The sequence below is a fragment of the Fopius arisanus genome, unplaced genomic scaffold (assembly GCF_000806365.1).
Source record: "Fopius arisanus strain USDA-PBARC FA_bdor unplaced genomic scaffold, ASM80636v1 scaffold00035, whole genome shotgun sequence".
NCBI classification, from domain to species: domain Eukaryota; kingdom Metazoa; phylum Arthropoda; class Insecta; order Hymenoptera; family Braconidae; genus Fopius; species Fopius arisanus.
In genome coordinates, this window is record NW_011887774.1 from 369,167 (window position 1) to 439,577 (window position 70,411).

The window sequence follows — 70,411 nt, forward strand, 5'->3', positions numbered from 1 at the left end:
TTTATGTGGGAATAATTTTCGAAAATTTAAAAATGTCTGAGAATTTAGAATTAATTTATGAAAAAAAAATTCTAAAAAAAAATTCAAAAAAAGAATTGAAAAACGAATGAATGAAATTATAATTCTTCGATTTTTTCTTCATTAATTTTCCATGAAAAAAATGTCACCTTGCATTCTGCGCATCTTCACGACTTTTATTTTTCAGCGCCGAAATTTCAATGGGCGCCCAAAAAATCAGCGCCAAAAAGTGACGCCAAAAAGTGACGCCAAAAAGTCGCGTACCGCTCAAACGCTGCTGTATATATATCGTTTAATGTGTTTAATTGTCAACATCATTCAAACTCGGATAGATGTAGAGCGGAATCTTCTCCATTTGAATTTTTGTAGAGAAGTGGATATCAATGGTTATCCGTAATCTGACCGTGACTTTTTGTATTTGGAATCCAAAACAATGTAGGTCTTCCATGTACCGTTCATCTATTCATTGATCTATTAACAGAATTATTAGTAAATGTCTAGTTCAGGTCCACCAAGCCATTCTGGATGTGTTTTACTTGGTTGGATGGGTTTTCATCGCTTGATTAAGGATCTGGTCACCTTTTTATCCAATTAGTGTAGGAAATATGACATTTAATACACAGCTCTCTGCGTTACCCAGACCACGGCGAGGACGTGGCGGTGTGTCGGCCCCAACGATACCACATGTTAGCACATTTAAAGACAATGGACACACAGACAGATGGATTTATCCATGAGTCCTGAGCATTTCACTAAAACTTTGAATTCACGTCTCCCGACCATCTACCATCACTGAACGAACACCAACATGAACTCCGCCGCTACCCTTCTATAGCTATTCAAATTATTGAATTTAATATCACTCACTTACTCAAATAAATATAGTATTTATTTATGTATATTACAGGGCCCTTTCTGCCCTGTTCTGGCTAATTGGCCCTATCTCGCCCTATGCATGCGGCTGTGGATCCTACACTGTACCGCATTCACTCTCCTATAGAACATAGGAGTGACATGGGAAACCACAGTAAAAACCGTGTCGGTACAGGCGATTGCTCTATTAGCAACCTCCCGCTCATCGGTGCCTGTTGAAAAATTCGATTCAACGGGGAATCGAACTCACAACTTTCAGAACACTAGGCTAGCACCTAGCCACTGGGGTACCGACGTCGGTAATGTAGTATATTGTGCGTCGATGTGAGTATTTCCCGATCTGGATACACACTGTACTATACCTGTATCTATATGTACTATATCTGTACTATATCTGTACTATATCTGTACTATATCTGTACTATACCACTGTATCTACCATCACTGAACGAACACCAACAGTGACTTCTCCGCCGCTACCCTTCTATAGCTATTCAAATTATTGAATTTAATATCACTCACTCGTCGCGTCAACAGCAACAGCAGAGGGAAGGGGGTGTTTAAGGAATTTCAAGGACAACAGAGTTTACCTCAGGACTATTTATCGATGTATCTCCCTCCTTGTTGTTGCTCTCTGTTCTTTCGTCTTGTTCTTGGTGACTGAGAGGATTAGAATGATTTTCATTCAAAGAAATTAATATTTAAATGATTTTTGTTTTTTAGCGAACCTAATCCATACGTTTACCGAATCGTTTTGTATGCATGCTTATCCATTGACTGATGTTCATTCACCATGTTGAACCAACATGGTGAAATAAAAAGTGAAAAAAGGTGAAAAGGTGAAGTAAAAATCTTTCTACCTTTTGTTTTTTTTTTCATTGTAACTGATCGGTTAGATATTGATACGTACATAATTTCTAACAAAGCTGTTTTTCACTTTGCATTGAGTGTTTTTCTTGCAGTTCAATGTCTGCAACTTTCAGTGGCGGTACTGATAGAAGCATTCGCTGGATATTGCCTGATGCTCGGACCACGATCACAAACAATCATGGATAAAAAATCGTGGTAAAAAATATTCTCCTAACAATACTCATGAAAAAATATCGTAAACTACATAAGCAGACTGAAGGTATCAATTTTTACCATTTGATTCGCTCAGTTTTGATTTTAACTCAACACAATGTTGATACCTTGATCTGTTCTTGATTTGTTCTGATTAGAATACACTTTAGTGGGAGCACCTAGTCAAGACAATTTTAAAGATTTACACTTCAGCGTACAGTCATTGTTCGGTTCCTGCACGTGTGAATAGTATATTTCAATATACGTGTGCGAATGATTGAATATATGAGAATAAAAGTAAAAACGTTTTGGCTAATCGTATTGTTACTGAAAGTCGTCGGCGACTGTACATCATAGTTAATTCGCTGCACACATAGCATTGGAAGGTTTCATTGAAAAATATGACCATGCCAATATACCGGAGTTTCTAAAAAAAGTCGCCCTTAATCTGACACTGTAATTCAAAATATCTTTTCATGGATACTTGTTCATGGCCGTGTATTAACGAATAAATTATAGTGCAATGAATAAAAAAATTTTAGTGCTATTTTATACCATTATACTTTTTTCGGATACTTTCACAGTGATGAATTATCGTGTCCCCCCTGATCAATGTGACAATTAATCATAAGCCAACAGTCCGTTTTTCAGGTCAATCAATGATGCACTGACCTTTCCGGAATACGCGCTTGCATCAGTATAACCGTTGTGTTCTTACAACTGCATAGGAAATTACATTTTACTGAATCAATGATATTTACCATCAACTACAACGGATCGATATTTTTTTAAATCAATATACCCTCCAGATTCTTTCCACAGCACTAATTAACATATGAATAATAACAAACCTTTTCACGGAATACGTTGCTCGTCGCTATTTTCTGCCTTTATTTGATAGGTAAGTTTGAGTTAGTATATTCCTGGCGAAAGGTATCCATTTCATTTAGTCTTTGCCATTATGTTAGATCTCCTTAATAACGTCAACTCGGCTATGACAAGTTTAAAACTGCATGAGGCTATCAAAAACCCCCAGCAGTCAAGAATGCCCAAGTAATCCAGAGTAGCAGTGAGATGTTGAGCTATTGGTTCCAGGCGATTAATTTCTCTTTTGGGCTCTCTCTATTTCACCGTGGGTGAATTTCAAGCTGACAAGCGTCTCCGGACGTGCTCTTAATTAATAACCGAGGCAGCTGCCCTCCGCCACTGACGTCATCACCATCAGGGACCTTTTTGCCTAAACGAAACCGAAAAGGCAGGCATATAAAAAAAAGCAATCGCTTACTCTGTTGTTGATGTTTTTTTTTCAACACTCACAGATCTTTTTTTTATAATACCGATTCACTTGAAATACCGCGGGACATTTATCATCAAGTGCCACCAACGATGAATTATCTCTCCATCGTTAATGCAGTTGGAGAAACACTGATGAGGTACTTTACTATTGGCACCGGGCTGTAATAAAAATAGTTTATTAATTTAGTAGTCAGTAATTTTATACAGGTGGTGCAAAAAATTATGTTGGGAAATTATAGAGTTGGGATCAATATAAATTTCTTTCCGCCGATGCCCGGGATGTAACGCGGATTACTGGCATACCAGTGTAGAACTCTAACCGCACGGCCACCACCGTCGGTCAATTATTAGTATATTTTGCTATTGCAATTCATTCATTATTTCTACTGTGAACACACTACTGATGACTGACCTATCAAATTTATATAAAATTGGATAATGGATCAATATATGGTGAGGTATTAATCACCTATATAAAATTCCTCTAATCTACAGAAGTTTCATTTTGTTCTGCAGTATAATTCTACGTCAATCTCTCCTATAAAGTCGAAAATATCATTTTTGGCAAACATGAAGTTTATTCTCTTAGGGAGTGGTGAGAAATCAATTGCTCATTACAGATCCAAAAACAACAATTAAAAATGATTCAAATGACCTGTTGATTGACAAATTGATAGTAATCATTACCTGGTTGATCTACACCAACCAATCAAGATTATCGTAAGATCAAATAAATTGTAAATTTTAGCATGAATATTGAGGAAAATAATATTAATTCGGATCCTGGTTTCTCATACTCTTTTCAGCTAAAGATCATTTGAAGAATCTTGAATTTCACCTCCTGTGTCTTTCTATATTCAACGATCAACTAAAGGTCATATTTGTAGATATTGTTTAATTTCGCCAAATCGCACATTGTAGATAAATAGTATGTAATAAGAAGGCGTGACAGTGTCCTTTTCGTGTTTAACTCACCTTGATTCTTGCCATTCTCACATTGGAGAAACTATAAAGAATCTTGTAAACTTTTCAAAACGAGATGCTCTGTCACTTGTGTAGCTTCACGGTACATATCTTGAATTTCAGCGAACAGAATCAAGATCTCGATGGCTGGTTGTCCCGGCAATCGCCCATAAATGTCTCACTCACGAAGTGGCTTCAACTGGAGATAATGATTTTATTACCGCCATCTTGATTCACCCTGCGAGCATACTATCATCATACGTCAAGTCGACGGTGCGAATTCACCGTGTATATTTTTCCCCGTGCCACATGTCCCTACAGAAATATTTATTCTCTGTGCTTTGTTCTCTCCTCTCCTCTCTCTCACTTTCTGCCCTGTATCTCATTTACCTGCTCTTTTTTTACCGCTCCCGTCATTTTTGTCCGCCCCATCGGCAATGGTACTTCGTTCGCTTGTTCTTTTTGCACGCTTTTTGCCTGAGCAGTTACAAAGTATGATGATCTAAAGTGCCAAGCTGTGATGGAATCATCTTGGCACCTGATTGTCAGCTCCAACAGCGACCCACTGGTGTGAGGCATCGACACAACGCTTGGGTAGAACGAGTGAGAGATGAAGATACGATTCGCTACGCGATTCTTATGAGTTTTTTTTGTTGGTCTTTTGGGGTAATTGAGGTGAAGAACGATATCTCAGGAATGAAAGAATAAGATTTTTATTTTATGTTTATTTTCAGCCGAATGTTGATATTTCAGAGGATAATCGGCACAATACATTCGGACATATTTATTTGTTTAGTCTTTTTTTTCAGTTCTTTGTATATTGTATTTTCATATTTTTGAATTCCAGGGACTTCGAAATTGCCTTATAATATAAGAATATTTGCGCTGAGAAATATTTTTAATTAAGTAGTGGTGCCGTGTCATTTCAGAAATTTTTACCAGAAAATTGGTGTAAAAATCGCATAACGTTGGGGAACAATTACAATTTTTCGTTACTCAGGTTTGCTAATAAGAATTCCTGAATTGCCACCGCCCTAATACAAGTTTAGACAGCGTAAACCTTAATTTCATAGGAAATTTCTCTTCGTGTAATTATTATTTCCCGATTGAGAAAAGTCGGGAAAAAATTCTGGTACTTGATTCGAGAATGGAGGTGCAAACTACCATACTCACACGCACAAAACACTAGCCGTAAGGTTCGAAATTTGAAACGAAATTTACCACATTTTTTTTTAATTAACATTTATATCTCATGAATGATGATTGCAACAACGTAAATTATGATTTCAAAAAAAAGTGAATTAACATTTTTATCACGTAAATTATAACTTTCGACCTTGTAAATTACAACTTTTAAGTCGTAAAATTCGAATTCTGTTCGAAAGTCGGATACTGACCTCGTATGGATATTCAATATCTTCTAAATATCTAAAATTGTGTCGCTCCCTCCAAACCTTAAGAGAAATTTGTCCAATAATTCACCATCTTCGATAATTTAAAAAATGTTTTAATTTGCAACATTTTTGCAAATTAAGAAAAAAATTTCCTTCCTCTCTCTCTCTCTCTCTCTCTCTCACTCTCTTGGGCAATATCAATGAAATTTTTTATGTTTCCGGATTTAGAGGAAGCACTGCTTTGCTACTGGTTTATCCTGTGTGTTTTTCTCAAGAATACATACGGTGACCAGAGAGGGTCAAGAAAAGACTAAGGGTTAGGGTACAACAAGGAAGTTATATTGTCCTCTAGAGCTGAGTGAACCTTGGCCCTCACTATAAAGAGTTAGTTATTTCGTAGCGAGTCTTCATTCTGAAAAGTCGAGCTTTTCAATACTAATTCTCAGTATATAAAATACTCAAAGTGTTTCATCATTTCTAAACCCATAAAATAAAGAAAGCGAGACAACAGGGAAATTGGGGATGCAAGTAGAATAAATGAATTCGTGGGTTCAAACAGCCTGCAAAAGCGTAGAACTACACTCAATTTCAAACGCAGTACGGATGTTGTCTGTCTATACATGCATGACAAGAAAATGCGGAGTTATCTAGTAGTTTATGTTGATGACATTATAATAGCCAGTAAATCATAGTCCAGAATCGAGGGGATGAAGCGAGCACTAAAAATGAAATTCTCTACTCCCAATTTTGAGATAGTAAAATGTTATATGGGTGTAGAAACCAGGAAATCAATCAAAATACATCAAAAACATCCTGATTAGAGCTGACCCTGAAAAGAAAGCGAAGCCATCAACCTATTCCATGGCCCCAAAGACGAAAAAAATTGCGAGAGCTCACCACCAGTCAATAATGAACACTACAGCCCGTTGATTGGAACATTACTGTATGTCTCAGTCTATATAAAACCTGACATCTTAGAGTATGTCGATACCTGATGGAAATTATTAAATGTGAATTGAAGCTTTGAGATTCGTGAGAGTACGAGATGAAATTGGTGGACTATGGCGATGCCAACTACGGGGAAGACAGATCAACAGGAAAGTCTAATAGAGTTTATATTGTCAAATTATCCAGAGGTGCAATTAGCTGGGTTAAGGGTTAGGGTCAGGCGGAGACCATGGCCCTGTCGGAACCGGCATACGAATGCATTGCACTTCGCAGTGTATTAGAGGTTTTGGGTCAAAATCAAAAGCACTCAATAGGAATTAATACAGACAACCATGGCTGCATCAATCACATCCACTCCGAAGGAAAACGTCGAACCTCCAAATACATCTATGTAAAGTATCTAAACACCGAAGAATTGGTGAAGAATTTAGTTATCCAACTGACATAGTACCCTACGAAGACCAACGCAGCAGACACCGTAACGAAACCGCTGAAGCTACAAAGGACAAAAGCACCAGCAGCCTTGATGGGAATTTCCGCCCGCGGAGAGCTAACGTCAAGGTAGGGTTTCAGCATTGGTCGAGCCTTGGTCCAAGCCTGATATGCCAATCGCCAGTACTAACCGATTATTGATAAATTAAATGATCGATCATTGGTCCAACGTTTGGATCATAACGCCGAGCCGAGGTTGCCATTTTGGCCCACAATTAGACCAAGACTTGTATACCAATACCAATTTTAGCTCAAGTCCTAACTCAACCACGTTTGAAAAAATTGTAATGATTAAATGATTATTTAATAATGATTGTTTATTATTAACACTATTAGGTTATATATTGATGATATCATTATCGTCACTTTAGCCGTGGCTGCCGATGCTTGGCCGAGCTTTGGGCCAGATCTGTCAGCCAAGGGTCAATTGGCCTCGGTCCAAACACGAACGCCAAGGGTTGGTTCATGTATGATTGGTCGGATATTTACCTAAGAGTGAAACGCCAATCTTTGGTGTGTTCATCATTTGGCCACATTGCAATATTGCAATATTGGTCCAATATTGTAGCGCCGATGGCAATAGCATTGAAGCGCCACTACTTGATAATCCTTCTCTTGGCTAAGTGTTGGCCTAGCTTTGTTATGCCAATGTTTGATGCATATGCAATTGGCTAAGTATCGACCAAACATTGAAGCGCCTATCATTGGCATTTTCACTCTTGGCGTATTATTGGCCTAGAAATGCTATAACGATGATTGATTTGTCAATGGTGGTCCATACTATGATTGAAGATTGACGTTCAATGCACGAACTTCCATCACTTGGGCAAATCTTGACCCATTATTTAGATTACAATAGCATGTACACCACATCTCAACCCAGCAATAATCCAATGATTGACGATTGGCAAACCTTATTTGGGAGGTTACGCCGAACAAGGGGAAGAAAGAATCTAAATCGATTGATTGTCTATGTAAAAACATTCAATTTCAAAATAACAACAAGTCAATGAATCAACAAATTTTACACTGACCCGCCATAATTAAAGTGTCGGGGATCAACTCTGAGTATGTCATCTGCACTCTACTCAGTAGACCCTTAGCAAATGTAAGTAGTTCTGTTAAATAGAGTATATAGACGTGTTTAGTATTCTGTGTGCTCATTTAATAGCATCTACTTGTTATTTAACCTGGTTACTATAATATCCAACACGTAAGTTCGTTGGGCCCAATGGTGTTTTCTACAGCACAACTGAATAAGCGCCGATCGCACTAGGTCGTGCCTATGCCAACAAAAATATTCCACCTTATAGGGCTCAATAGACCTTAGGGAAGAAAAGAAATGTTAGAATATGCAAGGATAGGAGTTAAAATGCAGCACCTCCATAAACAAAGATAGTTCTATTGCCTGATCATACAGGTAGATGCTTGAAAGACGATGAATAGAGCAAAATTAATTACTACCTGCCTGAGATGTTTCCAAGGCATATGGCTTCACCTATATCTCCTTAAATTCAAAAATGAGTATTCATCGGGTTTTTAGATGTCGAAATTTATTGCTGATGACATACAGTATGTGTTTGTATACTCACGTTTCAGCACCAGCTGCTCAGAGCAGAAGTTTGCGGTTTACGCAACAATCTTACCTGAGATTTCGGTGATAAGAGTTGTTACCGAATAGACAACGATACAACAAGACAAGAGTCATTCAAATGTCGTTCCGGCGTTGGCCTTATTGGACTCACGAAGTCCGCGTAAAATTTGAGGAAGACAAGAATCGTTGTCATTTATGACCGTCTGAGCAACATCAGGTGTCCTTATGTCTTCACTGTCTTCCATTCTGGAAACATCGGTCTGTATGTCTGTCCTTGCCTAATTTTATAGCTAGGTAGCAAAGGTTCTGGCAGGTAGTGAAGAAAGGAAGTGCCACACTTTTTTTAATTAATAAAATTAAATATAAAGTGATTTTTTTGTTTATTAATTACTTCCATAATTATCGATTGCTTGTACATAAAATAATTACATATTTAATACTACATTAATAGTTCAAATTACATATATTTTTTATACACATTTTATATACAGCCCCCTTCTGCAGTTCCTCACATGATTCTAAAAAGAAAAAAAAATCTTAGTGGCTCATTGACATGGAAACACTTGCTTGTAAAATAGAATATATACAAAATATAAATCATAATTTGACCGGAAACACAAAATTGGAAAGTAGAATATCGCTAGCTCATATAATTCATATGGTTTGATTGGTCCCCCAAGCCTTCTGTCTTCAAGATTCGGAAGACACGGATGACAACTTTTGTCTTCACGATTGGGTAATCCTTGTAAGTATTCATTTTGTTGTCTTCTAACTACTGAGGTAGACCGGAGTTTAACAACTCCCAACGAAATGGTGAAGACTTTTGTTGTTCCCAAAAAGTGGTGAAGACATGGAAAACTCAAGGTGCTCCTGGATAACTGAAAAAAAATCGGCAAACAAAATTTTTCGATTCGGGTTTGGTTCAACTTTTCTAAGATTTTAGAAAATTTATAAGAGTATGATCGCAGTCCGTGAATTATTATTTTCAATGGAATGTGTTCTCATGTGTGCCCGTCCTACTAGGAGAGTAGTAATTGACGTCATACCGCCTGAAATGAAAAATATGCGCTTTTTCCGTAATTGGGAAGAAAATGGATATGGATGAGAAAAACTGAATGGAGCTGTTACTGAAACTTCTCAGAGGGTTGCGTAGTGTTTACTAAAACACTAGTGTAGAAAACTGCTAAAATAAATTTGAAAATACACAATTCATTCACAAGCATATTGCTAGTCCATGAGCGATACTGTATCTATACATATGTACAGATGTGTTGTCCACTAATTTTCTCCTAATGATATTTCTGTAATGATAGAAAAAATTTCCAACATGATGAAGTTTCGTTCATACCAAGGACTCAAACCTCCTCTTCGAAAGGTTGACAGTATTTTTACCACATTTATTTCATCCTACATTGTTTCGGGACAGTTTATTTAAACATTTTTTTTTTCTCAGATTGACTTTCTCTAAAGCAAAGTAAGTGGTGGCATCTTCCGGAGTTTGAGGTTAATTGTCACAGTCTATGCGGTCATGTGAGCGGTCATTATCAAGCTTAATAATGACGAAATTAACCGATGGTAGAAGAAATAATTGAGTAGTGCATTAACGAGTGGGGACTGTGTGGCCCTTGATTGGCTCCGGTGCAATCGGAATAAAAGCGAGATGAAATGACATTATGTGGAGGATCGGGTTACTCGATGTTCTCGGAGACTGATGAATTACTCTACATTGCACTATCGATCAGTGGTACTCAACGACTGAAAATATTTCCAATCAGAAGGCGAGAAACTTCATTCTAAATTCAATTCTTAAAAAACCACCAACGTTAAATCAATGCCGTTAGCTTGATGTTTCTATTAAGTAAATGATAATATCTCTATACATAAGTAATAAGTTAGTTCCTGTTGAAGAAATGTCAGAAAACACTTGAGAACAAGTCATTATTTATTTAAGAAATTATCATAAAAAACTCATTGATCTTGTTAATCTTAACAAGGACCTCGTGAAGGAATTTGTATTCCAAGATATATATGAAATTTATACTTTGTACACGCCTTTTGCATATTCATTACAAATTGAAAAGCTATACCGATCTATATCTTTCATATTCTCCATGGGCAAGGAACCAGTAATTCTCCAGCGAATAGAAAAGTACGTAATAATGCACAAGTGCTCTCGTGGTTCCCCAAATTTGAAAACACAATTGACGCCTTTCAAATCGTAATTTGCAGTGTTTTTAAGCGCAAATTACGAAATCAATCGCTTAATTTACTAGAGACATAACATAAATTATGAAGTTAATCCCGTAAATTCAAATCCATAGTCAAAATCGCACATTTGGGGTTATGACCTTTTTTGTAAGTTCCCTTGCGTTCCATAAAAAGGTCTTTACCAAAATTTTGAAATCTCTAAACTTAAAATAAAAAATATATATTTCTGAAAAACTAGCAGATCGCGCTATCTGTTGGAGATTCCAATATAATGTCAAAAAACGAAGTCACATGACAAAATGTGTATATATAAAAAAAAACCTTGAAATTGATGGTATTTGAAATTTGTCAATTACTATTCTAATAGCGTAAATTACTATCTCAAATCTCATGTTTCACGGAAAAAATTGGTCTGCGTGAAGTTATCTTAACAGTACGAAAAAAATTATTGAAAAAATGATAAATTTAAAAGGCCCAATAACTGAAAATTGATAACATATTAGATGTAAATTGTCATAGTCAATTATATGTGATTGTGTGATGAGAACAAAAATACAGAACGGAAGTACAACATCTACCAACAGGACATGGATATCGAGATTCGAGAACAGGCAAGTACCGAGATGGACAATACAGTCCCCCGTGCATATCGAAAAGAAGAGAGGAACTTGACGATTAACTCATCTATCTGGTATTGTTGTACTCAACAAGACCTCATGCACACGAAGGGTACTGTGAGGATCACAATGTCCCACTCTACTATTAATTCATTGTATCAACCCTCGAGTTTTACTCATTACTCATGACAATCATGCCAGCCTCTGAGTTTCCTCAATTTCATCTTTGAAAAAGTGGTAAGTCGTTGAGTTATTTCGATTGCGTGAAAAAATAGAGTAAGAAATGAGAGGAAGCTTGTGCGCCAGAGAAGTATCAAATGTACAGGTCGATGTATATAGGCGCCTAGTATCGACCGGTGAGCCAAGTTGGCAGCCAATCCTCGACAGCGAGCTAAAACCACGCCCTTTATTTCGCGCTTGCATCACCCACATTTCGCGGTGTCGATCGACCCGACTGGCGGAAGTGCCAGGGGTTTTCTTTTTCCCGCTTTTCCCGCCGCCTCACTCCTCTCTCCTCTCTTTCTCACTCGATCTCTTGTGTCTCTTGTTCTGTTCACGTTTCATTCTCCTTTTTTTACACTCGTCTCCTCTCCACCTTTTTCCATCGTTTTTTCTTTTTTTTTTCATTTTCATCGGAAGCCCGAACACTTGATTTGTAAAACTCGTTCCGAAACCCGATAAAAGCACCAGCATTGTGAAAGCACACGAGAGGTACATCGGTCTTTTCGCACCTCGCTTGATTCTGTTTGCTGGAAAAAAAGGCGAAAAAGAAGAAATTGCCGAATGAAATAGGGAAGGAATAAAGCTGCGGTTGAAGGTTGGATGATATTGATGAATTATTGAGAGTTATTCTCGTGTTATATGGCTCGCATTCTAAACGATCAATCGACCATTATTTTTTCAATGCACCTTACACTGATAGAACGATTGAACTCAGGATACACCCAACGAAACTTCTCAATAGCTAATGTATAGTACAGTTGAATCGATCCTTCATCTATGTCCTAAAACTTGGAAATCCAATTAAATAGGACTTACAACAAGGAATGAACAGTTGAGTATTCAGCGAAATTCATTGATTAACAATAACAAATTTTGTATATAGATATCAGAGTATCCTCATAAATATAGTAGTTGTATGAAATGAATTAGGATCTTACGGTTGAAGATTTCAGATACTCATGTAAATACGACAAATTTGGCTTGGTTACCCATCTGCTTTCCAGCTGTTACAAAGGATTTGCAAAAATTTCCTGGTTTGCCCGATCAAAGAAGCGAAATTGAAGGAGGTGGGTGGGGTTTTAGTCATGAGAAAATTCAACAAAATGGAGAGTTTAAGGTTGTGGGTATAAGAGCTTTTGAGGTGGAGGAACCGAGTAAAGCTCCTGTTAATGAGCTTCCTCACCCTATGTAACTACTTCCCTCTTGCCGTCCCGCATCTCTATCAAGACTGGGAGGCTGGGTTGCACTGTACGTCTCACTCCGTACCGTTGAGTGACAACTGTTCAATTCAAAGCTTCCAGGAAATTATACGTCTGTTGCTGGATAACTACCGACTAAGATCTTGGATCACCGTTTAAACCGAAATTTCAAGGGCTCGTTGAGCGCTTGATACTTGAATACTTCATTGGCAATGAAAATTTATAATGGATATTTTTATTATTTAACGTTATTTGAAATTTATGAATTCTTGAAGTTGGCCATCGATTTTCACACGCGCAATAACTAAACACTTAAACACTGAGACATTCTTTTGCATTCCTAGTCGATGCCAACAAAGTTCAAAAGACGTGCAAAGTAGACTTTATCTTACGTATTTGTGCTTCATTTGCACTGCAAGATACAGTACTCTTGAAAAGTTGAAAAAGATTCCTCACTGCAACTCTGAGAGAGTTTGCCGAAATTTCTCAGGGGATAGTTACTTACGGTGTTAGCTCAAACAACATACTTAACCAGACTACTTAGTACACGGAACAAATGAATACATTCCCCTTGCAGTAATACCATTTTATTCCTTGTTTAATCCGCACAGACTCTCTCAAATATGACCTATGCTCACACCCATATATTTTAGCCCGCCTTTCGCAGAGACAAAATATTTTCAAACGAAAATAATCTCCAGCATTTCGAGTTCACCGATATAAGGATTTGGTTAATATTGCACATAGGCGCATAGGTATAGCAGTCACAGAACGGTTCAGTGGTAAGATTAAAGTTAAGGTTGAGCCAACTGTATGATAAGGTAAAAATAGTGACGGATAACGACTAGTTGGTAGTACGAGGGCATATACAGTTTTGCCTCATCTAGAAGGCAACACGAAAATAAAAAAGGATCAACTATGGTTGGAAAACACTAACTATTGAATGAAATGAATATTCGCAGAAGTCGTCACGATATATCGTATTATTCCAATACAAGCGAGTATTCGCTAATAGCTACCGAATATCTATTGACAAAACACGCCATCTGGCTCATATCCTCTCTTCAAAATCATCGGCTATATCCGCTTACATTCAATTCAATAATCATATTTATCAGAATAAGCTACACTTCAAAGTCATTTAAGATCATTGTCCAAATGTGAAAGATTGATAGTACTGCTTTTTGCTTCGATTATTTTGTATGGATTAATTTTTCGGAGTCATAACCATAAAAAAAGTGATCCATGTACTCGAATTGAATTGTTCTTCACTATTCACGGTCACCTTTTTGTTTTGTTTGCTTGCTTTTGCTGTTCGCAGATCATTATTAACAATTTTCAATTGATAAATGACTTGATGTGGAACATCATCCATCATGCTTCATAAGACATACGCGGAGAGAAAAGTCCAAGAAAATTTACTGTGCCGAGCACTACAATCGTGGTGCAAAATGCTAGAATAGTAGAACTTCTTTGATTCACAAATAAAAATTACTATCAATATGTCAAATTTTCTTATACATTCCGTAATTAATCATGTTTGGCTCCATAAAATTTACTAAACAGCACTATAAAATTTGAAGGTCTATCATTTTTTGTTTGAGTTTGAAAGAAAAATTGATAGAAATCCTTCAAAAATTCCTATCCAGATCGGTATTTTTTATTGTGCTCTCTTTTAATTTTTACTGTGCTACACAGCATTTTCTCCAAACATTTTTTAACCCAATATGATTGGTTAGCGATTAACGTCGATTGTTTCCGATTATTGCCGAAGTTGAATTTAACAATGGTAACTGTTGCGACGACTATGAATTTTTATTTGGCCGATAACGAAGTTTTGCTCGGCCGATGAACAAATATTACTGCATGGCATAGTAATTTTTCTCAGGCCTGCAGTTTACACCTAGATTGTAAGGCAGCACAGTTATTTTTATCGAAATCACAATATAAAAATTCATGGATTTTTCTCTCCGTGTACTTGACGCTTCTTCTGTGTGTTGTTAGATATGTGCTAACTTAAAGGATAATTAGACTCACATTAAAACGACAATGAACTATAACTATGGAAGATATTTATTTTCGTAAATGTATCACTTACAATTCAAAATAAAATGCTTCACTAACTATTCTTGAGCTGAAAAAAATATTGATTTGAGAATTTTTAATGATCTTTCCATGTTGGGCAATGAATCGATGATTGGAAAATCATGGTTGGACTTTCATCATATATATATATATATATTGTATAAGGCTGTGAAGGTAATGCCGAATGTGCAACGAATTAGAATAAGTATTTAACGCGAGTTTTGTTACGATAGGCACAAAATTTCATTCCTGAACCCCGCATGGATGGAATTGTGGTTGTATTGCCACCATATGTGGAGTAGGAATCGGATAATACCCAACATTTTGGTATTAGGGGAACACGAGTTTTGTACATAAGGTGATGGAGTTAGGATACTCCATTGGCACAACATAAACCTCATAGTACTAAGCGGCTTAGTAACTTCGGAGGGGCAGTGACGCCTGAAACATCCCATAGATACCCTAGAAGTAAAGCTCTGTCGCTGAGAAAATCCGACATTGACTCTGTTACATTGAAATTCCACAAATAAAAACAATTTTTTTTAATAAATAAAAATTTCTTCTGCCGTATAGAATCGTATGCGATAAATATTTCACCTTGTTCAGAGACTGAATTTGGTCAAGAAAAACAGCTAAGAAAATATTAGTTGTTTCCCATGCGAGAGTTTACCCCCATAATCTGAAACTCGAAAAGGGGGCTCTGGGACACACCCCCATTGAAATCACATACACAACGGGATATACTTAAATTAAATGTTGGCAGGGCCAGTGTCGCATTATAGTATTCTAATTCCAAGTTATATCTAACCTCTTATTAAACCCGTGTGAACCTAACTACTCAGCCCAAATCCAGCATTGATCAACGTACGATTATATCGTTTCAGTTTTATTCTTTCAAATTACCGCTTTTCAGTCTTTTCATTTACAGAATGTAAAATTTTTATTCAATTGAGAAGAAATAACTGCAGTAATAATAACAAACCACAGTTGAGTTGTCAAATGCAGGACACCTATAACTGTCTAACAATAATTTTTGAAGCGGACTGTCAGTTTCACAAATATAATTGTATGTTATGTTCTCCACTATCATCTCACAGTAATGTAACAGATGTAATGTTTTCGGAATGGAATTCCAACCGTTTCTAGGCTCCAAATTAGTGAAGATCAGTGAAATTTTCAATGTTTTATAAGTCTTTACCCACCAACAAAACAGACGTAGATTATTTGGAAAATTCGTGTAATGAAAAATGTTAACGAGCTTTTTTCAATCTTCGTATTTATTCTAACTGTGGAAATGGTAAAGAGGCGTTTATCTGTGAAAAGCAATGTTTTCTGCGGTTATATAAAGAGTATTACCACAGTTATACGAAACAGAGGATTAAACAAGGAGCTCAACAAAAGATCTGTGTTGACATCGCCTTCTATTTGTAATTTATCTCTCATTTTAATATTGAAAATCAATCTTGGCCCTTATAGCAGTGTTATCTTGAAATTAAAGCGAAAGTTCTTCTTCATTAACGCAACAGAGTTTAAATAAAAAAACGCTTCAGTTCGCAGGTCTTAACGGCTTTAATACCCTATTATATATCCCCTACTACATCGGAATGGATAACGCATTTCATTTTACACATCAACATTACAGCAACTTTTTGGAAATATCACAATCTACATCTTCAGCATTTGAAAAAATAATAGAGGCTATGGTAGATAAAAAGAAAAAATCTCGAATGAGCTCCTTTAAAATACACACCTAAGTCTATTATAATTTTTTCAAATGTCGCAATATAAGGAAGACATCACTGTAAATTTTAATCGAAATTGACCGAAGCTGAGAATGATGTATGTGTCGAAACACGTTTAAAATGATTCGGCAACAATTTGAAATAAGCATCGTCAAAAATTGAAATAAAAAAAAAAGAAAAAAAAAATTTTTAGTAAAGGTTTTATATCTCATCCCATCCCATCAGACTGCATACACAGTGGTATCTTTAAAGCTCAGGGGCTGATATTAAACTTTTACCGGATTTTTTCCAATGCCTGTCTGAAAAATTAGCGTCGACAAAATAGTGGAAATTTTTTGGAGAGGTGTTTTAACCTCTAATTTTCAATGCTTATAATAAGCGTTCTAAATAAATAAGAGATGACGATAAAATCAACACAAGTGCAATTTCAAGTATGAGTGCAATTTAAGAGAATGTAAAAGACAAGTCCAACTTGGATTCATCTAATTTTGCAATTATATTAAATACAAAAGTATTATTATTTATTTTCTGAGCAGTCAAAATGATGATAGAAAATGTTGATAAATACGTATACAAGATAAAATAAATTTACAAATATAGCACTGGAGAAAAAAGCGTCAATTGGGTATTTAGGCGATTGATCATCGTTCAAGTGCGAAATGACTCGAGCCAAAAGCGCCTCGTCTCGTTGAAAGTATTCACACACTTGAATATATAGTTGAGGTTTTTTTCGTATTCGTTAACCTGGCGCCATTGAAACTTAGGTGCATATTTTTTCAAGTATATAATCAATTTTCAAGTATCAAGATTCAAGTATATAATCCATAGTGAATAGAATTAGCAAGAAACAAATGAACAAGTTCATGGAAAAATTGATTCAACTAAAGAAGTTTGTTGTGAATTTCAATTGAGAACGTATGTGTTGAGTCGACACATTTTCCTTCTCAGCGTTGAATGGATCTCTCCTTAGTAATCGAAAAGAATATGGTATAATCCGGGTAAATATTATTCTTTTGGTTAGAAATTACGATGGTCCTCGAGGGTCCAAGAGGGCATGATCCTGAACTAGTAGCCGGAAGAAGTGGCCTAAGATCGGAATATCCCATAATACGAAAAACTTCCTACCGCAACAATGAACATGAAACGGTCTTAAAAAATCGTAGATCCTTTCAAGATTTATCCCCATTGGTTTTTCACACCTTCCTTTTTGAGGCCTCGTGGCATCCAACCGTCCACGGTGACAGTGGGCCTCCACAACAAATACCTGGGGTCCAAACGATAATCTCACTAAGACCCGGTCCATTACAAAAAAGACGAGATCCATTATGATTCCACGGTATTGTTGAGGTGTCGAATCTGTCTACAAATAACCACTAGAGAAATTGTTACTCAGTGACACTGTTACTAGTCTCTCGCTCTTATACCTTCTCTCTTCATTCCAATATATCCTTAAAGTTCTCACCTACGGCAATTGGAATTGTGCCTTTGTCGTAGTCTCGTCTCACTCCTCTTTTTCAGTCTGTCCCATTCAGAGTGGACTACATTATTTTGTTATAAGGTTCTCTAACCACACCGCATTATCCTAAACATCTAAATCCGGACAGCTGGGATCCTCATGGGGGTTCTCAACCCCTTGACTTGAAATATTCCAATCGAATTGATTAAAGATACTCAAATCCATACTCACTTATTTTTCACAAACATCTATCTTCGTATTCTTGACTGTCCTGTAGAGCTCGCAGAATCGTATCTACCCTCAAGGAGAACATATACATGCGAATAATTGACATATACGTGACTTACAGCATTTCTGGCTCTATGCGAGCTATCTTGCATATATGATAGATATATACCAAATATGTACGTATTCTAATGTACGGCATTGTGTTCCGAAATATACATGTACTCTGTAATTCATATATATTTCGCCTATAAATCGCTTTCCGTAATGGTGACTTATAATTAAGCTCAACTTTCAAAAAGTTCCGCATTTATATTAATGTTTTCTGTATTCTCTCTTATTGTTTCCGAATGGAAGCATTGCAATCATTCGAGTTTACAATTCCCTAATTTTACGTGGAAATTATGTGGAACAGTCTGAAACGTAAAAATACGAAGTTTGAAAGTCATGTGTGTGTACGCGAATGGTCAATTGAGGGTCAACTTTTGAAAAATGGGAAAAATAGACGGATGAATTGATTCCGAACATCTGAAATTACACCAGTTTATAGGTCTTAATATATACTTGATCTGTCCTAAATTTCAACCCGATCGGTCGAGTAGTTTTCGAAATATCGCTAATTGTTTCTGAAATTTTTTTGCAAATATCTCAGAGCAATCCAACCAATTTCTTTTTTTTTATATTTGTTTCAATATGCTCCATGTAGATCAGTCAGAATATACGTGTGCTTCCCCAAATTTTTCGAGATATTTCAATTTTTATATTTTTCAAAAAAATTAATTGTACGCGCTCTCTGATTTTTGAATCAGCCTATCAACTTGTTTCATTTAATATTTAATCTTTTCACGTTCTAATTTTGAGTATTCACTTCGTATCTTTAAGACACATTCATTCGCTCGAAAAGAAAGAAAAGTCTTTTCAACTTACAAATTTTCAACGCATTTTTATTACTTCTTCACAAGAAGCGTATGTTCGAAGGAAACAATGGTCTCCGCTAATTGTAATGTAAATAATCTTAAACAGAAATCAAACAATTTTTTTTCAAATTACAATATATATAAAAATTATAAAATATTCTTAATGAAAACTTTTTGGATTAAAAAAAATGTTATATATGCATATAAAATTGCAAAAAAACAAGGAACATAAAATAAATATATGAATTGGAAAAATTTTCAATCAATTTTTTTATATAAAAATAAAAATTTATAAAGTAAATTGATTCTATGAGTTACCCTATCTATAAAAGGTGATACACCAAAATTAAGTTGAGTAGACAAGAGTAAGATTTCGGATAAATTCATGCATAAGACTTTTCACGCGTAACCCTACTTCTCATGTGCCATTCCGAATAAAATTCATTTCTTATTAGTCAATTGATGATGCCATTATCATCACAACGCGGTGGGCGCGTCCGGTCCCGTGTACTTTTATGATAGTATAAAAGAGCATACTTTTGTGATGGAGTACATTTTTTTCGATATTCGCCGATATGATGACTATAGGCGCGGAAAGGGCGTTTCAAATGCTAGTGATTGAAAAAGTTAATTAGGAATAATTGTTCCTTAAAATATTTAATTGTTCCTATGACACTGTAGTTCTTTCCTATGGGTAGTTGAATGCAAATATTCACGAGACTTCCTTGAAGAGGAAAAAATGATCAATTGAAATAGCTCACCCGAAATTGAGAACCACTTTCTAATGAATGTGTCAGAGGTGTCGGAGCAGCAACTGTCAAAACACGCCCAAGCGAAAAGCGTGACGCTGTGTCATTCTAGTAGTCAGAACAAGCCACAGGGTAGGACGAATGGAAGAGGGAGGGGGAATCGGTTTCAACGAAAATTGTAAGAGAGGGGACAATTTTCGAATGGGAGCATATGTATCGGTTTAGTACCCTGTGGAATTCGTTCGACCGTTTTCGATAGACCAATCATTATCTCACAATCTTCAAATATTTTTCGTCTACAAAACAAGCAGTGGTCCTCTCCCCTTTTTACGATCAGGGGCTGTCCTTTGGCACAAGGTGATTACGTCATCATTCGAAATGAAAAAAATTAATGAAATGAAACAATTTTCAGACACTTTACTTGAAACATTAATTTTAAAAGAATGTAAATTGTCCATGCATAACCTCAACGACCGTGTGAATAATTTTTATATTAATTAAACTCGGTGAATAAAAAGAAGACATAAATCCCCCCCTCCCAAACAGACAACAGGGAAACAACAAAAATGATAAAACTTGAGGGGTTTTTGTTGATTGGAAGGGAGTAACCTAGGACTGAATAAAGCATAATAATAATGAGATAGTTTATGATTCTAGGGAGCTCTTAAAAGCATGCGCTGGGCTTTTTACGAAGGGAGCTTAACCTATAGGGATCAGTTACGGAAGTGAGACGAAAGCCCATTGGTTAAATTTGTCAGCGATCTCACGCCCACACGACCGGCATTATCATCCAACCAGAAAGCCCCATCTTATCTCCCCTTCTCGACTATCACCACAAATTAGAGAAAAAGAGGAGAAAAATAAGCAATCACATTGGTAGATTCATAATAATCTGTTAATATATTTTCGCGTGAATTTATTTACAGGCGCAAATAATAATAAGTTTTAATAATATTAATAATGAATATTAATAGGGTTCTTTTGTTCATATATATATATATAATATGTATATTTTTTTTATATAATTAATTTGTTTACGTCGATCACCTAGAAATATTTACGTGCTAGTATGTTCAGTATGTATAAGGATTCGATTATTATACCTATACAAGTATTTTCATCGCTCCACCATCGACATAATGAGTTTCTTGATCTTTTTGGAATTTTTATTTCCTCTTGATGTCGAACAGATGAATGAAAATGCCCTCAAGGCATAGTCCTTCGTAAGGTGTGAAATTTCCAGCAATCGTTTCCTAATTCTGTCGCTCCATCTTTTATGGAAATCATATTTTTACTCGATTTATCTGTTAGTAACTCCTTTACGCCTCTTGTCACGCACCTCTTCGTTTACTTCCAGAGTAATATTGTTTGCTCGCCAATCCGTAATTCGATAATTGTATTTTTCAAGCTGCGCTAGACCTACTTAATCTAATGACGGAGTTGTTCAGGGCAAATGGGCAACAAGGCAGGGTTGGGTGACGGAAAATAAAGATTTCGATGATACTGGCATTGGATTAATTACAATATTCAATAACGAAAAGACCTCTCGAGTCCTGGAGACTAGGAGAAGAATTGTAATACAATTTAATTTATACTTTACATGAACGACTATATTCTTTCGTTGTCGTTTTCTAGCCTGTCCAGACTGTAAGAATATTATATTTATTTTTTAGTTCTTGGAAAAATCTAGTAATAGTTGAACGCAATGGCCTTTCAGAAGTTTTTGATTTACATCAAAAATTAAAAGCCTTGACTTTTTGCATTTTTTGCAAGAGTTTTAGTGAAAATTCTCACAAATCTATTACGTTATACAGAATTATTAATATTTAGACATTCATAAATATTCATCCATGTCACATTTCAGAACAGTCTGGACTTGACATGAAATTCTTATAAAACAAATAAACAAAATAAAACATTGCCACTAAGGGATCACCGCGAATCAGTCTCGTATCTCTCGCGGATTATCGAATGGAAGTCAATAGAAAAATGGGATTGGGCTCTCTCAGCATTTATCAGTTTACACTATTTATCTCGGCATAGCATTAAATTTTGTCATTAATTTTACATTTTCCTCAAACTGATGAAAACTCGTTACACCCCTCGAATGTATTTCATATTTACAATTCGTTCAAATTAACCTGCAATTTGCTATATGACAATACTAACCCATTAATGGGTATCTCGACAGGGATTATTGATGAGGAAAATTCATTGAGTTGATTTCTAGTACTTCCCGTATGATTATCCGCTTTCTCATTTCTTTCATTAGATATCAATGAATATTTACAATTGAAACAAATAAAAACAGATGGTTCGTCATCCCGATTCACGTTGGATATTTACACAATTAGACATGATGGTTACCATGATGATTTAGTAAATCACGATAATTTATCACTGAATGATCAGGCTGCCAATGATTCTATCACGCTGGTGAAAATGGCCTGTGAATCTGTGGGGGTTTGGGATTTATCGGTGGTGTTGCCACTCTGATCAAACCCTGGCCGGGTTTTTGTTGGATATGATGGGAAGTTTGATTCGGCGGACTACCTCGGGATGACGGGGTGTGGGGACTTGGTACTGCCACTCTCAAAGGTCCTGTCACTGAGAGGTTTGTGGCAACCAGAGGTGGACTGTGAGCCTCGCTGAGGCTATCTGAGAGCCGCGAGATACCGCCGTCTGACAGTCTTGACGCATCTGACAACCTTGATATACCTTCTGGTAGTTGATGCTGCGGGTGCGGGTGGTGGAGAATTGTCTCATGGTGGTGCAATCTGGAATGATGGAGACCTAACGGCTCAGGTAATCTGCAAAATTACAACATTATTTATTACGTTTATTTATTTCTTACATATTGTATTGTATTGTATTTGCATTTTTTATCTTGGCATTTGCATGTAATCATAAAAAAACATAGGACTACCTTGGTCATTTGAACAAGCCACTGACCACTCCTCCATTGAAAGCCATACATGAGCAAATTTCATTTTTTTTTTTCATTTTCAACCTCTCGAGTCTCAAAAAACCTATTCACTATCCTACTCCTAAGTACAAACTATTATTGCACTTGGTACTTGTACATTTTTCTGACCCAAGTCATCCAGAGATTTACGGATTTCAGGATCCATTTTTCCCAGATTTCATAGTTATAAGTTTCAATGAATGAAATTGAAAAATTATTATTAAGCAGATTTCATTCCAAATTAATTTCACAATTCTGAATATATTTTTATTTAATTTCATAAATAATGAAGTATAATTAGAAAACCGAAAGTTTAATCTTTCGTATTTTCGAACCCTAAATACAGATGGACTTAAAACTTGAAACTTTCTCAAGTCCAAAGTCCTCTCGGAATTTAACAAAACTTAAAACCTACATTTCTCCGAGACTTAAAATTTGAAAAAATTTTTTGTATTTTTGAAAAAAATAGAAGGACTAAGTTTTTTAAGACTTTCGATTTATTTTTGAAAAAATAAAAGTTGGCGTGGAACTAATACTTTTTTGTACATCCTCAACGAATTTCACGTTTAATATGGATAAAGAGTGGATAGAGCATAAATGATAAAAAGTGAATATGATGACAGGTTGTATGGTGGTATTAGTATTAATACCAGAATTTTTCCGGTACTGCACAATTGAACTGGCGTTACCAGACGGCATGGTTATTTTCGCTATTTTCGATTTCTATCATTCGATAAAAATTGAGAAATTTCTCTGCCTGTCATGTAAATGTGATAAACAGTAGCGGTCATTATTATAAAATGACTTCTCTTGGAAAACATGAAAAGGCAATTGCAGTGGCGTTTCTGGTGGAAAATCATGATGATTAATTGGGGAAAAAAAACACGAATTTTATACACACCTCGATCCCAAATCGTCTCTTGGGCCGACTGCCTGAAACGGACTGGTATCCGTCAGTCTGAACATTCCTCCCGTGCTGGGAATGGTCGGATGAGTATGCTGAGGACTGTGTGGCCCAAAGCGAAAACCCGTCGCTGGAAACTTGAAGGCGGTTGCGTGAGTAAAACGAAATGCATGAGTATGGCCGGCGTCAAATCGAAAATTAATCGATGGGGGTGGTAGTGGCCCGACGGGTCCAAGAGAGATTGGTGACGGTTGATGATGAGATGGTGGTGGTGGTGATGATGGCGATGCGGGTGATGTGCCGCCGAGAGATATGTCAGAATCCTCTGTGTCGCTTCCACCTGGGCTGGGGCTGAGCGCACGACGAGAACCACCATTTCCTTGACCCGATTGCTGTTGTATTCTGCTTTCAACAACAAAAAACAAAAAACCAACATTCATTATTAGTCAATGACAAAACATCAAATTTCTGTAATAAAATAGGTGGATAATGAACAGCTATATAGCTATATATAAATAGATGAAGTAGGGAAACCCGAAGGATAATGCAACAATCAACTAATCCATCTATTCATGGTCAATGATAGACGATAATAACACGACTAGAGAGAGGAAATGACTCTTTCAGTGGAGCACATGGAGGTGTTAAACGTTGCTACATCCGCATCATGTTTATAACGTGCTAATAATAATCTCTAACACAACTCGTTGACTCAGCCAGTCATTAACCAACGGCCTTTATTCAGATAATTAATGCGTGGATGAAAAGGATTCATTCTCCAACGAGCGTCACATCCAGACGTAGTCATTAATTCTGAATTCTTATTTATTCACCATAACAAAATACAATAATATTCTTATTGTCAACTGAAAGCTGCTTGGAAAATTTGAAAGACTATTAGAAATATATTTACGACAAACGAGTGATTTGAGTGGATAAAAACAATACGAGGAATTCGAGATGTACAGCACTGAGGTTGTGCTCCCTCTACTTTTGACGTCGGCGACGCTGAATCGATCCTACAGTTTTCCCGGTGCACGTCGGGCCAACCAAAGAATCAGGGAGACATTCTCCGACAAAAGGGGGAAAAAATATAGAAGGAAAGTCCGTGTGTTTTCGTTACTAATCGGACTTCAACTCCCTCTTGTTACATCTCGAAACAACTCAACAGCCGTATTTTATCGCTCTTTACGTCTACTCGATGCTTTCCAATGTATTTTAGGAGAGCTTTTGGGAGTTTTCCAAGTGATTAGTTTGAACGTGATTTAAAGTGTGGATAGCTTTTGAAAGGATGGATATGTCGACCACCCAAGCTTCGTATACACGGTCACAGAAATTCTGTAAAAATAACCTATCCCGAAAAATGACCGTACTACTCGCTAAAATTTGTCAACTGTCTAGTAACAATTCTCTACAGCCGTTCGAGAAAATTACCAAATTACTCAACTTTTAGGTATCTTGGTCATTTTATCAAGCAGTCAACAAATTTTTATTATCAAATTAAAAATTACGTAGAAGTTAGGTACATTTTCTCAAAAGTTTATATAACTTTTACCAAGCAGTTGACAAATTTTACTAAGCGATACGCTAAACGGATAGGTAATTATTACTGACTTTTTCTCTTCGTGTGATAAAATGAGGATAAATCATAATCACAGAAGTAATCATATAGTAATCATACTCCTGAATAAGCGGGCACTTGTTGAACAAATATGGAAAATTGTTAACTATATATCTAATGAACCTGTGTAAATACTACAGTATATTTTCCGGAGAAGAAATCGAGAGATAGGTACATAATAAATGTACAATGTTTAACACGTATAAATATGAATGTAGTGTCAAGAGTTTCATTTAAATTCGACTGTAATTTTCTTTTTTATTGAATAGTGAGTGATAGTGTGGGGCATTAGGCTCTCTGATTTCAATCTATTTCAGTTATATCGGAATAATTTGGTTTTGATTCCTCAATCTGCAATTAATCATGTTCATCGACCATTAAAAATTGGCAAGAAGGGTGTATCAAATCGCTAGAAGGCACTTACGGGGATGTCGGGGCCTCTGATACAGGTGCCAGGAGAGGCCAAATGCATCGGTGAAGAGAGGAAGACTCAGGAGGAATTCGGTGGCTTGTTGTATTATATGTCTGACGCCGATGCTCCTCGAGCTTCCACTCATCCCTCTCCACATGCATTTACACGCAATGACGAGACAATTTTTGGAGAATTATCCCCAGCACGATGCCAATTATGAGAATGGATAATGGGACACCGGTGGCAAATGGTCAAGACGTACTTATAAATTCAGCCCAAAGAAAAACAAAATTAATTTTCACTCTAAAAATTTTAAAAGTCCCCTCAAATTCATTCTCAATTGATTTTTGTCTACGAAAAACAGGAGAGAAAATTTGGGGAAATGTGAATTTCTGAAATTTTCCAACAATGTACGATTAAGCGTATACAGACGCACAAAAAACCTGCATTGGAAAGGAAAAAGTAAAACAATGGAAAATATAGAGGGCTATAGGGGGCTATAGGGGGCTATAGGGGGGCAAAAGGGATATATATCTGATGAGGCCGGGAACCCCTTGTGAAGGCTATCATTTTAACAGAATCTGGGGGTCATGTGACAGTACATACTCTCACATTTTTCCCTCTTTAGCCATGACATGACAGAGACATGACCGAGAGAATATTTTCCATCTCTCGTGCCATGCTAAATAGCGAGTCCCGCGGACAATAGATGGATATATATATATTGAAGCCGGAGAATCTGAGGCTGAGGCTGTGAGTTGGACGACGACAAAAGGTAACTGGATACCAGCGTGCATCATGTGAACGGTCGAGGCGCGATTCGAAACGGTACACGCTCTTCCTCCCCTCTAACCCCTCGATCTCTTGTATCACCCCCTAAATCCCCTTCGGGACATTTTTTCATCTTGCTAGCTCGTTTTTAATAGCCGCTAATAGAGACGTTAAAACGATACGACCCCCCTACCCCAGCCACTCTGACGGCCTGATCTTTCATTCTGCCGTTTTATCCTTTTCATCCACAATGTCGGATTGTATTGGTGCACTAGATGCTCATTCTTCATTCCTTTCATTCACTTCAACAATAAAACGCGTATTTTACACCGCCTCATTACCCCATATAATTCATGAATTTTAGAACAAAGTCATTTTTCATTGAGATATTCATTATTATTTTGGGCTTTTTGCTTTTGTTTAGGTTGTAGGTTTTTGCGAGGTGCATTAGGATGAAACAAAGGATGTCTGAAGTGCAGCGGGAGCATGAAGGAATATGCGTGCGTGAAACGCCGACAGCCTGCAGGTAGCCCATGATTTGCAATATTTTATCGTACTGAGACCAACTCCACTCTCCCTTCATCTTTCCTTTTTGCCAAGATGCCTATGCCATGGCGCCGATCATATTCCAGATCAGGGGGATATCTTTCACTCTCCCCACAATTTTTCATCTGCATTTCCGCATTTTTCATTAATTCTTTGACAATTTTATCAATATTTCAAGTTTTTCTGTACTTTTTCATACATTTATAAATTGAGAATTGAAATGTGAGATTGAATGTCGGGCTTGTATAAACAGTTTGGTGAGTGTGTTTTGTATAAGTTTATAAGGTGATGGCCTTCGTATTCTTCGGGAGGAGATAGTCCACTCATCTGAGGGGCGATGGAAGCTCTCAGCTTTTAGCTATATAGCTTTACTTCTCTCTAGTGTCCTTTGTCCTAATGCTGCTTGACGTACATTTGGCAAGACATTTGTTTTAAAGGGAAAGTATCAATTTTTTTTCACAAAATTATTTTCATGTGCATCTACAAATAAAAATCTAGCGGTATATGTTGTAGAATATTATTTAGTTTTTACCATCGGCTAAGTTACGAGTTTAAGAATGTAATTTCTTCATTGACCAATTAGTTTATTTCTGGAATATTCTAGTACGTCTCATTTTTCAGATCGATATGAGACGGAAAAACCTTGAAAATGTGAAAAATTCAAGCGAATTCTAGCGAATTTCCCTGAATTTTCAATGCATTCAAAATTCCGTTGTATTTGATGGAAGAATTTCATGAAAAAATCCATTATTATTTAGCGTATACAATGAAATTTTATTGAATTTTCGATATAAATGAGAAATTGAGTGAACGTTTTTAATGAAATTGTAGATATGAAAAATCAATATTTTATATTCGAGATGAGAAAAGAAATGAAATCTCATAATGACCGAGAGATTTCGAAACGGTTTAATTGTAAATTGAATCTATTGTAGCATTTTGGGTTAGAGAAGAAGAGCGCAGTGGAAGGACTTCCTCCCGAGGCAAACTACGTCCGGACTCAAAACCGTAATCCCGTTGTCTCTACACGTTCAACGAGACCGTAAAATTTGCCCTGGCTATACTCCAGGGGTTACCTTCCAACCCACTATATACAATAATGTAGGAAATCCATCCTCTTCTACCATTCTCTGGCATCCATGTATCTTGCTTGTCTTTGGCTCGTAAAATTATGCCGTTGACGTTAACCGTTGTTGCCGCAGTGAACCGAGATAAACGAGAGGATAATTAGCTACTACCACCATCCTCAGGCCCCTCTGGCTAATACCTCTGTACGCACCATTGGATTTTACAAGGCGAGGAAATGTTTTGTTACTCAGGTGTGGATGATTCTACCTTATTTTTCCAAATTTCTATACTATTTCTATACCCCCTCCCGGTAATTAAGCCATTTCCTCACCTGGAAAATAATGGAAAACCTGCCGACATTTGGCAGACAGCTACCGGAAGTCCTTTTCCATTTTTTGTGGAAAAAAAAATAGAGATTGGTATCGGGTAGTCCGTTTTTATGCCGAAAAGAAATATTACTTTGATGTCGAATAATTTCTTTTTTCACCCTTGAAAAATCCATTATCATAATATTACATATTAAGATGAAATAATTATGTAGCGAAATTTTTCTTTAAGCGGAAAAAAATGAGAGGTTTCGTATCGAATAGTTTTATATACCGAGAAGAAATATTACTTTTACCCACCATTTACACATTATCTGTGATAAAATAAATTTCATTTCGTTTGAAACAAATTAATCACTGTAAATCTTCATATGAAGGAAAATGATTATCTCGATGGATGAAATGTGAGAGTTCTCATGCGAAAAGCATTGTAATGATTTTCTGGAAACCAACATTAAATCTGCTTTCGAATTTCAATAAAAATTTACAGAGATTCCAAATTCATCAGCGATCGGGAATGAACAAAGATTGCCCATGTGACTGGAGGTTTTAACAAAAATCTAAATTTTCAATTTCAAGTCTAATTGTGAAAATAATTAAGAAAAAATTCACGTGAATCTTTTCGGAATAATTACACCAGAATTGATAGTCTTGATTGATTTTAATTATAAAACCTATGAGTTATCTATTGGTAAATTCTCTTACTTTCCGTTCTACTGTGATTTATTTACCAAGAATATTTCAATAATACTAATACTAACATCTTGAAACGAAAGATTACGTATTCATGAATCGTTCAGTCATGTGAAAATGAGAAAAATACGGGGTTAAATAATTTATTTGTAATCAGGAGTGTGTCGGGTATTCAAGTGTGCGGAAGGGCGTTCTTGTCAAGTCTTCAGGGGTTGATGCGATGTTTGAGGGTAAATACGCGACGAACTCTCCATTCAGATATCAATCTAAGGCTGCACAATCAATCGATTCCTACCCGTTTTTTTTTTCTTGAAAAAAATTAGGGAATACTATAAAAAAATAAGTTAAAAATTACTATAGAACTGGAAATTTTTAACGTTAACGTCAAACTGACCTGTCATTTCTCCAGAAATCTTCACTAACGAATTTATTAATTCCTTGATTATTAGAATAATTTCGAGAGTAGTTCTCCATTTCAAGGTTTACAGGCTATTGAAAAGCCCGGCACGGAAAAATTTCCAAAATTGACAAACTAACTTATTAAAATATCCATTTTTTCGAAAATTGTATGGTAGTTAACATTTAATTTTCACGCTGGGCCTCAAAATCAAGCCTTTATTACACAAAACCATGCCCCCATAACATGAAAAAAATCAATTTTCGTGAATTTTCAGGATAAATTTGAAATCTAGTGACTGGCTTAAATTAAAATTCAACTCAAACTCATATTCCCTTCTAAAAAATTCTGTGTAACGCCCTTGAAGCTTGTTTTACGCTATTCTAGAAATTGGATTCGTGCATGCAGTATAGAATACTATACTTCTCAATTTTACTCTACATAATTTTAAAACGATGGTCAAATGTTGAAGAAAAATAATGATTGAATATTTCCGAGTAATAGAAATAATTAAAATGTGAAATATAAATGGATAATTATTATGGTGTCAAACACTGTCATAATTTTTGTCACCAAAATATCATCCGATTTTGAACGTCCTAACGGTGAACTGGACGAATGGACGAATTTTCGAAAAGTAATAGAATATGGAATGGAAAGCAAGGCCCACGCGCCTTTAGACTGATCCAATAAATGTCGAGGACTCTTGAACAATCTATCCGAATCCATTGCAAGCACTTGAAGTGGGCGTACTTGGTGACAAATTAAGTTCCACTTCTTCACACTCAACCCTCAGCATCCTAGATCATTGGGCGACCACCAGTACCATATTGTCGCAGCTTCTCGGGTGGCACGGGTCAAACAGGCTTTGGTTTAACAATAAAGCCAGCAGTCCCGAAATATTTGAATATAAAAAATACAACGGCGCTAGCTAGGGATTTTTTTCCCAAATAAATAGCTGAGGTAGACGAGTAATCGGATCGGTTTTTTGGGACGGTGAATCGAATCGATGCCCGTAATCGATCCGACCACCCGTAGATAATGGATTTGTGTGGCACAGTAGTACACAGAAAGCAATGAGAATTTGAGAAAATTCATTTTTTCACATTTTACAAAATGCATTTTTAGATTTCAATGTCATTCAGTTCACTCACATGTCTCTCCCAAGGGGAAACAAGTAGATAATTGCATGTATTTCGATTTCATTTAAATAATCAATTGGCAATTCGCTTCCAAATGGCTACTATTTTGCTATATTTATAATTCCTTTATTATATTCTATTCATTCCAATATCTCCATCATTTCCATCAGGAAATGGTTGAAAAATTTTTTTTTTAATATTAATATCTCACACATTGTCCAATAAATTAAATTTTAATTGCCTACGCCCGGGCGAAAAAAAAATCGTCGGCTAAATTTCTTCCGACCAAGTAAGTTTCCTTGTCGTTAGGAAATTTACTCATTAGAAGTAATGAATTCTTTCGTTTCAGATGATAATTTTGGATCAGCTGGTTTAACATAAAAAATAAGAAACGGTAGCAAAAAAGTATGTTATGTAGGTGATTTATGGAGAATTACTCTCAATTAGTTGTACGATATGTGAGGCCGATTGAAAGGGAAATGTGCGGTTGAGATTGAGGGCGACAGCCCATGAAACTGAGGTTCTCGTGTTCGCCTCTGTAGCCCAAATGGTGAATGATGCGTGTGACTGGAGCCCATGGGGTTAACCGAAGATGCGACCGAATGATGGAGTGGGCAAAATCTGTATCGTTTTTCAAAGAGATCCGTTCGCCTCACCTCCCACCTCTTCTATTCACCACATGGATTATTTTTCACTATTGATTTTAACATCTTTTCGTACACTCCACCATTTTTATCTCCCTTTATTTGTTTTTATTTTTCACTGAAAAACATGAAATGAAGGATGTTGGACCGTATAAGATTTCACACGTGAAGGAAGCTAGGAAGAGGATCAGATTGGCCTGTGCCTTATAAGCCGTCGCAAATTACCCGGTAAGCCTTTTAGTCGGCGTGTCCGTTTTACTGAGTACTCATTTTGCCTAGAGTCTTGTGGTTAAAGGGGTTACAATACATATACGCAGTGCTTCCGTTCCTTCACACTCACAAAGTTATATTAAAATTTACTCTCTCTATCTCTTCATTTTACCCTACACTCTTTCAAATTTATTGAAATTCCAATGACAAAGTTATGAAAATTTTTAATTTATGGTTATTTACAAATTATTAGATTGCTTCAATATTTCTCATTTTCATAGAAAAAAAAAGAACTCCTTTAATTAGTATGGTCCTTGCCAGATCAAATCCACACCTTTTTGGCCGTTGCCGCTTCCTGTTATTGTTCCAAGAGCACTTTAGAACAAAAAATCTATCGACACGACATTATTTTTACTGAAAAAATGGATCTACCAATGTTGTATGAACACAAAATGTTGTAATAATGTTGTTAATTTACCGGCTATAATTTTGAAGAACTGTTGATTATAGTAATAAAATTTTGCATTTTTTCCAGAGCAGTCCGTAATTTTGATCGTCAGTATTGCATCAAAATAAAAATTAAGGAAATATAAATTTGAATGGCATCTTACTAGCATTTTTTAATCCATCTATTTGACGGATAATTATATTTCTTCACTAAAGTCATCCCCGCGGAACACCATAAAAAATATATAAATTGTTTTTTTTCCAGTGAAATGTTTAAAACCTGTTCTGATTGTGCAATACTTAAGATTAAAAATAATCGACAAATCAAGTTGAGTTTCCCGCGCCCGTTTTATTACAGACAAATGTGATGAGGAAAATGAAATATTCATAAACGAAATTCATATGATTCGATTTAACTAGAAGATAATTTGATGGATGTTACCCGGAATATATCAAAGAGAGAAGGGCGGCGAGGAGGGGGATGAATCTTGACGAGGAACGCCAATGAAAATCCCTTCAGGGTATGAAATGTTACCCCTATCGTGTCGAACAATATCCATGGGTACCCTCTCTTTAGATACACCGTTGATCGGTCACTGGTGCATGAAACAGTTAAGCATCGACAATGTAAGCCAATCAAGGTATTGAAGGGGCGAGGGGGGTATATCAGAGGAGGAACTCGGTACGCGGTAATCGGTCGGAATTGCGTTAAATTTAAATTTTTATCTCCGTCTTCCTCTGCCTTCGATATCTCTCTTAGTCATGCCTTCGGGGGGTATCCTGTCTTTTGCCCCTTGATATGTAGCGAAGTCCTGATTGGTTTTGCGATACTCAACATACGAATCACCCGCTAAACAATCTCTATTTTTCATTTGTCAATCTATCGTATAGTTAGTGCAATGACCTTGGCAATCATATGTGGAAGTTTTAATACATCAGACTTTATTTTAAAGTTTAAGAGTTTAAAGAAATAGTTATTTTTAGGCCTAGCCGTGGAAAACGTTCATCCCTCCGGAGATGAAAGATGGATTGAGGCTGATATATTTTCCACGGTGTGGCTTGTTAAAAAAAAAAATCCAGACGCAGATCCTGGGGAACGCGGTTTTATTAATTTCACTCCTTTTTTTGCATTGTTCTTTTTTTTTGGAAATGCAAAAATAATGAAAATTCGTATGTAACCATATGTTTTTGATTAAAAAAATTGTTGCAGAGAAAAAATATCAAATGGAAAAATAGTAGTATTAGACTTTTAACGAGATGAGATTTTTCGGCTATAACTTGCTGTTGATATCCCCCGTAAAAGCCTCCACTCACAAAGATTTACAACGTTTGATTAAGCAATTAAGCCTGAACGATCCACAGACATGGTTTTTTTTCTTGTATCGAGTATCTTGAAGAATTAACGCACGTGTTACACCGACATGCATGTGTTATCAGGTTTGATACAGTCGGTTTTTCTTGAACTCCAGTGATGACATTGACAGCCCGTTAGATTATTGGAGTGAAAATATTATTAAACGATCCCATCTAATCGCGAAATTGATCGATTCAAGTGGTTCAGAATGATTTATCATCAACACGCATTAGAGTTTTATTTTTGGCTTCAATTCGCTTGTTTTTATTGTCTCGGGACAATGTATTGCGATAAGGAACGACTCGAGTGGGAATGAGGGTAAAAATTAAACGATTCCGGCGGTGCCCGATGGGATATCCTTGTAAAAATGAATCAATTTCTAAACTCTGGTGGAGTTCCCGGGGGCAGACCATCTTCGTGTAAACCAATTTCAGGCAATTTCATGGCAAGAATAGCCACTCAAAACGATGAATTGACCTCTGTACCGTACGAAAACGAGGAACTTTTCAATTCAATGCTATAGAGAAACTCTACTATACTATTGCCCCTTGGACCCGACGACCCGCTGAGAACAGAAATCAACCCAAAAATGCAATGGAAATCGGTAAAAATCTCATTAATTTGCGACTTTCTGAGGACAAAATTCACTGCAAAAAATACCCAGCAATGTTTAAAAATCAAATAATCGATTAATTTTCAGGTGTTCAACTTCAGATAAATTGTACAAGTCACCTGACAAAATATACAACTTTGATAAATCTTATGCTTTCTTAAATAATCTGACATCGATGGTATGTATTTTCATACAAATTTTGTCTGGTTCACTGTAAGTAATCAGGTTTAGGCTTCAATTTTCCGAGTGACTTTGGGACGTGAAAACTCGCGTTTCCAGTGGGAATTGGAAGATTTTTATCTAGATATTTTGAGGGATCTCAGCCCGCCGTTGGAAAATTAGTCTCTCGTCCCTTGGGGCAATGAGCATATCCCACTCCACCTTCATTCGCAGTGGGAACGATGAGAGCCTCGGTGAGTTGATATTGCAAGGAAAATGGGGGAGCCCTTTTCAATGTTTCGGTTTCTTGAAGTGTCAAATTCGATAAGCGGAAACCTTCCTACTCACCAAGCACTTTCTTCTCTAATAGACACTTGAAATTCGTCATAAAAATTATCATTTTTAACTTCATCTCTTCACTATCAATTAGTTGTTCTGAATAAAAAAATATTGTTTAGCCACTTTGCAAATTAATTTCCAATAAGCACACAGATAAACATTTTGAATAAAGAAGAAACGTTATAAATATCACTTTGAAGATCACTTTTTGGGAGAAAATAGAGAATTGGGAAATTTGATGATTTTTTCCAGACGTATGAGGTGTTGCAATCATGAAATTGTTTATGTTGCGACCTTTATCCCACTCATATAAGGGCCGACTTTTGAAGAATTGTCAGTCAATTCAACAATAAGTGTGAATAATTCTCCATAGTTGAACAGAGCATTTTTAATTACATATAATAATTTTATCAGGTCTAGGCGTAATTAATCATGGAATTTTTTCAAGTAATTGCTTGAATGAAGAAAATATTTAACCTCAATATAGTGACTTTTGTTCCTTAAAATAAATGAGCCCTTGCTTGAACCAAAATGAATTTTTATCTGGGTGAATTACAAGATGGCTTCCCATTGAAAATTAAATTTTCACTCTGTCATTACTCATATCCATTAGTCACCCAATTGTCCTACCTAAAATCATTATTACCTCGATTATATCACTGCGAATGATGAAACCGAGTGTAAAATTATCCCCATCGACAGGTACACCTCGACATTATGAATAGAAGCGAGAGCGTGATAGCATGCGCGAGTTGATGCTAATACACCTGGCAAATATCGATTTACGTTGCAGGTGATTCTCGACTCTGTTGGAAAAATGACTCCTGTGCACTTGGTTGTGTAACACATAGCATTAACGTAGGGTGGGAAGTGATGAAAGAGATGAGGGAAAGCAAAGGCCTAATGAAGCAGCGAAATAAGTGCATTGGATTTACCGTACACATATCTATCACCTTTCATTAAAATATTCTCCTGCCCTCTACTGTACAATAATGTTCGCTGCACTCATTAGTATGGGCACAATAGATAAGAAACTAACTAAAACTTCATTTATATTTCGTATGAAACAAGTGAGACATAGACTCATTTTTCCTCATAAATTAGCAATATGCTTCCGAATAGTTATTTATCTTATATAGTATTAAACAAGGAATTCTAAAATAAAAAAAGACCACTTAATTGTAGGCAAACGGATTCCACAAATTTCAGATTCTGAGAGAAAATATTTTTTTTATTTAGTTTAATCCTTTCGTTCTTCTTCTTTTTTTTTCACCAATATAATTATTTATGTAACAACACTTTTTCATGTTTCCGTATATCCTCTATGACATAAAAACAATGCAGTGTTGGCTGTCAAAAGCGATCCTATCTCAGTGCATTTACGCCAGAGGTGAAAAAAACCTACAAAATGGAAAAAGGAAATAAAGGAGAGGGCGGAGAGGATATAGCCGCATCGCGTTACGTTGTCTCAATGTGTGTCGGTAAGTAATTACCCCAGCTATCTTTTATCTGTCTCCCCGATTAATTTCACGTGTTTTAACGTTGTATAGAATGAGGCGATCGCATGGCCGAGAGAAAACGTGTATTTCATGTCGTTCGACAGCGGCTTTTTGTAAACAAAGCGTTTATTTTTTATCTGGATTTAACTATTTAGAAGAATTATTTCCACTTTATAATTAACAAATCTGCTTGTAGAAAATTGAGCAAGTTGCTCATTTACACATTCATCCTTGAATGAAAATTCAAGAATTTGAATTTTCCATAATTACAGCCTCGATTTCGACGATGCCAAAAATTTTCAAATCATTTATACGTCAAGTAGCGCGCCAAGTTTAAATTCGAAATAAAATTTTCAGGGAGAACTGAAGTAATTGAAATGAGCAGTGCCAATCGCATATAAAGACCAGAGATGAGACATTAGAGATCCAAGTAATAATAACCAAGTACAGAAAGAAAGAAAGAAAGGCAGGAAAAAAACGTTTCACTTTTGCATTTCCCTGATAAAAGTCAGCGCATTCTTGAGTCCGACTGAATGATGACTAGACGCTTTACGCGCTCATCCCAACATATTGAAACTTTAATAAGCACATCTCTGTCACAGGGGCCCCAGGATGAGGAGCAAGTAAAAATAAATATAAGGGAGAATTAAAAACGACGAAAGAGGAATATAATTTTTGAGATGAGTTGAGATGCAGTGAGTGGAAATGATCAGCTGAAGCGGTGCGAGATCGGAAAGAGGGGAAAAGAATCAAGTAAAACGGACAATGTGAGCTCGTTAGACAAACCCTAACAGAACAGTGGCTACTTTTCCAAGAGATGTGAAGGCTCGTTAGCACCTATCAAATCATTCGTCTCTGGAACTTCAGTTTCACGCGTCAAATGATATTTTCAATTTTGTCTTCAGTGTTTTTATTTTCTCTTTCGAGAAAGTGTCTTCACAATTTATTTTTACCTTCTTCCAGGGCACTATCTTTTATTTTTTCAACAAATCACCCTCGAGGTGTACAACTCTAATCGCAAATTGGATTATAATTCACGAGCTATAAGTCACGCTCGTCACCTTGAGTGCAAAATGACTCGATGCGAAATTCTCTCTTCTGCACATTGAGGGCATGTGACACACACGCACACGTACAATTTCTTTTTCTCTCAGTCGGTTTTATCTTATGAGGCCCATTCTATCCCCTCTCTTTCCCTCTTCCGCCAATTATTTAGTAATTGAATGCGAAGAAGCTGAGAGTCATCGTTTAAATTATCATTCCGGTGCTCTGCGACGCCGGTCGGGGCTTTATTGTTTATACGTTGGCGAGACAGAAGGGGTGCAAGCAAAGAAATACAAGTTAACGGTGAATTTATATGGTGTGTCAACTTTCTCAAACTATTCTTTCTCATCTGTCACAGTGCTCCGGGAGAAAAGTCGTGGTAAAATAATAAAAATTTTGGCAAAATTGCATTCTGTTCATTACGGCAGTCATTACGTGCAAATCCTAGAAGGTTACTAATAATGTGAAACAAACATGTTAATTGTCATTGTTTTGCAAGAGGAAGTCAGACGAATAAAAACATAGCATATAATGCTCACGAAAACGTAGAATAATTTTCCAATCGCAGATTTTTGACGTTTTCAATCTAATATAACAAGAACCCTTACGGCAGTAAAATTGAATTTTCATTATATAAATTACTAATAATTTCCTAGATGTGTACGAAAAATTTTAGTCATAAAGTTTCTACATTGCATCCATTGCAAATATTTATTTCAAATAAACTGCTCGCGAGCGAAATTAGCCATTCAGAAGAACAAACTTACGTTTTCAACAAATTCTTATAAGATTGCAAACACTAAATTGATAAATAAAAATTATAACTTTTCAAGAAATGCGCCTTTACTTGTTTGAAGTAACTCATATTCCAAAATTTCCAACAAGACGATATCTTGTTCTGAGAGAACGAAAACTTTAATGAAGGGATTTAGTACTTGTCTGAAAGATGAGGAGTTTTTCGAGAAGCACGTTTCCACCTGTGTCAAAAAATTCATGGTATGTTATGGTTTTTTTGGCTCGGGAAAAGTTTGTAAAACGAGCCAAAGACGAATTTCAGAATTCCACCGGTGAAAAAAAAACACCATAACGCGCGTATTATGTATAGTACTTTATGTTATTGGATAGAATCCAGAGTCCGCGATTCTACAGAGCGAAACGAGATTAGAATCACCTGATTCTGAGTACCTATATGAAATAAAATCATATCTTACTCTAAAAAAAATAAATACTGGCGTTGAGAAATGATACACTTGTTCCAAAGATGATGACAGTTCATTGATTATAAAAATCCGATTGCTCAAAGCAAGTTTAGCCGAGTAAACTGACTCACAAGTTTCCTATCCTCAAATCATAAAGATTTCAATGTAAAAACATTAATGAGAAATAGAAAATCTCTTGAGTAAAGTTGTTTCTCTCAGTGAAAGATATCGTTCGCTTGTAAATTCTTGAGTATGAGTCTGGTGAATACAAGTAAAGACTTATCATTACTCTCGTCAAAATACACATTTTTGTGAGTATAACGTACGTAGCGCCGTTTTTTCGTTGTGAGTGATATTGTAAAAATCAACAGTGAGATCGATGGTTATTTCAGTACCTAATAAATAACTCAGAACGTGACTCTATAGATTTTTGACAAGTTAATTACGCCCTGCTGATCCATTTTCCACCTTACTCTCCCAGAGTGTGTTTGGTTCGTGTTTCAAAAATGATTGGGAGTTTCCGAAAAAGGCGCCCATGGTGCACACCTCCCCCATGGTACCACTTCACATCCTGGATGAATCCACAGAAATTGAGCATACTTATGTAAATCGAATGGTTGGAGAGCGCACGCATCCAAGGCGCAAACCCACCTAACCTCTCTTTTGTTTTAATACAAATGTTTCGAGCCAGGTGGACGGCCATGTTTTTCCAACGATGACGCGGCATAAGGTAGGGTTGAGCCGACCAAAAGAGCCTCAACCATCCAACCCTACGGGATCATTGACTCTTGATCGTGTACGCGATTATAACGTCAGAGTTGAGTACTCACTTTAGTTGAGAAACTTCATCTCTTCAAATTATTCAATGAAATTGCATGAGAAAAAAAAACATTTAAAAATTATCCAATATAAATATCATTGTTTCACCCAGGAAAATCGGCCAATTTTTTATTAAAATGTACAAAAAAGTACTTCTCGTCAGTGCCAAATGCCACTTCGTTAGTGAACTGTTGGGAAATTTCATGAATCTTCAATCTATTGAATAATGATCATGAATCATTCAATGTGAGAAAGGCATTTTGAACATTAACTTAAAACTCATATAGGTATATATTTGCTCATTGATGGAAAAACAAGGTAGATTGAAGCAATGAGAACTACTTCATTGAAATCCTTTTAAACCGATCCTCTTATATACGAGTTAGATTTTAACGTGATGTTTGTGTTTCTTTCTACCCACTCTCTAACAAACGCCTCGATCGACAAGGCGTACGGATTAATCCAAATGGTAATCCCATAGGCAAAGCGTCGTGTGCACGACTTGTTTTTGCACTCTTTGAATAAAAAGGGAGAGACCGGGGTTCCCTACGTCACTTGTCGCGCCCTGTTTGCACACTCGTTTAGTCTTCTCGCCTTTGGATTTTCGGTCTGTGTACACTTGAAAAGGCGGTATTATCTCCAAGATATTCTCATCATACTTCCCTATCAAAAATTATTTCTACACGATTGCGATAAAGTCCCATGTGAAGAGAAATGAAGTATTATTTCCTTGCCTCACAGTGGCACGACTTGAACATGAAAAATTTCGTATGTTGCAATGAATGAGTTCTTCACAAAGCAACGCGCCCTGTTCACCTGTCATTTCTTCCAAAGATTACCTTGACGATTTGTCTGGAAACCATTCCTCCCCCATAACTACTGTCAAAACAGCATTGTCCCGAGTTAACGACAATCATTTTTTATCTTGCATATATCTCGTCCTCACCTTCTTAAATATTTAAGGGAAACATTTCCATATTGTCCATTTCCATTTAAATGCCAAGGAGTTTCGTACAGAAAAAGTGATAATTTATTGCAAGTTACTTATTACTCTGCGAAAGTGATAAAAATTAAAAAAGATTTACGTTAATATCAATTTTTTTTTCTTCTATATCTTTCGGTTATTGCTGTACTTGTTATAAACAAAATTTTTTAAATATCTACGTTAGTATATTATTTCATTATCCATACATCTTTTTCAATAATTTTTTTTTATAATTTTTTAGACGGAACGGCAACGTAATTTTTCGCGAATTTTTTCTCTATGGAGTGGAGCTCAAAAAAATCTGAAAAGAATAGTGGAACGGCTGTACACGAAAGTGATTTACTGTCGTTTAAGAGCCCTCCGTCGGCAACTACACACACGGTTATCCAAGAGCCTGTATTCCCCATAGTAACGCTCATTCGTGTCAGCGTTGAAATCACCTGTGAAAAGTGATATGACCATACTGATGTACTGAAGGAAACGTTGATCACGTAATCATAGTGGTTATTTTCCTTCTTAAGACCTCCTTTTTTAACCAATGAATTCACTGACGACGTTGAATGATGATTGAAACGTCACATCGGACACGGAGATATTAGAATTTCATTGCGCGGCCTCTAATGTACCTACGAAATACTCTTCGGATGGAATTCTCTTACAATGCTCTTGCAGCTCTTCCCACACTGTTATTATTAAAACCGTAGCGAAATGACACGCGAGAGAGAACAATATACCCTGTGGAGACAATTTTTGCCTAGGTTCATCGCACCGTAATCTAGGCTAAAAACACGTCAAATTATACTTTGTAATGATGCGAAACCCAACACGGGAGATTAACGTTAGTTTGAGTTTGAGTCAAGTGGAGCTGAATATTGACGATACAATCGGAAGCTTCATTGCGTTCACAATTCACTTCGTATAGACTACACTTTCTTCAACTGAAAACGGACTATGGATTTTTTTACAAAAGTCTATTATTTTATTCACTTAAACTGAAAAAAAATTTTTTTTTAAGTGCTTGATGACACATTAGCAAAAAGTAAAAATTTCGTAATTTTTTGTAAAAGATGATTGGATTGATCTGAAAGCCGCTCTCTTTTGTTTCTCCAAATATCATAAGCCATGTGTTTTCCGGACGTAAAAATCTAAAATACATAGAAAACTGACACCCTCGATTTGTTCTGTTCTCACTAAATTCCCCCCGGGAAATTGTCCAAACACTCTCTGATTAGGGGTTCTCCCTCCACCTCAACTTTCTTTTAAAAAAAAACTTTATTTTTAATGTAAACGTTTTAAGTAACAAAATACGATTATTTGATACATAACCTCAAACCCCTCTCCATTCATTTTTTTCTCTGTAACGCACCCTCGATTCCAAAGCGAGTCACTGTTCAGTCCACACATACTTGAAATCTATTTTCATCGATTCGACAGATGTAACATTTACTTTAAGCATCAGCAGAGGAGTGCTTTAGTGGAGCGCGTGGCGGAATCGATCGTCAGATGTCTACCCTCTTCAATCTGCAGTCAATTGTTTCCAGCTAAACTGTTTGCCTTTTCAGTCGACACCCTTTTTCGTACATGTCCGAGGGCGTATGTGGCTCTTGTTAAGAAATTCACCAATGAGTTCGATGATTTTCCATTAACGAAAGATCTTTCCGATGAGAAACAAAAGGACACGATAACGCAATGAAATTGAGACGTCAATACTGTTTTCAATTTCAACACGATTAATCACCTTGGAATGTTAACACATTAAAAATAAAGAGATAGGTTCTATATTGGTTAACGGCTCAATCGTGAAACAATCATGATGAAGCCAGAACGTGTGGATGGGAGTTTAGAGCGCCCCGAGTATCCGCCAAATCATCCTCGAGTCGTTTGTTAACCGGACGTGTGATCACTCGAGTAACAGTCATCAGAAACAAGCCCTCGAGGCTTACAATACTAGGAAAAAATAACCTCCACAGACCCGTTTAAGTCCTCACCAATTTCTCCACAACAATGACCCAGTATCCATTACACTCAACCACTAAAAAAATTTGCCCGTCCTCATAAAAATGCCCCGGATATAGAACGATATGGAGTTAGTTACATATACGGATCCCCGGTTCGTCAACCCTAAGCTGAAAATTTGCAGAGTAATGAATGTTTAACGTTCTAAACTTGAAAAACAATATTTTTAGAAAATTCCACTCAAAGTTAAACAATGGATTTATTTTAATGGAGTTGTACTCACAAGTAACTGAGATTACAAATTTAAACTGATCCTGGTTATCATAATGATGCATCAAATCCAGTGGTCACGTTTTCATATTCACAGTAATACGGGCTTCTTTCAATAACAAACGTGAATATTCTCAAATTACAAGGGCTTCTAACTGCATCATTAAACTATTTGATGGAGAAATACAATTGCAAGTAAGGCAGTCTCCAATGAGGGCAAATAAATCAAGTGAAACTGAAGAACTTATCAATTTATTCACATCGTAAACGGGAAGTGAGTACAGGAAACGGATAATATGGACAAAAATGATTGATCTGAATTCAAACCGCCTTCCCACATGAAATCACTCTGGTATATAAAATGTCCTCTGAGTAATTCCAAACCCGGCACCTAGAAGGATTTCCATATGGAATTCGTATCGCTCCTCAACGAGGGCCTCTTTCGTTTTTTTATCAGAGCCGAAATTATTAGGAAAGCTTTGGTTGAGATAATGAGGTGTAACTGGTCAATTTCAACACGGCAAAAGTTTTACTGAAATTCGAATAAATAAAAAAGAAAATGATTCTAACCGAAATGACGAAAGTAGCAATATCTCGGAGACTAAAATCGCGCACAAGGGGCCTTTTCATACGGACAGCCACAAATGAACATTTACGATGAAAAAAAAAGTATATTGAAAACGTTGGAATGGGATACGCATATCTCCCGATCAACTTCATTCATCGAAAGGAATTCCTAATGCCGTTACCGGTCTTTGAAGGAAGCTCTAGAGTGTTGGTTCATCTCGTTTTTCCCCCTACCAGTCTTTGCTCCTCTGCTAACCGTCCCGTGGTCAGATTGTCAGCCGCTTAATTAACCATGAAACAAGCGGAGGGGTAGCCGGACACCATGAACGAAGAATACCGCATGGGACATTCGATACACCCTCGCCATTTACCTAAAAGAGAGGGACCTCAGTCTTCCTCCTCAACACGAGCCTCCATACGATATCCTTCTTACACCCCTTTGCGAGAGGGCCTTGATCAACGCCGAAGGTACCTGGAAATCTTCTCTTCAATTCTTTTTTTTTTCCTCCTTCCTTTTTTACGGGACGTAACGTGATATGTGATACGCACCCAATGGAACTCTATATCACAGGTGGCAGTGCTTTCAGCCGGGTATGTGATCATCCTAGATATTATTTTTTTTACTTCGGAATTTGAGAAATCGTATGGCCCTTGGATGAAATTGAAGATGAACCATTTCAGAGGAATTGATTTTAATTTAAAAATCTTGGATGAGAGGAAAGCAAATAGATATCACAGGTGGCACTGATTTCACCCTGGTGTGTGTTCACTCTAGGAATTATTATTATTACTATTTGTTTATTCCACAAGTTGGGAACTCAAGTAGCTCTTGGGGAAAATTGAAGATGAACAATTTTAAGGAAATCGAGAAGGAATGAAATGTGGTATCTTTCATTAGAATCGCGCTTTTAGACACCTAAAAACCGAGTGTTTGTGACAGCTAGATTCTTATGAGACTTTTAACCTGAATGAAAAGTCATTTTTGATTATGAATTTTACTTTGCCAGCGTAAAATCCGAATTGTAGCGACAACGACTTCAAAGGTTATACGAAAATAATGATAAATAATGACGACAAAGAAGAAAAATTATTGAAGTCTGTCAGGTTGAGAGAAAAATGTATGAAAATACGCAGCCGCCATGATAGGAGAACAGAATACAATAATATTTATGGAGTAATTTATTATGTGTGCCTCTCATTATCGATATCATATTGAAAATTGGGGTTTATTTCGGTTTTCAGTTAGCACATGAAAGAGTTCACCTAAAATAGGATAGAGCTGAAAGATCAACTAAAATCTAACGAAAAGAAGGAAAATTGAGAAGTTATCTTCAACCCCTTGTTATTGCATCGTTGGGATAATGAGTGGCTGGAAGTGCATGGTTATCTAATGGATAATCGGTGGTGTCGGATGAACCTCGACGGGTATCGATTAACCTATCGAAGGCATAACGAGTACCGAGTGATCGGGCATTGTCTCCTCACGCTAGCACTCATGACATCACATGACACTTTACAATTAAACTTTCGTTTTTGTTTCCATTCAATGCGTAACGGGTATCAATTTTTTATCAACTGGGATTCGTGTTTCAAAACTTTGGGGTGATTGTACATGAAAAAAATAGATGCTTGTAAATAAAAATGAAATGGAGGAAAACTGAGACTGATCACGAGAGAAGGCGTGAAGGGTGTCGTATAACTGTTTCAAATTAATAGCAAGAGTTACTTTTTTTTATATTTATTTTTTAGGTAAACCAAAGGCAATCACGAAATACTAGGTGAATTAATGGAATTAGTGGAGTTTTGGTCCAATATCCGAGCTAATGTGTCTCGTCCTTGATGGGGGAACCCCCATGGCGATAGTGTGAAAACAGTCACACGTTTGCCCCCCAACCTTCCACTAGTTTTGCCCTTATACCCGTCGGGCTCACATCTCTCTTCTCCATAAGAGAAATATTATTATTGTGTGGACTTTTGGTCCTGCCACATCGATGGACAAAAAAACTATTGCGGAAACAAGTGACAGCTAGGGGCTTCGCAAATTGCCTGCCAATTACGCACTCGGTATTGTTTTGCTTTATTCTTTGACTAGTCCATAGAAAAATAACTCAAGATATTATCATTCCATTTGATAGTTATATTATCACAAGAAATATTTTCACACCCAAAATGTCAATTCAGGCGAGTAGTTCTTCACGTATTCGAAAGATTGGAATTTCATCATGAAATTTTTTAAATTATTCTATCATTCTAGAATCTCAAAAAAAAATCCTTGAATTTTTCCTTCTTCATTGTACTGTATTTTTCTTTCAGCAATAGGAAAATTTCATTTTTAAAACAAGGAATTGCTGATGGCGGGAAATCATATAAGATCAGATGAAAGACACACGTGAATTAAATTTAATGGTTGTGAAAAAAACTTGCAGTGAGGTTCTTGATCCCCCAGAAAGTTGAGCGTAATTCATCAAAAACTCGTGAAGTGCCAGAGGGAGTCGTAAGAGAGCAGGTGTCATGGCACCTTGGCACTAATGATCCCGACCCACCATGAAATTAATCATCTCCTTTGTCTTGTGTACGTTGACCATCTCGAAACAAATATTTTTGATATAAGGGTGCTCTAGCATTCGTCATTTTGTCTCCATTGTTCATATATTGATTTTCCGTCTCTTCCAAATGAAAACAAAATGCCGAAAATCAGAAGATACACGAGGTAGAAGTAGCAGCCTGATGTAAAAAAATATTGTATCCAGGCATGTGTCGTCAAGCGACTCTTCATCTTTTCTCATATACAAAACACGCGTGTCAAACATTAAAGCCCCGCAGGGTCGTAAGAGATAAAACGAATCACGACGTGACATTTGTGATCTGCTTGTTGCTCGTTTGAGGCCATCAAGATAACGGACGGTGATGAACAGGCGGTGAACAGTCAATGAAAGTAACATCAATGTTGAAACTTAAAATAAACAATTGAAAGAAAATAATTGGAGAAAAACGTCAGCTGAGACAAATTGAAAACTACCAAGAGATTTCTTCATGTGTTGCATTGATTTGATTGTCCATAATTAAACAATCCATATCTATTGCCTCGAATTGCATGGATGCATTGAAAAAAAACGATTTCTGCAAGATAAATATGCTTGGCCCAAGTAAGTATCTGGAATTTCGGCGTGAAAGCCCTATTTTATTCTCTTCCAAACCAATTTTTGAGTGTCTGTCAATTTAATCGTCATGTTTCTTTTAATATTAAAGCGAATTTCCAATTGCAAAAGCATTTGCATGGAAAAATTTTAGCATTCAGGCAACTCGCTCCTGTGTTGCTCGGTTTTGAGTTCATTCCTTTGATAATTTAGTGTGAAACATTCAAATTATAAAACTAATATAATTTGTTATAGCTTCCTCCGAGTTAATCATTAGATTTGAGTTTGATATGCCAGGCGACATTCATTCGAAAATTCGATGCCACATAGTGATAGTCGATTTCAATAAGATTTTAATGATTTCATCGAACCACTAATTACATCAGGGTACCTTGGTTTTTAAAATAATTTCAAATGATTCGGAATTTTCGCTTTCACCAATTTAATGGACAAGAAAGCACATGTTACGTACGCTGAGCAAAAAGACCATATACCTAAACACTTTTTTGTGTCTTAAATAAATATTTTATAGTAAGAGATTCTCACAAACCCCAATTGCGTAAAAACTGTCTATTGCACATTTTTGCACAATTATATGGATTTATTACATATTTTCCATGAGTTTTTATTCTGTGGCCGAATGTTAATTGGTCATAACGACATCGTGCGACAAAATTCGTATCCATGTTTTCCTGGAATTGCATTTTTTTCTAGTGGAAAAGGAATACATATAGAAAGCCTTGTGAAAGTTTATCAATGGTGTGTTTATAATTTGGTGGGGCTTTTGGAGAGGGATAAAATAAAAATAGAGAACGATTTGCTTGATGGAAACAAAAAATAAATGATATCAAAGGTTACATTATGGGGAGAGATTCACGAATCAAGTGAGATGCTCACAAAAGCATTTTCCAAGGAAGCAGAAGGGGTTTGGAAGGGGTGAAAGAGACAGTGGGAGTGAGTCAAATGCGATCCGGCATATAGACACACACACACGTCCCCTCCTCAACCCCTGACACAGGAGAAATGCGGAGATTGCTCCGGGGCTTTCGGGGTTGAGCATATTGAATAACTCGCTCGCTGGACCGCGAAAATATACCGCACCAGAGCTCGAGCTATCTCAATGCGGCAATACGTGTATATCCCGCTGGTATATTCGTTATGTATGGCTAGAGTTATACATGCCAGTGACTCTCCCATCGTTGGAGAGCGTATCGACATCACGGTGAAAAGGACCTGCACTGGATGCATATACCGGTCCTTTGCATGTATCCCATTCGCTTCGTTTTTCCTATATTCATACATTTTTCAACCCCTCTGCACACCATTTTTTTTTATTTCTTCCACAAATCTCAATGGATTATACTGGCATATGTGGAGTCTCTCGACAGCTCACTCGATTATTTTCATGTCATATCGTGCAAAAACTTGTGTAGAATGCACCATTCTCACCACACCAACAAATTTATATTTTCAAAATTCCAGTTAGAAATTTTGTAAATTAGCTGTGAAATATATGTTTTGTATATTCTTTATATAATGGGGAGAAACGTATTTTAAAAATCTTGAGACGATTTCAAAAGTTTTTTCATTAAGAGATTTCATTTCCGCTACAATTGAGAAGAGTCTTTCACACGCTATCGTTTTACTGAATTGTCCCTAATGTTAATGAAAAAATTAATGGAAAATTCAATGAATTCTCATCTTTCGGTAAGACGAGATATTGCAATATCCTTGACTTTTAAGGGATACTTGATAATTGTAGCCTGTTTCTTGGTTAATAGTTGGTTTCTTGATTTGACACCCCTCCTCGATCATTGAAAAATATATTGAAAAAAATATATAAAGCATATATTGAACACATTTTTCAAAATAAATCTGAATCCATTAACTATATATTTAACAATATAGCCCTCGAAATATGAATTTTCCTGTGTAGAAATTTGGATTTTTCTCTGGAGATTGCTTTGCAGTATTGTTAATACATTGATCGAACAAAAATGAAATGATGTGTGACTCTCCTCTGATTCATCCACCATCGCTCGAAATAGATTAATTAATTTTCAGATTGATTTAAAAAAGAAAATGGCGTTGCAATGATGATGGGGAAAACCCCTCAAGTATGGGACTTTTTGGTTTGGGCCATTCCCCCAGACTCATCATAAATCAAGTGACAAAGCCACTTGGGGGAGTACCCACACGACAAGAGTTCCTCTTCTTCTTTCTCTCACTTGTCATTGTTGTTTGAAACAAGCTGAGAGAATAATGACCGTAGCGATTGAAAGTGAGGACAGGAGACACAACAAATGGGTGAGGGTGGTTTCGACAATGAGACCACCAGTCAATACCTGGTGGTGTGAACCTGCGAGGACAGGTAATTACCTATCGTATTCCCCTGTGCAGGTTTCTTTCGCCCCTGGAGTGTCGATATGATGAGAAATGTTTCGCCGTTTAATAATGACTGGTAAGATGCCCAATTATCTGAAGTGTGGGGAAATCGGTTCGGAGAATCCATTACAGGAGAATAAGTACATTTTTCCCCAATTTTATAAGAGCATTTGCATTATTATCATTAATTGAAAATATCAATGTATTGTTGGAGTTAAAAGTTGAGGGAATATGAATATTTCCATTCGAAATTATCAAGGAAAACATTTGAATGGCTTGCCTCAAATTTAATGGGTTTCTCCTCCCCTCAATAGAGATTTGACTATCAGAAACGCGAATATAGCTGGCAAAATGTGATTTGAAAGACGTAATTCGAAAATCGAGGTTCCACGGTCCCGACGGCAGCGACCCTCCGTCGGACGTTGAAATGAAATTACTCGACCCTTGTCGGGGGATATGGAGTTTGCCAAAAAGGGGATAGAAGAGAATAACGTGTATAGAGTCAACGGGACCATACACCGTGCTTCTCCACAAAGCCCTCGTTTACTGAGGACAACACACAGAGAATATCAAGCCCTATTCGGTGCCCTGAAGGGACCTAAACCACTAAACGTTTTGTCATTAACTTCTATTAAATGTTTCTTAATGTCGACAATTGATTTTTCATTTTACCTCGAAAAATAAAAAACTCTTTAGACATCAAGTGTAATGAATTTAGATTGGCTGAATTGGATAATTCATTCGTAAAAATTGGGTTAAAACATCTATGAGGTTTGAAATTAAAAAAAATCACAACACGTACCTATTTTTAGCCGCCGCAGCCCGATCTCTCTGTCTCCTATTCTTGAACCAATTTCCCACCTGTGTAGGTGTAAGTCCCGTAGCAGCAGCCAATTCTCTCTTTTTTCCAGGATTTGGATAAGGATCCTGAAGGTACCACTCTCTCAACAGCGATCTCGTCCTTTCTTTGAAACAATGTGTCTTCTGCTCTCCATCCCAAATAGTTCTTGGCAATGGAAATTTCTTCCTAACTCTATACTTATCAACAGGACCGAGAGGCCTGCCTCTCAGTTTTTCTGCTTCCGAATAATGTGCCTCTAGCCACATTGCTTGCAACTTTCCATGGGAATCTTTGGTAAATTTATGTCTCTCCAATATGGCATAAAGTTCCCTATAGTGTCCTGAATGAAAAGCAACAATAGCCCTGGCTCTGAGGACAGCTTCACTCTGATTCAATTCTTGGATATTTGGATGTGCAACTGGTAAACTCCACAGAAATCTCGCTAGCCTCTCAATATCACCACTCTCCTCCAGTGTCTCACACACTGTTGCCACTTGGCTAACGCTAAATGATAATGTTGGCAATGCAAATATTGGTGCTGGTATTATTGGTCCATTACTACTAACCGCTGATGCAGCACCTGCTGGCGCCACTGCCGACATTATCTCGCCGATAAAAAATCTTATTTAAATGCCTAATTATCACTGTCACTTCACAACGGCATCGAAGTCCCCAAGTTTACCAAAAGCCTCAACTTGTACTTTCTCCTCATCTTGATTCCGTCATCGATTATCACAAACTTAGTCTCCAGCTGAAACTGTCACTTGTCACTTGCCCGAAAATTTACCACCAATTGTTGACATTTTCCCCCAAAACTAATGGTAATTAAATTAAAAACTAGAATGGTGGTACGGTGGTATCATGTGATGTGATGCTGGGGGGAATGAAAAATGTCTTTACCGAGGGCTATCACAAAAATAGAGGAAAGACGGTGAACTGGCTGTTGCCTCGATCGTATCGGATAGCAAACTGGTTTCGCTTACAACCCGGCATCTCGGTCCCGGCCCTACCCAGCATGATACGTTTGTACGCCCGTTGCACCAGGAGTCTCTCCATCGGTGCTACCTACTCCAACTTCCCAACATCCACCCCTCAACATTCTCCCCACCTTCTATATCTCTCCTGCTCTTTCCTTTTTCGCTCGAGTCCTTCGTTATCCCCACTATCCTCTCGTGGTATCAACCTTCCACTGGATACAACTGTCGGCCAATGACTAAGCCACGCCCATTAACCAACAGCCGATTGGCCGGATCCAGTCGTCGTTGCCGTGGTTACCATTCTTCTTGTGACACTGCATTGCTACCGTATGAAACTGTGTGAGTTTAATTATCCCCACTGGAATCACTTCTTTACCCCTCCCTCCTGCCACTTTCACAGCTTGGTGGGGATCATGTTTTACCACCCTCATATCAACCACTATATGTATATACCATATACGATTGTGCAATGTACATCCTCACGCCCCCCAACTACTCAGTGTGATTGTGAGTCTTTGTCACTCGGCGTTTCGTCGGAGCTCAATGTGCAAACCAACCTCATCCCACCTTACAAGTCCTCACCATCAGGATTACTTGATCTGAGAAGTAGTCGAGATAGTCGACGGGCATAGCTTCGTCTTCGCTGTGATTACGATGATGATATTATGGATTTCACTCTCTCTTATCAATCTTTCTCTTTCTACACGTTTTTTTTATTTCTCTTACGTATGTACGTTTTTTTAAAATGGTATTTATGCCAAATGTATATGAATGATTCGCATTTTATACTCTTCCATATATCTTTCATATACATCCGACATTTTTTTGTAAACAATGCAATATGTTACTTGTGATTATTTGCATTTGCATCTGCTCTGTAACCCTTTACTGGAATTTTCCACAAATCGTTTATTCTTCTTAGCTATCCGTCAAGTTTTCATGACAAAACTTTATTTGCTAAAGAAATTTCAAGATTTTCGTCAAAAATGGTTAATAATGGATAATATTCGTTTCAATCTATATCCAGCTAGAATAGAAATCATTGGAAATGATAAAATTTCGAGTGATTTTTCTTTTTAGTTGCGAATTTATCTGGAATAAAACCACAACAGTAAAAATAAATTTCGAAGGTATACATATATCAAAGTTTCGAAAAGCTTCTAGCAGTAAAAGAGCATCAGAAATGTTATGTTTTTTCTATTTTAATACCTAAAGCATAATCTGTTAGCTTATGCAATTCTCTATGGATTTAGATAAAGTGAGTGCAAAAAATTCTTATCCCTCCATGACAAAAAATTGTTGTCTCTCATACGATGATCGTGTTTTCCCCAAGATAATTACAAGAAATGAAAATGAGATTATGGGGTACAAATAGGCGAGGACAGAAGTAGTAGACAGGACGATAGATTACCGGCCTTTAGGCATTAGAAGGTTCAACGGATGCTCGCTTTTTCCCCTTTACCTGATTGAACGAAAAAGGTGCATTTATCGCCGAGAAGAATCTTTTAAATGAACTAGAACAATAATCTGAATATGGAAATGAATTCCTAAAAAGTGAAAGCTGGACATTATTCTTTTTCAATAATCCTAACAAGGACATTTTTGGAATTTTCGGAACAACCGAAATATATGAAATCTACTCACATAGAAACGCTTATATGATACAAATTATTTGCACTTCACGTTTTTATTATTTCCAATATATTGGAATATTAAATTATAAGTTTTACTCAACTCTGATTTCGAACTTTCCGATTTTTCATTCGTTAAAAAAATTGAATATATTTATAGTGCATGCACTAATATAGTAATGTGCTCTACAAATATATTATATATATTTACGCATGCAGGTGAATAGTATGTGAATAATATATTTCGATACAAGTGCGAGAGAGGGTGTTGGGCTCGTGAGAAGTTTACAGCTCCTAGTACAAATCTCAGCTCAATGTAATATCGCCCCAACGTTATACGGGCAAAGACACTGTCGTTCCGGCGCCTTTCTTGGACACCCTGTAGTCACTGTAATGTTGTCGGCAGCAGTTCCGCCAATGTTTTGTAAGATATATATTTTTTCTCATATCGCAGATAAATGCGTTAAAAATAACGAAAAACCGTAATAGAATCGGGGTGTCACGAAAAGCCATACTCACAAAGATTATGTGAATAACGATGATGTGAGAATTGAAAACGCCGTACCATCAAGGTATTTGATTAAAAATTTGATAAACTGATGGCAGTTCACCATTTTGCTACAGGACTATAGAATTTTTAAAAATGTGAATTTTCCTGCTGTTTCATTAGCTTGAACGCATGCGCTCGTCCGACTTATGTTTCGGCAACATTTTAAGCGACGTTTCATATAGGCGGGCGAGTTTGGCCCACACGTTTGAAGAAATACCGTTTTGTGTGGGCGGGCGCGTTCTCCACATACGCTTGGAAAAATCCATTCCACACATACGGACGAATTCGCCCACCAAATATCGCCCAAACGCCTGATGCTCGCCCATTCCGCCAAAATTTCTGCTAGGGGCACAACTCGGAGGTGAGTCATATAATCCTACATGTCTAAAAAACACTCGTCTGCGAGTATTGAATCCTGCTTTTTATCACAATGTACGTATGGGAAGCGGGGGTTTGTACAAAATGTCACTTTACACACAGTTTGTCGAAAAAAACTTTCCAACGTGATGACGTTTTTTTTACTTGTATCGTAATATACTATTTGACAATATTTTTTAATGATTTTAAACACGTAAATTGCGATAGGATTACAGGGAAAGGGTTTTGGAATCGTAGACTGGTGAAATGATATCACTCGCATTCGACTAGTATTATAAACGTCTCAATAACCTAAATACATATTCAAATATACTAGTTGATCACAATGCGCGTGATGTAAGATGCCACGTATACATACATAGCGTGGCTAAAAATATATTTCATATGATATTTGATTAGAAGGATTATTCAACCAAGGAAAACGATTTATTATTTATCAATTGAAAAATCCATTGAGCAGTTGGTAAAAATCAACATCTGGAAGCAATCTTCGCACAGGTACTTGCCGCTTCATCTTCACTTTTTTTCTACCATCAGTCGGCTGTTTTTATTTTTATTAACCTTGGGGTAATTTATGGGGGAAGGCAATAGCATCGGCGCCATTAAGCACTGGATATTTCTTGACGGCTCGGGTATCGATGTTTGCAGGTATGGACTGCAGAAAGTGAGACGGAGGAGTGAGAGGTACATATTGAGTTTATAAATTTTCTTAAATCAGGTGCTTAAGTCTGCTTGAGTGGGCTCATGCGACTCCTAGACTATTATTCAGTAAAATTAAAAACACGTGTTTCGGATCCTTGAAGGAAGAACGGAGAGGTGAGAGGGAAGCCCCGAAGAATTTTAACCCACAGTGGAGGGTTATTACGGAGAACCTGGTGAAAAATGTAAAACTGGGGATTCCCCCGAGGACTTTGAGGTGGGGTCAGTTGCTGAAGGCTCGAGGAACGGCTGGGGAAGTTTTCGAGGGTTTGTCGAGACGCCTGAGGTAGGGTAGGATTACGACAATGAGAACTACCAGCAAACCCCCTGAAGGGTGACAGTGGAGTTTTAACAGTGAGAGAGAATCCAAAGGTGGCAAATACTTATTGGGTCCAATTAGGCACTGGCTGGCTGGTCTTCTTTTCTGGGCCTCAAAGGGGTACTGTCATTTTTCTACCTTGTATTACATAATCCTGGGCACGATGCACTAATTTTTTTATGGCATATTTTGACAGAATATTTATCTGAACAAAGGAGTACGGTCCCTTTATTTTCTATTCAGTATAAGTCCACTGCACAAAGAACAAACATTCTAAATGTTCGAAAAATGCATAAATTTTATAATGTAATTTTTGAAGTGCTATGTAAAATCGTAATTTCTATTTATTCTGCGGAAAAACATTCTTGAATTAATACGCAAATATTCCTATTTTTTTGGATTTTCAAGGGGGAATTTTCCAACAGTCCTTTCTTAGTTTGCATATTTTTCTATTTTCCAAATATTATTTTAGATTTATAGATCTTCGTTTCGGGGCAGAATGGAGGACAGGATACTACATCGGCACTTTCCGGAATTTAGAAAGAATTAGATTATTTCAAGGAAGTTCACTCGAGAGATGATTCAATATTACGACACGATTTATCATTGAAAAAATGTAATATAAATACATGAAATTCTCAAGTTTATCGATAATTTTTTTAACGTTTAGAATTTTTTTTTGTATTCGCTCTGTTTTGAACTAGAGAATATAATCGCTAGATTTGAAAAATTAGACAAAATATGACTTCTAACCAGTACAAATTTATACATTGGAAACATTGAAGAAATACTCATACCAGTTCCAATTAACCAAATTATCATTCTGGAATAGAAATTAATTTTTTACTCTTTGGGTGATGTCCTTCATCTGTCAATCGATTGAAAATGCTACTAGAAGGGAGTATAGCTTTACGACTTCCTGTCAGCACTTTTGGAACTCAATTTCGGTACTTTCAACTCATGACAATGATTTTGAGAAGTGTATTGGAAAATATTTTAAATTGTCTCGCACGGAGAAAATAGCTTTAACGAAATTTATCCTAATGCTTTGTCTACCTCTAGCGTAATGACAATCCACCATTTTTAACCAAAAATAGGAGTAAAAAATACATTATATACTGACAAGTTTCAATCTTTTCCATAATTTTTATCCCACTATATGCATACAATTTTAAATGAGATTTTTCGGTACAAATTTTATACAACGTGGTTTCTAATTTTCAGCGTTGTAAAATAAAAAATTGTCTTTCTAAATTCTTGACAATATTCGTTCATAAAAAAAAATCTGCAGCTTCCTTATTTTATTCGATCCGATCAAGATGAAAGCTTAACAACAGGATTTTCCCAAATTCAGAAACTAGTTTCTAAATCCATTTCTTATTCTCTGTGTGCTTATTGTGAATGTATTTGGTAGTTATGAAAAAAAATAGCTATGTACACAAGCCATGTACGAATGTGCTTTTTACTATAACACAGAATTTTTTTCTACGTGTATATCGCGATATTCATTACAAAAATAGTTATTACTGGTAGTACTAGTGAATGTACTAATTATATCGAATAATCATACATAGATAATCAGATATTATTCTAAATATATTTTTTTCATAAACAAACAATGAAAATTATATAAGCTAAAATTTATGAAGAGATATTATTGTGTCCAATTGTATTTTCAATGGATCCACGATAATGGATTGCATTATAGCATGCGGAATTACGGAATATCGTGAATAGTGTGATATTCCTCGAGCCATCAGTTACACCATTCCATCATACATCCGACCCTCAGATTACTCAGGATCGATCCATCGCGTGTCTCCATTCTCGTATTTACGTTTGAACAAATCGTACACTATCTTTCGACAAATAACATCGTAGTCGGTGTTCATTGTGTTTTGGGAATGGTCAGACGATAGGTCCCACTGACGAAATTAATTTCAGTTTCGTATCACTCTGAGAAATGAAAATGGAAGTCGTGATAACATCGGAAGTGATTAATGGTGTTATATTCATTTCACACCTAGTCGATTATATTATGAGGTGTCAAATTCCAGATGATGGATTGTCCAGAACATCGGGGCAATGAGAAATTTCCCGTTTGCCAGCAACCGAGAATTTATTCCGAATAAAGTATTCCAATTCAAAATTTCGCATTTCTAATGGGGACAGACATTAGATCCTACATAATGATTATGTTCACAAAATCCCCTAGATATAGAACATTTTTGTGAACAATTGTGATGCTAATGCACGAAAAAAATGGACACAAAGCGTCAGTTAAGTAAAGGTTTTAATGTTAATACTCGTAACATCACAAGAGCTTCGAAATTATCAAATATTTCCTCATAGGTTTGTTGAAACAAATTAAGGAGTCGAGTTTGGTGGATTGAAGTGATTTTCACTGAAAAACGAAACGTTAAATAAATTTTGATGCCCCTCTGGAATTCAGGGGATTATTTGTCCAACGCAAATGTCAGTAATAGAATTACACTATGAGATGGAACTTTAAGTAAACAAATTAAAAATCCATAAGTGAATTCAAAGTATCAGTTTGGCGACGGGTTCCGTCTGAATGCTAATTTGTTTCTGAAATAGTAACTGCCACACAAAATTATCATAAAATAATCAATTGGAAGCCCACCTGATCTTATCACGCCACATCAAATAGTACAATTCTCTTTCAGATTGGGCCTGGGATAATAATCATTAGAAATTTTATTGGATAATAGACGGATTATTTTTGCTTTTTTCCTGATATTGTTATGATGCTTTTATACAGATCTCGAGATATTTGTCCTTTTTAATTTTACCAGATTTAATCAGGAATTTTAAGGGGAATGCAAAATGGACCGTTGAAGTAAAATGGCTTCCTCAAAAAAAGATAAAATTTTCACTTATTATTATTTTTCTTTATGTTCTTCATTTTTTATTTGCTAAAATTAATTTATAATATGTTTAGTAGTTACTACGATATCCATAATAATTCGTTATGATTGCTATGGCGAATAGTAATCTTTACTACTCTATGTCAAGTTGATTTAAAATGATCAAGATAATTATGACCATATTCGTACAATCAAATCTTTTATATCGCAGTAATCTCTACGATTCTCTCCTGTGCGCGCACTAAAGTTCACCTTCAACGGGCAGAAGGACTGATAGAAGGTCAATTTAATGAGTGTGTAGCATTGTCCGTTAAGTTCAGAGTTAAGAAAGAGTGCAGAATTTACAAGGGCAATTAGCAATAATTATGATGATAGTTATAGGAACTTTCAATCATGATTGCAAAGCAAGCATGTTGATTTAATTGGTTCATACATGACAAAATCACAAAATCATAAGAAAATACAAATAAATAATGATAATATGTATTGTCTAGAAGTATTGCGCTCCAATCTAGCTAGGAGGGTATAAAGGGCGTAAATCTAATCCTAAGGTTTTCGTCGCTACATGGACGAAAAATTCTATTAATTGATTTTTTTGGGTAGAAAAGAGTTAGTGGTGCCTAATTAGGTGGCAATTAGTAATAAAAAACTACCACCAACGTTTTTGAAAGAAAAAAGGTTAAATAAATTTTGTGCTTTTCTCCTTTCACAAGAAAATTTGCGGTTTCTTCTTTCTAGTTTTCTCGATACATTAAAGACATAAATGGTCAGTAGAAAAAGTTTATCAATTGTGAAAAATATAATGGAAACAGAGGGTGAATAAATAAAATTGATCAGATCTTCCAACACCATCTCTTATACATCCCAGTATAATCCTTCGAATAAGCCTCTTGGGCATTTCGTACATGGGAGATACGTATATTAGTCCGAGGTTTAGTGCATATTCAATTACCACCTAATGGAGCCTGATGTATAAGTCCTGCCCACCAATCCCTGCAAGCCAGGTCTATAAAAATGTTTTCCTCAGTAGTCAATTAATTAATTCAATTTTAGATATCACTAACTTCCTCACTTGTTGAACTAGATAATCAATTTTCCATTGGTTTCATATTTTTTCTATTGAATCTACAATAACATGCAACCGTTTATGTGAAGAGTATATTGGCACTTTCGTGATTTAGATGGAAATCGTCATTATTTTTCTTATTGTTTCAAGTAGAATTACAACTCTTCATGCGTCGAACTAGACCAGTTAAATATCACCATGTCAACTAGAAGTTGATCATTACAAATTTTTAAAGAAAAAAAAGAGTTGTTGTCGCGGATCGAGTTCCTTGTAGAAGGCTTTATTATTACTGGGAGAAAATTTTACTAAATCCGGGTGATTTCATGCAGGAAAGGTAGGGATGGCGGGGGAGGTGAAATCAGATAAATAATTTTCATTAAGAAATTACAGTGGATTATTCGTGTTCCATACTCATCAAGGTCGTCCCACGATTACGTAAAATTTCCGTAATTTTTCGGGTATTTTTCTTTCTGTGTATGGCTAGCAAGGAACTTTTCATGTCGACGGCCATATATTCCCAATTGTGTATACATACAGGATATAAAGTGCTATGATTCAACTCGGTTTCCAGAGACGTATTTCTATAGCCGAAAAATCGACCTCAATAAAACGAACACGATCTGAACCGAGCTGAATAATCATTGGGCTTAATTTATGCCGATAATGATCATGCTTGAAAATACTCATATATTTTTCTGCTTTCTCTCTACTCATATAATATCAAACTCAGCAAATATGTAACTCACAATAGCAGAGAGGAAATAACAATTGTAGAAAAAAAATTATTATTAATTAATTAATTATTAATGTAGAAAATTTTATATTAGAAATTTTTTCTTATCAACATTTATAGTTGGCTCCATTCAATTACATGCAAAATAGCTACATGAAGTGATGTTAGAAATGTATTGAAATTTTAGTCACAAAGTTATCCGAAATGTTAAATATCCGAGTTAGAATTCGATTTCATTTAAAATTAGGTTGTTCATGTTAAATGATAATTTATTTTTCAACGAACGCTCGAATGTGCAAACGGCTGTTGAAAACTCAACATAAAATACAATTCAATTTTCACTAGATTGGCAATTCAAGGAAATTATTGCCTGAATATACGGACTTGAAAATAGAGAATATCGTTGCAGAAAATTTCAAATTTTTCAGTGTAAAATTTCAAGCGTAATTTTACAATAGTGTAACACGCTCAAATCGCCTGCTCAACTAGCTATTGAAAAAAAATCTGTCCGATATGTGAACAAAAAGAAAATAGCGTATTGTATCTTGTGAGAGGTGAACTTTCCGAGTTGTCATCGAAAAAAGGAAAGTAGTAGAGTATACCAGTATAATCCTTGAGTCCTCAGGAGGGTCACGTTTGCGCGTTCCGTTGTTTACACCTTGGTATTTTAAGAGGGTCACAGAACACCTGAACGTCTTCAGAGAGGCCCTCATACTCTTGGGTAATTACTTCCAGATGTAGAGATGGTACTTCAACGCCTTCTCTATTCGAATATACACTTTGCTCTTTAAATCTTTTTATTCTTCATGCTTTCAATTGGGAGGTTTATTGTCGGTGTCGTTCCCAATAGTACATACCCCAAAAATTGGTACCTGTTTACCGATGGCAGGAGGTCGTATATCCGAGGACCTGTGCCGCTGATGCGTTCACTTGTCCAGGCAATATTCTTAGCTCTATACACCTCATCGTCCTTCCAATGGTTAGATGACGATCGTCAGTTTAGCAGGGGTCGATGACTTTGTCGATCAGTCGATTGGGGATAACAGGTATTGCCGTTAATACTATTTGTAATATTGCGTTTGAGTCACTGTTTTAACGTGATTCGAAATTGGCTGTATGGTCACGGATGGACTCATTAAAAGTGCTCCAGTTCTCTGACATTTTTGCTATTCACATTAACTTCAAATGGATTACTTTTGAAAAGTTTCAGATCGAACTCTTGGTCAGTTTACTCTAGAAGACAAGAAAATACCTGTGGTAAGTAAGGTAGATATATTTGTAAAGAGGGTTTCGTCTAATTGAAAAGTTATAAACACCCCTAGTGGAAATTGCAGTCAAGTTCAAGTCAGGACTTGATCAAGTCTCCGGCTTTGCATTTTGCATTTTGCATTTTGCATTTGATCCGGCACAATTGCTTTAGACTTGATCAAGTCTCCGGATTACGATTTTCTTAAATCAAAATACTTTAAACGCCCTCTCAAACCAATAATCACCCAATAATAATAACAACGATGATAATAATAATTTGCTGTAAGTTAAAAGTAAAATGACTGTTATTACATCCAATGAAAATCAATCCGAATGACTAAAGATAAATTGTGGACTCTAGGAGAAACTCTCGCTGTGTCAACTCACTCGCTCATGCCACGATGAAAAAGCACTTTGGATGATGTTACTTTTTTCATCAAATTTTTTTTCCTCATATATGACGGCAGCGAGATGTTTTAAAACGGGAGTATACGTTCGAGTGAGATGTAACAACAAACACCTTGTGGGTAGAATCAGGGCGTAGAGGATAGAAGGCTGTCTCTTTAGTGTATGGTATTTCGGTGGCAGTGCTATCGAATTCCATAAGGCACTTCCTGTGTCCCGGTTGGGTGGCGCCACTGTACCGGACTCAATGACGAACCAGACGTTTCTTTTTTTTGACACTTCATAAACGACGTTCTGACAAGTGCCAAATGTTTCCCATATAGAATCAAAATAACTAACGAGTGCATTTAACAACAAAACAGCAAATGAGTAAAATGAATCATGCTCCCATATTGGAGACATAAGAATGATTTTTCAATTGCAACAGATGACAAGTAAGTACTTTTTTTCCAAAAAATAATTATACCTGCTATCAAAACTTGACAACAGACTAACGAGAAACAGGATAAGAAACATCAGTAATTTTCCAAGTAAACTTGATCAATGGATAATATCATAGAACATGCGATACAGTTTTTATTGTTTCGCGTAGACAATAACAGTAGTATCTTCATCCTATAACTGATAACTGAACACAATTCGAAATAATATGATCATTTCTGCACAACATTCTTTAGGGGTACTTGTTGATTTCATATTGGAGTTCGCAATTTTCATAAATCACAGTCCAGACACCATGAGCCCATTTTTCTTAGGACCAGTTTTTTGTTAATTTAACCGCGGTTAACTCGTAGTTAAAGTTAAATCTACTGCCGCCACTACTGTGGGCGCACCTGCGGTTAAAAATGGCGGTTCTTATGTTCATGAGAGGAACGGGTTCGATTTCTTATTCACTAAGGCAGTAGAGGAAATAATTCCCCTGATGTGGGAGCCAACTAGGGGCGCTGGAATTAACTTTAACTACAAGTTAATCACGGTTAACTTATCGAAAAAGTGCCCCTAGAAAATCGAACTTGTTCCTCCCGTCAACATAGGGGCCGCCATTTTTAATCGCAGATGGGACAACAGTAGTAATGGTCTTCACTTTACCTACGAGTTAACCAGGGTTAACTTAACAAAGAACTGGCCCTAAGAACAAGAAATGGGGGAGGGGAATTGACCTTGAAGAGAACTTGAATTTCCCGTAGGCCCCAGGGCCATTGACTCTGACAATCAACTATGTCTAATGTTTTTTTTTTCAATTCACTCGCATCAGTCCTGAACTTTGTAGATTTCAATCCATCGTTAATTGATTAATTTTAGTGGCTAACAATACCAAGTACAGTGAAGTCAATACCTCAGGCATTTTTCCAATTGAAATTTCAGGGAATCATTCGCAAGAACAATATATCCAAGCAGAAAGTTTGGTTTGTAATAAATATAATATTTACAGGGCATCCTGTTCGTATTCTTTTATATTAATATGCTTATCCGTGAAGGATCATCAAATGATGGTAATACCTCAACAAAAAGTACGAACTGGACATAATATTTTACACCCAAATATGAAGTTCATTTTTCAGCTTTCGAATGATATTACACATCCATTGCGTGTCATTGCTGGAGACGTGAAAAAAAATCGGGAAGTAAAATCTGCTAGCGTAACGTGACATGACATTTTCCATCCATTTGGATGTTATACAAGGACGCAACAACAACCCTTTGAAAGCTCATTTCGAGCTTAAAAAGCTTTAAGCTTAAAAAATGGACGGCTTCGAGAGCTAAAAATTTCAGCTGACCCGAAGTCACAACGGTTTATTAAACGAAATACAATTAGTACACGGAGAGAAAGATTAAATAAAAATTATGTGCTATCGTTCAGTAAAAAATGAAGGAACAGTCAGGCACTTTTTCACTGAACTTTCAGGAAAAAGTACGGAACTGCTTCATAATTTTTACTGAATATTCCTCTCCGTGTCCCAGTGCTCTGTTTTTCACACATGGTCCATTATGTCGGCCCTCTAACTATGAACAACATGGAAGAAAGAGAATGCTTTTACCAGAGTGAAAATCACGTTTCAAGGACTCCTTATCCCTAACTGCTTTTTCTATGAAACAAGTGAATTTGTAATTAATTTATGAAATTACTTCTCATTTATCCAATGATGAACGAAGGAGAATGCTCTTAAAAACCGAGAAATGAGAATGCTCTGCATTTAAATTGCTTCAAATTGGCAATTCTGGATACTTCAATTAAAAAATCATTTACCTAAGTCAACGACAAGTCCTTAAAAAGAATAATTTTTTCCTTTACATAACAATTCTTTCTCCTCTGTGAACTATCCTTACTATAGTCAGCGGTTCTATCGTTAAAGACGGTTCTCAATATTTTTTGTACATACAAAATGGGTATTTCCTGAAAAGTTACCGATCGGTAGAGTTACGGTCTGTGTAGCAACCGTTCCGCTTAATCTAGGCATCCGATATGTTGAGTTGCGGTCGATTGACGATTCAATTAAGAGAATTGATATGAGAGAATTATTCCGCACTTGGTAGAAAAATATGAGTCGATTCATACGTCGCGTTAGTCACGATGTAGTCAAAACGTAATTTGAATTAAATTATGATTATTATGTAAGTGAATAGAGACTAATAGTTTCTGAATCATTCATTGCCCTGAAAAACAGATTGTTCGTTCATGATCAATCATCGTTTAGAAAAATAGTAAAAATAAATTGGGCTGGATATAGTATCCTATCGATCCTGAGGTGAAAATGATATATTTGCGAGCTGTTGGAATGGGTTTTTTACTCGTGTGGAGTACAGAAATTAAGTTCCAGTACAGTTGAAAAGGATCAAATGCCAGTACTCTGAATGCTTTTTTAAAGATAGCGGTTTTTGACAATTAATTGAAACAATGAAAACAAAAAGCCTTGCGATAAGTCCTTCACTTTCTATGAATGATTTACACTTTATCACTTTAGAATGCATCTCATCCTGATAAAAAAGATAATTGCATTGAATGCAAGTGGATCGCAAAAAAAAACTGCGAAGCTTCAAGCTTCGGTAATATTAACCGAATTCTCCTATCGGTATAGTCAAAGGCATTATAGAATAAAATTATTACGCCGTGATTGAACAGATATGGATGATGGGTTTTTGAAAATATCACGAAAAATTCAAATGCACCGCTGTTAAATAACGAACGCCGCAATCTCGGTCATAATAATGTGATACGAGGATGTTGCAAAAGAAACAAAGTCAACTGAGTAAAAGTGCAAAGGAACAAATAGTTTTTTCTCAGACACTACGATCAGCTTGGCAGACTCGACAGTAAGAGTGGTCGATCGATGGACAAGTTTCAGATTGTTGGAGATAAATCCGCCCATTTAATTCTTAATTTTTCGGAAAAGTGACCATTGCCTGAGATTTCATATTCGTATGTTTTCGACGATTGTAGGTCATTCCCGAGCAAACGAGAAACAGTGAAAATTGACGGAGTAGATCGTTTCCATTCGGAAGCAGAAAAATACAAAACTTAGCTGACATTTCCAAAATCTTTCATTAAAACAAATTATATATCGTTGTCTGAACTGCGTAACTGTTGAGCCGTATCATTCAGTGGTATTATATACCTATGTTAAAGACCTCATTAAGCCGAGACGGTTCACCAAAAAACTAAGGGGGCTAGTGCTTTTCCTGGGCCTTCGAACTAAAACAAACAAATTCGTGGTGGCGCCATCGCAGATGCGTCTCGTCATCCCGTGATCCTAGTTCCGGATTTTTCCTCCTTTTTTTTTTGTTAACCCTCCCCCTGTACACTGACTGCGCTCCGACACCGCGGTACACAACTGAGATTTTAGCCTCGAATTTCTAACGGTGAGTTTACCACTCACGTTTTCTCTCGGTTTTACTCTCGACGATGTAAAGACTCCTGAGCAAACAACGTCCTAGAGACGCACTTCCTCGGCGCCAGCCACTTGCGCTCGTGTATGCATGAATCCTAAGGTTACGTCTGAGTTTCTTTTGGTTTACTCTCCATGTTCAGTGATGCGACACATTCGATTCCATTGATGAGAGAAAAAAAACAGTTTTTCCGACGGATACCAAGTACTCGGAGAGAAAAAGTCGGTAAAAATTGTAGTTTAGGCGCTCGAAAATAATTATACTACCGTTTAGTAAAATCTGTTTGCCTGGTAAAAGTTACCAAATTTTTGTGAAACATTACCAAACTTTTAGGTAATTGAATTTTTTTATCAAAATTTAATGAACAATCTTGCCTCCGAAAATAGTCGGATGAATGTAGTCATGCATGATAAAATAAAAAAACATTAAAGTGTCAACTCTGAATTCGGAGATTAGGATCTAATCAGATCAGTCGTAATGCTGGATTAGATATTAAGCCAGTCAAGTGATGAGAAGCTAATCGGTGTTATAATATTCTTTTGAATCCAAATTGGATCAGTCGAATGAACTCCAAGTCGATTAAATCAAGTTGGAATTAACCAGAAAACGATAGGTACTTTTATTGGTAAGCGTCGACCATAAATAAATATAAGTAATTTACTTATATACTGAATATTAGTGAGCACATATATATTAGGTATACGTTTTCAACAATCTCACTGTAAATGAAAATCGATTCGATGACAAATCTCAAATAGCAGTACAACAATACAACGGATTTGCTCAGTCAAAGCGCGAATATCAATCAGTAGTACAACACATATATATAAAGAATAACAAAGAAATCAAAAGCTATGTATTAAATTCGTATATTTTAAATTGCATATGCTGAATTGGTGTGTTCAAATTTATCTGTGTAATTTAGAGTTGTAGTCCCGACACCTATTTGGCACGTATCTAACATGAAAGGCAGTATGTCAATTCTATTATCGTCAATTATCCAGCCATGTCTTTTCCCTTGTTAAGAAATTTAGCACTCAAAAAAAAAACGTTTTGCTACTGAAAGCCAGTGATAAAAAACTTTGTGAGGGAGTTTCAAGTCCCTAGCGAGGGACTTGAAAAATAGTGCTCACGCCTGGCTATCTTCTACCACATGCTTGCTATCCTCACCTTCGACTCAAAAGATAATCTTGCACACGGTAGAAGATGATCTCTTTCCTAAAGCACGGACATAGAATGTACTATTTGACCAGTGCCAAAAGTTTTTCAAACGCATGAGAAATTATTATTTTACACGTCTTGAGACCTAAGTGCATTGGATATCAATGCTTGACTCTAAAATTCTGAATAGGAAAAAGTACCAATTTTGCTTCGGAAAAGCCTCGCAGTCACTTGCTTTACGAATTAAGGTTTGAGTAATGGGTTGGTACACAATTTACGTATCAGCAGTCGAAAAACTACTTATTGCATTTATAGTGTAGGAGCGCGAATACCACATGGGAAATAACGAAAGATATTCGCGCTGATATTATTACGTCTGGAAAAATAATTTGTCTCAAGTATATTATTTGGTATTCTTGGAAAATTCTCTTTTTTCTACTAGTTTAGTTGTAATGAGATGATTTTTAAACTATTTTCATCCTTTTCAAATGGTCGATATGTGACGTGACCTCAGCCATATTAGTTTTAAAAGTTTTATTTTTTTTGTATTAATTCATTAATTAATATAATATTCTCTTCTCTTCTCTTGGTCTTACTACCAAGCATGGTCAATTAATGGAGGTAATATAAGTGATAACAATTGTAATATGGAAGATTTTTTTTTGTGTTGAATCGGGCGTTTCTCGAGGCGAGTGTCTGAAATACAGGCGGTATACGCTTTACAGTAAAAAATGTTTTATTTAACCAATCACATATTATTTCCCGTACATGTTATTCTACTGAATGTCTAATTGAAATTTAGTTTTAAAAATAGAGACTATTTTTGTATTCACTTGTTACATTACATATCTTTATGAAATATAACAAGTGGAAATCATGGTGGGGCACACAGACGTGGTCTGGAAAGAAATCAATCAACAACATTATCATAAATCTCACATTAAAACATATTTTTGTTTAATCAAGAGAAAAGAGGAAGATTGGAAGCGTATTAAAATATGATTTCTTACAGCCTAACATAACAAATATAATAGCTTGAACAATGCCGATCAGTTTGCCAATGGCTGGATTGTTTTGTTTAGATTTTCTGCATTATTGCATGATGAATATCAGTGGAATTATGGTTTCATGAATTTTTGGATCACCGATAGCGAGTTAGCCCGACCGATCACCATGTTCAAGTCTTCATCAGTTGCTGTCGATATGAAGCATGACAAAAGCCTTTAATTTAATTCATTAAGTTCTTTTGTCAATGCGTGCAGTTGCATTTACACGGTTTTCAAAGTCGAAATTTTATCATTTTTTTACCATGTAAAAGAATATTTTGTCAAAGAGTAGTATTCATCGCACGTAGTGCATCGTACCTACAACCTCACGACGTAGTATGATAGTATATTTCAATACGAAATGCAACGGGGATTAATAGTTGCAAAGGTCGCGGCCTGAGGGGAAGCCTCAGGCTTCCAATCAAATATGAGTTGAAGTACCCCGTTCCACGTATGTCCAAACCATATTTTTTGTTGATGATGTTACGTTCGGCAAATGCAGAACTGTATCATTTTTCATTTATCAGCGAACGAGAAACGTTTTCGTTTGAAAGTTTCGATTCTTCGTTAGCAGTGCCCGCAAATATTGCGCTCCGCTCGGTTGAAATGTAATTCCCCTCCAATAATCCCTCGAATATCCATAGATTTACAAAATTAATCACAATATTTTCCTCAAATTTGTCTGTAAAAATCCACATATTTTAAGTTCTGGAAAACAATTCGATCTGTGGCGTGAAAAATTTCCGGTTATTATTGGTTTGTTTATTGTTTTTTTTGTGTCTTTGTGAAAGATTGAATTTTGATGGGTGTTAATAGATAAAGTGTATCGAGATGTCGATGGATGAAGAACATGATGAAATTCCCTAGATTTTTCATAAGGAAATTGTGAGAAAAATTGTTAGAACGACGACCCATAAAGACATATACATATACTGATATCACTAAAAATTGAGTATTCGGATTTTTGGGAGTATATATTCAGTGCAAAATCCCTAACCGTTTAGTAGTTGTGTTGTATCTTAGCCGGCTAGAGAAAAATATGGTCCCGCTCAGTAAAATTTCTCAAGTACTTCGAAACCGTTATTTAACCATTCAAGACAAGATGACTTAACTATGAAGTAATTTTTCTCAAACAGCCAGATAACTTTTGGCAAGTAGTTCTCCAATTTCGTTAAGCAGTACGCTATTTTTCCTTGATCTGCAAAAGCACAAGACGGTCACCGCACGAAAATGTTTGTTGTTAACGGCTATGGAGTTAACTATATTTGCGGATTTTTGGTGAGACAGCGAAAATTTTTAATCCAAATTTAATTCTCTATGTTGAAAATTAAAAAAAAAATCTAGGTAAATTCTGTCGATGAACTGAGTAACAAAAAATATTGTTAGTATTTCATGGTCGTGGATATTCTTCTACTTCATATGCAGTCGTCAGTGAAACTAATAAGCTATAGAACAACCGACCAATCTTCCCACTCAACTGTCAAGCATTTGGAGGGGTCAGTCGGGATAATGGGTTCATATTTATAGAATGGGCCTGTTCCATATAGTTAGAAAAAAAATCACATATTAGGCCACATAATGAGATAAATGGTCAGGAAATTCTCACGCATTACCTCGAAGCCTTTCAAGAGAGGGAAAAAAGACAAGTCCAGCAAAAAAAATTGAAGTAGTTATCAACGATAATTATTTTCATCTATAGTTTGCGTTTGATACATTCATGAGATAAAATTATTTGTGGGAGTTTTTCTAAATTCTCTACAAAACAATCGAAACCATCTCCTCGCTACTTTTCATTTTTCAACGATTCACCACATTGAAAAGATATGTGGTTTTGGAATTTTATCATTATCATCTCGTTATATAGTGTTATCGTTTTCATGTTGTTGACATTTCATATAGCAACTGATAGCTTAGGACCTTCCCCAGTGTTGTCTATTTTAGTTATTTCTTTATTCAAGATTCTTGATTAATTTTAATTTTTTACTTTCTTTCCAAGTTTTTGAATTTTCAAAAGTTTTAAAAAATTAATCTACAACAGCATCTTCGGTCCAATAGTTCCCCAGAAAAAGCCATTGTTTTTAACGTTTTTTGCAAATATTTGCAAAACTACTGGACCGACTTAACAATTTTTTTTCAATACGTTCAACTCGATGACCTTCTTCTAGATCAATCAAGACCTATAGAGCCGTTGGTATAAAGTTTACGGGATATTTATACGCTCTAGGTTAGGCTAAAATGGAGATATCATCTTGAAATTTGACAATATTTCCGTTTTATGTTAGGGATGTACACAGTGTTGAATTTTCAGGCTCAATGAAATTTTCTTCGAATTAAAATCTCCAAAAAGAAATTAAGAGACGATAATTTGGGTGCCTAAAGGCCAACTGGAAGGATCCCGAAATTAACATGACGATTACGCAAGTGTGAGTGTTACAGGTCGAGCTGAAAATGAGAAGCACGCGTTATAAAGTACTTTTTCTTCATACCTCGGTCGAAAGTACGTAGTTCCTGCTGCCATCTCGAAGCAGAAAGTTAAATTTTCTATATTGGGTAAGCTACACGTATGTTCTCTACACCAGCGAGACTAAACACTTTTCCGTGCACTAATACTCAATACGTGAGTGATCACCTCAAAGTTTGTTTACCGAAAATTAATGCTGTTGGGCAATTAATGTTTGTTATGGAAACTAATTGAGAAAGTGATAAGTGTTGGAACATAATTTTTCTTTTATAAATTAAATATCATCATCTGGTAAAATTACAGACGAAGAAGAAATTGACAAGAATTTTGAAGCCGAAGCGCAAATAATTGCCGAAACTGACACATTGCCAAAAAAATTACTGACAGATACATTCTTGTGTACGAAACCTATAAAAATGGAAAGAAGAAAATGAAAGCGCCGTATCAAAATCTGAGGAGAGTAATCTAATTGTAGATTTTCACCGAACGTTCCGTAGTTTTTCCTGAAAATGCAGTGAAAAAGTGCGCACCTCTTCCTTTATTTTTACAGAATTTTGTCATGAGTCATATTTTCGACCGGTGTGAAGAAAAATAGTACACACTGCATGGGCAGGTAGTTGAAATCACTGAGGAGCGCGTCAGGATAAGCATGATGTCAGTGCGGGAAATTCAACATTCTGCCCTTGTACTGTAATATACTATTTTTGCTTCAGAATGGAAGCATTGCAATCGTACGATTTCTCGATTTTTCTAATTTCGCCTGGAAATTACGTGGAGCGGTCTGAAACGATCTGAAATAGGATGTTTAAGGGCCATGTATGGTCAACTGATAGCCAATTTTACAAAAGAAGAACATGAAACGGGTAGATTATTAAAGGGTAGATTAATTCCCAAAATTTCGAGATTTTGCCCGTTAATAGGTGCTGATATGGACTTGATCTCTGGTAAATTTCAGTCCGATCGGCAAAGTATTTTTCGAAATATCAGTAAGTGTTTCTGAAAAGTTTTTTATAAATATCTCAGAAACTATCCGACCGGTTTCATTTTTTTTCCTTTCGAAATGTTTGTCTCAGTGTGCTCTGGAAAGGGATTATATAGATCTGTAAGAATATATATAGATATATATATACTCCTACAAACTTTTCGAGATATTTCAATTTTTATGTTTTTCGAAAACATGCGCTTTACGCGCTCTCTGAATTTCGAAAATCAACTGATCACCTTGAAACTTGGCAAGAATTATGACCGCAATGTTTCCTATTGAAAATGGGCAGGATTTTTTTTTATCGCTATCGAAATAGCTATGTACCCATTCGGAAGTGTCCTACCAAGTGTAATGGTAGAAATGAAAAATGAAAAAAAAACGAAGACATAAAGTAATAATGCTTGTTTTTTAACTGAAAAAGATGGACCCTAAAATTATATTAGAATCACAAATTTAATGGAGTAAAGTGGCATAATTATGAATGCCTATAACATTGGAAACGTAGGCAAAGTAAATAGGAGAGTTTTATCATTATTTAATATTCTATTTGGAAGATGGTAAAACTAACAAATGGTATATTTTTCCGAATGAATCTGATGGCAACTT

At 36.3% G+C, this 70,411-nt stretch overlaps 1 protein-coding gene across 1 annotated transcript; it reads right to left on the reverse strand.

Moving 5' to 3' along the window:
• Positions 1–21,103: 21,103 nt before the first annotated feature.
• Optix (optix) lies at positions 21,104–49,975 on the reverse strand. Its single transcript, XM_011303896.1, has 3 exons — positions 49,335–49,975; positions 23,927–24,331; positions 21,104–22,870 (listed from the first exon to the last, which is right to left on the reverse strand). Exons 1-3 carry the CDS (start codon positions 49,973–49,975, stop codon positions 22,489–22,491), a joined length of 1,428 nt encoding a protein of 475 aa, XP_011302198.1. The 3' UTR covers positions 21,104–22,488.
• Between the last annotated feature and the right edge of the window lie 20,436 nt (positions 49,976–70,411).

Bases quoted from the DNA above. Each gene is read 5' to 3' on its own strand.
- Optix (XM_011303896.1), bottom strand. From the start codon at position 49,975: ATGTCGGCAGTGGCGCCAGCAGGTGCTGCATCAGCGGTTAGTAGTAAT. The intron at 24,332-49,334 runs GTACGTGTTGTG...TGTTGAAAGCAG, and splicing joins GCTGCGGCGGCTAAAAATAG to AATACAACAGCAATCGGGTC. The intron at 22,871-23,926 runs GTGTGTATAAAA...GTAATTTTGCAG, and splicing joins AGAGACGATTTGGGATCGAG to ATTACCTGAGCCGTTAGGTC.